General features: G+C 40.3%; 2 protein-coding genes across 4 annotated transcripts; one reads left to right on the top strand and one right to left on the bottom strand.

The window, feature by feature from the left end:
• Positions 1-38,739: 38,739 nt before the first annotated feature.
• Positions 38,740-44,424, top strand: sra1 (steroid receptor RNA activator 1). 2 transcript variants are annotated; one of them, XM_037531638.1, is made up of 6 exons: positions 38,740-38,883; positions 40,236-40,358; positions 40,952-41,208; positions 41,703-41,811; positions 42,441-42,621; positions 42,685-44,424. In XM_037531638.1, exons 1-6 carry the CDS (start codon positions 38,859-38,861, stop codon positions 42,779-42,781), a joined length of 792 nt encoding a protein of 263 aa, XP_037387535.1. In that variant the 5' UTR covers positions 38,740-38,858; the 3' UTR covers positions 42,782-44,424. The 2 variants fall into 2 exon arrangements, with proteins under 2 accessions (XP_037387535.1, XP_017571737.1); XM_017716248.2 differs by having other exon boundaries at positions 38,743-38,883; positions 42,441-44,424.
• A 9,296-nt stretch (positions 44,425-53,720) lies between these two features.
• On the bottom strand, positions 53,721-65,682 carry LOC108438491. 2 transcript variants are annotated; one of them, XM_017716331.2, is made up of 6 exons: positions 64,658-65,680; positions 62,836-62,879; positions 62,159-62,221; positions 61,602-61,901; positions 60,579-60,869; positions 53,721-59,874 (listed from the first exon to the last, which is right to left on the bottom strand). In XM_017716331.2, the coding sequence occupies exons 1-6, from the start codon at positions 64,900-64,902 to the stop codon at positions 59,618-59,620; spliced, it is 1,200 nt and encodes a 399-aa protein (XP_017571820.1). In that variant the 5' UTR covers positions 64,903-65,680; the 3' UTR covers positions 53,721-59,617. The 2 variants fall into 2 exon arrangements, with proteins under 2 accessions (XP_017571820.1, XP_017571821.1); XM_017716332.2 differs by lacking the exon at positions 62,159-62,221 and having other exon boundaries at positions 61,602-61,889; positions 64,658-65,682.
• Positions 65,683-72,089: the final 6,407 nt, after the last annotated feature.

Here is a 72,089-nt window from a genome sequence, read left to right as displayed (position 1 = left end):
AATGCAGATTTACTGTTTTTCTGCTGAATTTAACACATTACTGACCTAAAATGTAGCCTGTGCAAAAGTTCTATATTTTTTCTCCCAATGCATTAAACTCAGCAGATAAAAAAACTGCCTGAAACTAAGGATGTATTAACGTAGTCACCTAGAAAACCATCAAAACATAATTTGACCAGCATTTAAGTTTTGTATAATCTATAATCTGATTGGATGCTTGTTATGCTATTATCTTACATTATTTTGAAACTATAAATTTTTCTACTTTTACTTAAATATTTTCGTTTGAATATTAAATAAATTGTCATTGTACTACTAAAATTTTTACAGATTTTACTGATTTTCTGGTGCTCTTCACTGCTTCTAATGTGTTCATAAAGCTCAAAACTGTACACTGCAATGCATATGAAGTATCATGAAAAAAGGTTTTGTAAATATGTGGTGTCTTTTGTTTTTTGTTTTTTTGGTCATTTCGGTGACCTTCAGCAACAAATCTTTGAAGAAGAAGTTTTTTTCAATGCTCTTAAACATTTAAATCGGCAGTCTTAAAATCTTTTAATTACAGTCTTTCAGATTGTTCAATCTGTCAATTATTTTAGGTATCAAATAAAAATTTTATGCATTAAAATATATTTAAAGTATGTCAAAACATGGATATTTTAAGTCATTTAGATTTACAATTGAAAAACTAAAATAAAAAAATTGATACAATAACTAAATAAATAAACGAGTAAATAAATAAAACCAAACCTCATGGGACTTCACAAGAAATGTGAGATTAGCCTTTGTGTTGGTTTATTTTATGTATCCACGTCTTTCCTAGTGTGATGAGTGGGTAGTATTTTATCATTGTAGTAATAAATTGGATCGCAGTATGCTTTTCTGATTTAAACAGTGAGCATTGTCAGTACTACTACAGCCCTGAACACCTGTATAGCAACTGCATAAGCAACATAGTATAGTAAAAGCATCAAGTATAGTTGTATGCAAAAATTTGTGCACCCCTATTCTAATGACATGTTTTGTTGATTTTGTTATCATTGTGCTAATAGCTTTTTTTTTTTTTAAATACTGATTTTACTTATGTTTGTTTTCTTGTGCTTTTCATCACTGGTAATGTGTTCATAAACCTCAGGAAAACTTAATACCACAATACATATGATGTATCATGAAAATGTATTTTATAAATATTTTAGTGTCTTAAAAAACAAAAGTCATTTTGGCCAGATTTACCAAGAAATCGGTGAAGAAGTTTTTTAATTTTATGTCGGTCCATATTACATAAGATTTTTCAGTGCTCTTACACATCTTATACAAGTCTCCAATCATAAAATCTTTTAAAGTCTTGCAGATTGTTCAATCTATCTACTATTTGTAGGTATCACAATGTAATTCAAATATCGGTTTGACAAATATATTTGTCAAAACATTAATATTTTAAGTAATTAACATTTTAAATTGAAAAACAAACAAATAAATAAACAAAATAAATAAATAAATGAGTAAATAAATAAATAAATATGCCAGTTCATAATTAGCAGGCAATAGATTGATTTAGGGCTTTTTGCAGCCACAGTGAGAACAGTTCTACTAGGCTTAACACATTGCAGAACTTCTCGTAGTCTCTGTCAGTGTCTTCTGTAAAGCCTTGCTTGCAGCTCTTCACTGTGGGATTCGTCTTACAGCATTTTTCGGGTAAGCCCCACATGCGCTCCTTTATTTTTTGCAGATCTGCCTTAATGCTGCTTCCAACATTCAATTTAATGGCCTCTGAGAAGTAAGCATCAAAGGTCAGGATCAGGGCACAGTCTGCGTTGCTGTTGTTGATCTCATGTTTTTTGATGCAGCCAATGACACGAGGCTCCTCAGGCTTCTGAGGAACACAAGTCGAGTCGTTTTGCTGGTAGAAAAAGGCACAATGTCAGTGCTTGTGAAGGAAGTTTGCCAGTTCCAGTTACCATCACAGACCCAGAGTAATTGAAATGAAACTTGTCACATATACCTTGACAGTCAAGATGTTTGAGCTAGCAGAAAGTTGCTTAGATTAAATAAATAAATAAATACAAGTTGGACCCAAACTTTACACCCACCATGAATTTGATCAAGTTGTCCGCCAATGTTTTTATGTCGCGCAATGCTGATCTGATGACTGGTGAGATCTGCGTGGCTGGCGTTAGAAAAACTACCAAGAGTAACACTGTAACAGAGGAAGACAACCTGTCAGCTCAAAACTGATAGCATCTCTCGCAGCGTACAGACTCGAGTCATCTATGCTTACAGAATTCTGAAATTTTCAAACTATAGTGGTACGCTTTGTGCTTCTTTATCAGAGAAATTGAGATAACTTGAACTTTGCTACTTCCCTTTGCAAAAGGCCTTGCACAACCTCCTTCCTTTCATTCAGAAGGAAGCTAAACAACACAACAGCTTACCAGCAGCCTGGAGCTTTCTTCTGTTCATGGCCATTTCGAGAGCTCTTGATGGACTACGCTTGAGTTTGTTTGCTCAGCATGGATTGAAGGGATGCCTTGATCGAGCTGTATTTAAGCCATGTTGCTTATGGTTCACTTTTCAGATAAGATTTGATATTAGATAATTAGCCATTCGGTTATTTTGAAGTTCCATTAACAGCACAATCTAGGAAAAAAAATTGTGAAGCAAAACTAGTTGATTTTTTTTTGAGCGACATTAGACAAGGGCTTATTAGTAAAAAGACAGTTCTGTTATAAAGTGTAATTAAGAAAATATACATTGTAAGAGGCAAAACGTCTAAGACTGAACTTTAAAAGTGTGGAAAAATATCCCTGCAGATTTCTTGTTTCCTGAAAAGAATGGAAGCTGTAATAAAAGCTTTTATGATGGACACTGAAAAAAAAATTGTCATTGATGCTACTGTGTAATTTAAAAATGAATAACTTGCAAATTAAATAAATGAAGGGTTTTTTGGGGATTTTGAAGTCCACATTGTGAATAAAGTGGTGCGTATAGCAAAGCAATACTGCAGTGGATTTTTAAGGGACATTACAAAAGGGCTTATTAGCTCTTAAAAACAGTAAAAAGACAGTGTTGTACTCTTACGACATATAATTAAGAAACTATACATTGCAAGAGGCAAAAAATGCAACTAACTTCTAAGATTGAACTTTAAAAGTGTGAGAAAAAAAATATGCAATTTAAAAAACTGAGAATGAGTTTCCTGGAAATAATGTAAGCAATCTCACTATGACTTTTCTGCTGCAGCATCAAGATTAAGTGATTCTCCATTTCTGATACCTTTAAAGCTATTTATGTTCAGAGAATCCAGTTTTGTTGTTTCTGAACAGTAATAATGTAAATATCAGTACTTCTTAATATAGTAATGTTACAGTAGCATTTTTGTTATCTGAATTAACTAATTTCATTTGTAATGTTGATTTTAATGTTGAAGATGACTGACAGGAACTGGGTTACTTTCTACGGGTGACACGTCACTGAATCTCCTTCTGAGTCATGAGTGCCTGGTAGATTTAGCAATCTACAAAAGTATTTAATGTTCCTGGCTGATGTAATAGGAAATCTTCAGTTGAACACCCTGGAGAACAACCAGACAGAACAAACAGGTGCTATCAAATTTAGTTTTTGTTAGATACATCAAGAGGTTTATCCAACATCACCCAAATAAATAAATAAATAACACATACATACATACAGACATACATACATACAGACATACATACATACATACATACATACAGACAGACAGACATACATACATACATACAGACATACATACATACAGACAGACAGACAGACAGACAGACATACATACAGACAGACATACATACATACATACATACATACATACAGACATACATACATACAGACATACATACATACATACATACATACATACAGACAGACAGACATACATACATACAGACAGACAGACAGACAGACAGACATACATACAGACAGACATACATACATACATACATACAGACAGACAGACAGACAGACATACATACATACAGACTCTTACCCCTCTTGTCACTGGGGTGATACCCTCAAGGGTACATCTCCGTATCTTTAGTCACTGGGTTCTAAGAAGAACCTTTCAATTGGTGTAGAACCTTACATTGTGTGAAAGTTCTTTAAAACTTTAGAAGGTTCTTCACGCTCACCAATCCTACGCTCACCTTGATTAGAGGACCAAAAGTGGTTCTTCTGTAACGTCGCTCAGAGAACCCTTTGTGGTTAATTTTAGGAGTGTAGATGTTGGTGGCTGCAGGCTGGCTCTTATGTTCTGTTGCATGTAAACTCTGGGTTGGAAAGATTTTGACTTTAAGTTACCCTTTATTAATCCTCACCACAGGGAAAGTGACCTCTGCATTGAACCCTTCTTTGCAGTGAAACAACTACATGCACACTAGTGAATGCACACACACTAGGGGCAATGGTCACACCTGCAAGGAGGTTTTGAGTTTTGATTTCCTATTTCTCTAACAGCCACTGCACGCCAGCAGCCAGCTGCACCAGGTCAGTTGTAGGTTGAGGTGTAAAGTCCATCCTAAACCTTACATTGAGAGTATATTGACTACAGACACGTAGATGTTCAGTTTCACCACAGACACTTACACTGCATCTGAACTAGTAGTGCGTAAAGTGATCGTAGATTAAAACACTGACTGCAGCCAATCAGCAATGCTCCTCAACATAAATAGAAAGCATTAGACGCGTAAACTCCACACGCAGTAAATCGCTCACTTTTCGTTCTATATTAAGCTCTGCTTGTGGTGTTATATTTCAAAAACGGATTGTGTTTTACAGTAAAAGAATCAATGAACGGTCAGTAATGTTAGCGATGCTGCGGCTAATGTAGTCGCTGCTGGAATCTGCGAGACCACAGTAAGCTAATGTAAGCTACAAACCGAGCGGTATTTCCCATCGATCAACTGACCAGTCATTAAACTGTTTTATCTGTTGTTGTTCTTTTTTTAATAGCAGAACTAACACTACAGGGTATGTGTACACTTTAAGTCACAACTTAAAGCGACGCTGGAACTATCACAGCATGGGCGACCGGTTAAGTCCTAGTAGCTAAACTTGAACATAGTGGCAAACTAGACTACGATCGAATTTATGTTCAACTGATGCAACTGTTCAGAGTCGCGTCGCGCAGCTTCCAGAAATTCAAGCCTGTTGTTTTTAATGAAGATACACACACCAACAATATCAGGTAGCCCTCGGCGACTCCCAGCACTGTTCAGTACACGTTCGTCATAATTTTGAGCTGCTGAGACTCATAAATATTTAGGCTGATGTTTCTGCAAAAAAAAAATAGAAAATAAAATAATAGAAGAAACTCATCGCAGCCGCTCTGGGTTTGAACAGGTTTCGAACGAAGCGGCCGAACGTGGCCGGAGGAGCCCGAGGCTGCAGCGTTTAAAGAATCTGAGGACACGAACCAAAGTGATCGAATAACGCACCCTTTTTACGGTGAACTCAAACACACTCTCCTCGTGCTGGGGTTGAATCTGAAACAGCTCCCTGCTCCCTACGCAGTGCTCTATGTAGGAATTTAAATACTGGATCCTGCATCCCAATGGTGCAAAATATCACTAAGAAATAATAAGTTCAATTTATATAGCGCCTTTCACAAACCCAAGGACACTTTACATAATATCTAAAAAATGTTTTTTAGCAGAGATTTGAAGGAAGACAGAGAAGAGCAATTATGAAGAGCGGAAGGTAGAGAATTCCAGAGGCAGCAGTGCTGAAAGATCTGCCACCCATAGTATAAAGTCTAGTTGACGGAACTGTGTGGAGTCCAGAATTAGAAGATTTGAGAGCACGAGAGGGACAATATAAAGAAAGAGATAAGAAAGGTATGTCGGAGCCAGACCATGTAAAGCCTTGAAGGTAAGAAGAAGGATTTTGTACATAATCCTAGAACTAATAGGAAGCCAATGCAACTCTCGAAGAACAGGAGTAATATGAGCTGTGTGCTTGGTGGAGGTAAGAACCCTGGCTGCTGAGCTTTGGATGTACTGAAAACGATTGATTAGGTGGAAGGCCATGGAAAAGTGGGTTACAGTAATTGATGCGAGAGAAGATGTAGGTATTGATCAACACTTTAGCGTCAGTGTCGCTCAGCATAGGGCATAAGCATGCAGTGTTACGCAGATAATAAAACACATTTTTGGTGACCAGCTTAATGTAGGACTCAAAAGTAAGAGATGAATCAAGAAGACAACCAAGGTTCTGAACAAATTGGGCTGGCTTAATATCGACACAATCAATGTTGACTGAAAAGTTCAATACTCAGGAAAGTGAGGTTTTAGCTCCAACTAACAGAACCTGTTTTGTCAGTGTTTAGATTCAGGTAATTGTTTTGCAATGGTAAGATTGTGAAAATGGAAAAATTGTCTGTAGTGTAAAAAATACCCAACCAAAAGGAGTTTTGCCAGTTTATTGAATGAAACTGCTGGACAAAACAGTTTTTATGATAATAAAGGAAATATGAAAAACAGAAATCAAAACAGAAAAATCATGTTAAATATGAAATGTTTAACAAAAGTGAATAAAAATGAAAAAAAAGGCTTGAGAGCCTTAAGGGCACCCATCACCCCAGTAATTCTGAGTGTGGATTCGGGTTCGCTCTTTCTCCCATCTCCCAAGACAATGAGTTTCCGCTTATCTCTCTAAGTCTCAACTCCCCGTGCTCCTGCCCGAACTAACTCTTAAGGTTTTACCAAAAGAGTTTATAACAACCCTGCGTATCTGAAGTGACCTTCTTCACCCAATCAGCATTAGCCAGAGAGACAAGCACTCTTTGTCAGGGCCTACAGAGATGAACCACCCAACTGCACACTTAGGAAACATACATTGTAATACACCTAAGAACACTGTAATACCTGATTTTTATACTACCTAAAACTAAAGATGAAGTGTAATCAATGGAGGTGAAAGGTGTGTGTGTGTGTGTGTGTGATGCGCACTTATTGGAGCCTAAAATGATACGTGACATCTCCCTGCTCCTTTGATAGAAACAGCCTTGAACATCGTAAAGATAGCTTCCAGGCACAGAAACATCTAATCTAACTAATAACCCCCACCAGACAGAGACAGTGAGAAAAAGACAGACCCTCATCGTCAATAAGCGTCAAAATGTGTCAATTGGAGTGATAGTCGCCCCTCTAATCTATGCGTGGGTAGGTTTTCACATAGGTTTGTGTGTGTGTGTGTGTGTCTGTGTATGTAAGTGAGTGGGTGTGTGTGTCTATGTGAGTTGCAGTAGAGACTGACTGATAGTTCCCTAGAGCCCAATAACCTTGACCATCACAGATAAGCTCTAGACACAAAAGAACATCCACACACTGTGATTTCTGAATGATTATATCTCTGATTCTTTTAAAATACCATTTAATAACCTATAGTTGGAAGCGCAAGATCCCCCCCCAAAAAAAAAATATAGTTTGGTAGCCATTGCTTACAGATTGCTTTTGGACAAAATTAATAAGATCTATCTGCATTTCCCTGTTACAATCGGCACTTCTCTTTCTCAGGCCTCTGTTTCATTCTCACCTAATAATTGTCTCTCTGTTTTCTCCCCTGTGAACCCTTCCACTGTGTCTCTAATTATTTCCAAATCTTCTACTTGTATATCTCTATTAGATCCTGCTCCTATGGCTACTCTTAGGTCTGCTTCCTCGGTTATTGCTCCTCTTATAGCTCATGATTAATCTATGCTTTTCATTAGGCACTGTTCTTCCATCTCTAAAACTAGCTGCTGTCACTCCTATCCTAAAGAAACCTGGGTTGGTCCCATCCTCACTGGCCAACTACTGACCAATCTCCAATCTCCCTTTTTAGCTAAAGTTATGGCAAGAGTTGTAGCCTATCAGCTGCATGACTTTCTATCCTCCAAAAACCTAAATGAGCCTCTTCATGGTTTCTGCACTGTAAACCAAAATCTTCATATATCTAGACTGTCATCTGTTGGCATCACTGGCCTTCAGTGGTTACCATCATACCTTGCTGATAGGCATCAATACATTTCTGTGGGCTCCCACAAATCTGGTAATGTTCCTGTAGATCAAGTTGTATCCCAAGGATCTGTCCTCGGGCCTCTCCTGTTTATCATTTACATCTCCACACTCAGCCAGATCATCTGCAGCCATGGTTTTAACTTTCACTGTTATGCTGACGACATTCAAATTTATATTCTCACTACTCCCCTCTCTGTTTCTGCCCAGGCTTTCAGTTGTTGTGTCAGAGATTAGAAAATTTGGTTGTGTAAGCAATCTGGGGATCTTGGCCAAACTATATAATATATATAGTTTGGTGGCCATACATATATATATATATATATATATAGCCCCAGATTGCTTACATATCCCCCCTTAGTGCGTAACTGACCCTTAAAAAAACAACATCAATATGCACTTAAAACAAGAAGATCAAGGGGTCTTGTCCACCAACAACTGTTTGGAAGTGGCATTTTCCCGGATCCCAAAAATGAACGCCTCGTGCTTCTTTATCATCATAAAGGACAGAACTGCATAAAATTTGAAAAGAAAATCCCAAAGGGTGCCAAATCACAGGAGCGGCAGGTGATAACGCGGGTTTTGGAGCTCCCTCATACCCACTTTATACGTTTAGAATCAGAAACCAGGGTGAGGACATGGGACTGCATTTCGTCTGAAAAAGTAATCAATTTTTTAATAGCCTCCATAGGTTGCGCAGGCAGAGGCTTCATCCACTGGGACCACTCAAAAAGAGGTAACGCAACATCCAACACTTGGGGGGTGGGAACAATCCTAAGGAACCCACATAAAAAGGGACAGGAGCAGACAAACAAACACAAAAAAGAACCACTACTCAGTAAAGGACAGGTATGACGCTCATACAATGTCATGGTGACAAAAGTGGTGACACACCATGTAGAATTACCAAAATACGCATAACGGTTGGCGTTAGACCCTGTTTGTAACAGATAAAGATCTGATTGTTCGGGAAATGAGGCTGAGATGCTGTCAGGGACCCAGGCATTGCCTGTGACCGTGCAAGAGCACATCACCACATCCTCCAAAGAATGGCAACAGTTTCTTTAATCTTGGTCCACAAGCCGTTTAAATGCTGAACAATCTTTCCAGGCAAATTGAGGGAGGTTAACAATTTATGGTGTACTGGTATACCGATATCCTTAACTGAGAAAACCTTCTTAAATACTTCCTCCCTCTCATATAGGGGAACTACTAGAATGAAACCCATCATATTAGGAGTGTGTAAGGCAAACCAGAACAGCACTGCATTAGACAAACTCCTGAGTACAGTAATGTTGATAGGCAGGGTGCTACAATCACTTTCCATCAGTTTCAAACATCTAACAGTTGTGCTGGAGACAGCCCCAGATTGATGTAGCACCTGCAAAGGATCATTAAATGAACTTAGATCCCGGATACTCTCCTCTGAGAGCTGGGAGGGGAATAACTTAAACTGATCAAAGCTATGAAGTCACCCCCCCTGATAATAATCTAAACAGTGGTGATCAAGAGCAAATTCCCATTCCCCTTCTGAGAGCAGATCAGAAACACAGCCCATACTGACAGCACTGTACAAGTCCTGTAGCTGGTCAATTAAACACTGAATTAGTTGGTTACAAGTCATAGCCTTATTTTCAGTGTTTAGCAGAGATGTTACTGCATGAAAAGCACCCTTCAAGTCTGAAATGAGGATCTTTTTATCCTCCAACATTTGGACAATATCAGTCAACCCTATCACCCCATCAGTGACTTTTGTTGCCAACACAGCATCAAATTGTCTTAACATGTTAATTTTGACAGGGTTAATAGCTGAATTGCCTGCACTGAACCACCCGGCTACAGTGTCCAGAAATTGGCGAGGGCACCTTATACTACCTGTGGCAGCGAAGTCAATGTGGAGAGAGAGTGACTGAATACCATCGATCCGTTTTTGAACATTGGTCATCATGATTTCATATAACCCAGTATTATTGCAATGGAAATGAAACAATTTCAACCATGCTTAGACATCAAACATAACCGACACATACAAATAATGAACACACTGGATAAGGACAGTTGGCTCAGGTTCCAGTACAATGCCATGAGGAGGAGGTGGCAAAATGTCAGGGCATCCTACATGGTGCACAGGAACGTCTGGGATAATATGCTGTTTCCAACCCTTCTTAACAATAATGGTATTACTACATTCCACCCGATCAGCTCCCTGAACCCAGTAAATGCCTAACCCATTCCCCTCCTTTATGTCAGTCAAAAACAACCAAGCCTCCGACATAATGATGTGAGAAGCATCAATGCCTTCAGCACAACAGGACAAATGAGTAGTATATGCCGGTTACATTTGATGTCTTAGGATGGTTGAAATTGTTTCATTTCCATTGCAATAATATTGGGTTATATGAAGTCATGATGACCAATGTTCAAAAACGGATCGACGGTATTCAGTCACTCTCTCTCCCCATTGACTTCACTGCCACAGGTAGTATAAGGTGCCCTCACCGAATTCTGGACACCGTAGCCGGATGGTTCGATGCAGGCAATTCAGTTAACACTCTCAACATTAACATGTTAAGACAATTTGATGCTGTGTTGACAACAAGTCACTGATGGGGTAATAGGGTTGACTGATATTGTCACACAAATGTTGGAGGATAAAGGGATCCTTGTTTCAGACTCGAAGGGTGCTTTTCATGCGGTTATATCTCTGCTAAACACTGAAAATAAGGCTAACCAACTAATTAGGTGTTTAATTGACCAGATACAGTATGGGCCATGTTCCTGATCTGCTCTCAGAAGGGGAATGGGAACTTGCCCTTGATCGCAACTGTTTAGATTATTATCGGGGGGGCTTCATAGCTGTGATCAGTTTAAGTTATCTCTCTCCCAGCTCTCAGAGAAGAGTATCCGGGATCTAAGTCCATTTAATGATCCTTTGCAGGTGCTACATCAATCTGTGTCTCCAGCACAACTGTTAGATGTTTGAAACTAATGGAAAGTGATTGTAGTACCCTGCCTATCAACATTACTGTACTCAGGAGTTTGTCTAATGCAGTGCTGTTCTGGTTTGCCTTACACACTCCTAATATGATGGGTTTCATTCTAGTAGTTCCCCTATATGAGAGGGAGGAAGTATTTAAGAAGGTTTTCTCAGTTAAGGATATCGGTATACCAGTACACCATAAATTGTTAACCTCCCTCAATTTGCCTGGAAAGATTGTTCAGCATTTAAACGGCTTGTGGACCAAGATTAAAGAAACTGTTGCCATTCTTTGGAGGATGTGGTGATGTGCTCTTGCACGGTCACAGGCAATGCCTGGGTCCCTGACAGCATCTCAGCCTCATTTCCCGAACAATCAGATCTTTATCTGTTACAAACAGGGTCTAACGCCAACCGTTATGCGTATTTTGGTAATTCTACATGGTGTGTCACCACTTTTGTCACCATGACATTGTATGAGCGTCATACCTGTCCTTTACTGAGTAGTGGTTCTTTTTTGTGTTTGTTTGTCTGCTCCTGTCCCTTTTTATGTGGGTTCCTTAGGATTGTTCCCACCCCCCAAGTGTTGGATGTTGCGTTACCTCTTTTTGAGTGGTCCCAGTGGATGAAGCCTCTGCCTGCGCAACCTATGGAGGCTATTAAAAAATTGATTACTTTTTCAGACGAAATGCAGTCCCATGTCCTCACCCTGGTTTCTGATTCTAAACGTATAAAGTGGGTATGAGGGAGCTCCAAAACCCGCGTTATCACCTGCCGCTCCTGTGATTTGGCACCCTTTGGGATTTTCTTTTCAAATTATGTGCAGTTCTGTCCTTTATGATGATAAAGCAGCACGAGGCTGCTTTATATATATGGCCACCAAACTATATATATATAGTTTGGCCAAGATCCCCAGATTGCTTACACAACCAAATTTTCTAATCTCTGACACAACAACTGAAAGCCTGGGCAGAAACAGAGAGGGGAGTAGTGAGAATATAAATTTGAATGTCGTCAGCATAATAGTGAAAGTTAAAACCATGGCTGCAGATGATTTGGCCGAGTGTGGAGATGTAAATGATAAACAGGAGAGGCCCGAGGACAGATCCTTGGGATACAACTTGATCTACAGGATCATTACCAGATTTGTGGGAGCCCACAGAAATGTATTGATGCCTATCAGCAAGGTATGATGGTAACCATTGAAGGCCAGTGATGCCAACAGATGACAGTCTAGATATAAGAAGATTTTGGTTTACAGTGCAGAAACCATGAAGAGGCTCATTTAGGTTTTTGGAGGATAGAAAGTCATGCAGCTGAGAGGCTACAACTCTTGCCATAACTTTAGCTAAAAAAGGGAGATTGGAGATTGGTCAGTAGTTGGCCAGTGAGGATGGGACCAACCCAGGTTTCTTTAGGATAGGAGTGACAGCAGCTAGTTTTAGAGATGGAGGAACAGTGCCTAATGAAAAGCATAGATTAATCATGAGCTATAAGAGGAGCAATAACCGAGGAAGCAGACCTAAGAGTAGCCATAGGAGCAGGACCTAATAGAGATGTACAGGTAGAGGATTTGGAAATAATCTCAGACACAGTGGAAGGGTTCATAGGGGAGAAAACAGAGAGACAATTATTAAGTGAGAATGAAACAGAGGCCTGAGAAAGAGAAGTGCCGATTGTAACAGGGAAATGCAGATAGATCTTATTAATTTTGCCCAAAAAATAACTAAAAAATGCTTGACACTGGGCAGACGAGTTCAGGGTGGGTGGTGAAGGAGGTTGAAGAAATTTGTTATAGTTTGAAAGAGAGTTTTAGGCTTGTGACGGCCAGAGTTTATAAGATCAGAACACAAAGAGGAGTGGGCAGTGTTTACTGCAGCTTTAATTATGGAAACCTGCTCAGTGAAAGTGTGAAATTAACTGAAAGACCAGTTTTCTTATACAGGAGCTCTAAATGCCTAACTTTAACTTTCATAATTCTAAGCTCTGGAGTAAACCATGGTGAGGTACGAGTAGCAGGAACACTTCTGGGCTTGAGAAGATCAAGAGTGTTGAGTATTTCAGAGATAGTGCTATTTTAACATGTGACAAATTCTTCAGGAGAGGACAGCCTAGTGAGATCAGAAAGAGCAGAGGCCTGGAGAAGTTTAGAGAAGATATTAGTGGCAATAGAGGTAAGATTATGAAAAGAAATAGTAGATTTCTCAATCAGTACAAAACATTAATAAATACTGCAGAGTTCAGGGGAGAGTGTACAGCTGGTGTTGAAGGGAATGTACCAATGGAGGAGTAAGTGCTAGATTGTGAAAGAGGGTGAAGATGATCAGGAGTGATTCCACGTTTATGATGATACCATGTTAACGATCCTTGATGATCTGCCTCTGTGACCAAATAACAGGAATGTGTGGGAGGTGTGGAAGCGCTGGGAACGGTGAATATACCTAGGTTGGCGCGTAAACCCAAGACTCTGACATAAATTAAAAGTCAATGGATCCAGACGAGCAGAAGTGTCAAAACATTTTAGTTCAGTTGCTGAATGCATAATCATCGTGAAAAATAGAGTCCAAAAACCAGTAATCCACATCCAAAAGCAGCCAGTCAGTTGCAAACCAAGGCATGGCATGATGACTTATCCAGCAGGCTTGATAGCCCACAGCATACACTACTGCTAACACCACCAAAGCAATGCACGTTAGCCAGACCAACAACCCCAACCCAGCAATTTGAGTACAGGAAAGTGAAAACTGCCCAGTATCTGTCGATTAATTGACAGAACTTAGTGACTGCTAGAAACTCACTCACCACAGCTGCAGTGGTAACTGTAGGAGGAAGAAGGGAGAGAACTCAAGATGAGTGGAAACACCGATGCCATCTACTGACATCAACACAGCTCAAAATGGAGAACATCAGGAGGACACTGCACCTCAAACCAGTGAAGTCATCTCTGACACCAGTTCCAGTGGCAGCAGTGATTCCAATTCAGATGACTCAGATTCTAGTGAGGGGATTCTTCCTCCATCAGGACATCAGAAAGTGTCACTTGGCCAAGAGGCCACTGCAGCAGGAATGATGTATGGACAGCAATTACCAGAGAACAAAGGTGATACTGTTCTTCTTACTCCTGACAGTTCTAACAATCTTCACGATAGGACTCTCCCTTCCACACAATCTAGCTCTTCCATTCTAAGTGTGGCTAAGAAGTGCAGAAAAAGAGCAATCTTACCAAGTTCAAGCATTCAGAAAAAAATAACTTTTTGAACATAGTACATAACTATGATACAGTTTTGTTTCTATTGCTTATTCTTTAAATGTCTATTAATATCATATCTATTAATGTTAGAGGAACATTCAGAAAGATATAGAAAGCTGAAAGTAGAGAGTTTGAACAACAAAAAATGTGACATATGTGCACAAGAGTTGAGGTTGAAGGATAGTAATAAAATTAATAGCATTAAGGAAATGTGGTGTGTGGGTCCTGCCATTTTGTCTGTGGGTGAGGATAGTGCTGACGGGGTGGGAATCTTCTTCAAACATGATGCTGAGATTATTAAAAGTAGAGAAATTGTGTGTACAGGAATATTAAGCTAAGAGTTGTTAATATACATACACCTCCTGACAGAGCTGGCAAGATGAGATTATTTTATAAACTATATGAGCTACTTTGTGTGGGATTTGCGGTTATATTATGTGGTGATTTTAACATCATAACAGCAGAAAATTATAGAATACCAATTAAAGATGTACCTCTATGGGAGATGGGAAACTTCTCAAAACCGTGTGCGACACATGTAAAATGGTAGATGCCTTTAGGAAATCTACCCAAATAAACCAGACTACACATGGATAGATAGTTGTGTTAAAACCAGAATAGACAGACTTTATGTGTCTAGTAACACATAAACACAAGGTTTTGTACTATGAAACTGAGTATTTAGTAGAATCTTATCATTTGGCAGGGAATGTGAGGATGAACAGCGACGATACTTGAAACTCAATACAAAATGTTTAAAGAAAGAAAAATTATTTTAGGGCTAAACCAAGAGATTAAAATGATAAAAGATTTGAAGATTTTAATGAGTTCAGGGATTGATATGTGGTTAGTTTAAAAAAAACAAATACAGTCATTTTTTAAATATAAGTATAAGAAATTAAATAAAGGGAGAAATGAGTATTACAATACTTGAATACTAGAATTTGTGGAATTACAAAACAAACAACATCGAAAAGCAGAGGATGAAGATGAATGATCTAAAATTAAATCAGAATTATCACAGATAAATGATGAAATTTTTTAAAAAGTACAGCTTCAAGCGGGTTTATATGCTGACTTCATAGGAAATGTACAAAATGTCATTAAAAAACTTAATGAAATGAGGGAAAATAACAGAATTAGAGGAATTAGGGATGATCATGGTAACATTATTGAGAAAGAAAAGAGAGAGCTTATTAGGACTAAATGCCAAGAGGCTTATAAGAATTTACCAGTTGAGGAGGAAAACATTACTCAGTTTTTATCTTCTTGTCCAAAACTAAATAGAGTACATTTAAGTAATTTAACTAAAAACATAGAAAAGGAGGAGATTTTCAGAATGAAATTCTATAATTTCTATAAATTCTTTTCAGGTAGATAGACTATTTTGCTGAAGGACTGAGAAGGGGAATGTTAAATGAGAGAATTTTTATCAGGGTGTCGCTGATTTATAAAAAGGGAGATCAGTATAATTTAGTCAATTGGAGACAAATAAGATAAGATATTAGCTAAAGTCTTAATGAATCGAATAAGTGAGTTCTTAAATAGAATAACTGAATTAAAGTAAACATGTGCAATAAAAGGTTGTTTTATGATTGATAATTTATACATAGTTAGGGACATTATTTCAGACGAGCAAAATGAGGACTTCTGGACAAGAAAAAGGCTTTTGATTTTGTCTCGAGGGAGTACTTGTGGCAAGTGATGGAGTGCTATGGTTTTCCTCTGATATTCAAAGATATGGTGAAAGTCTTATATAAGAAATCAATCATTCAGATTAATGCAAAAGGAGTTTTAACAGAAAAGTTTGAGATTCACAGAGGGTCTAAACAGGGATGCTCTCCGAGTGTTGCACTCTATATCATGGCCATAAGTCTTCAGGACTCTCGTATTTCTGGGGTGACTAATAAATTGGGTAAACAGGTCAAAACCTCGGCTTTGGCAAACGATATAACGATGTTTGAGAAAAGTCAGAGTGAATTTAATGTGGTGTACGAACATTTTAAAAGGTTGCTAGGGCTAAACTAAACACATATAAGGGAATATGGCTGGGTGAAAATAAACTACCCCACATGAGTGCAGACATGAAGGAAGAGATTAAAATTTTGAGACTCTCGATCACAAGAGAAAACTGTGCTGAGCATAATTGGAAGAATAAAGAGGAAGAAATCAAAGCAGAGCTTGAACAATGGAAAGTCTCAAATTATAAAACCAAGATCCAAATTATTAAAACCTTTATTTTATCCAAATTGCTGTTCTTGGCCACAGTTTTCCCTCCCAACAAGAAATGCATTATGAGGCTAAATAAAATATGCGTGCAATTTATTTGAGGCTCTTCAAGGGAAGTCACTAAAAGGGAAATTTTATATAAATCCAAAAGCTTTCAGACACCTGCTCATCCAAGCTCATTAATTAGAGGGGTGTCTGGATACTTTTGGACATACATGGCCAGTTACCCAGACACTGATTGAGTCTTGGAATATATTGAGTCTGTGGTGATTCATCACTGGAAATTTCTTTTCATCTAAGATTAATTTTAATCTGGGTCTGGGGAAACCAGCGCATAGTGTGTGTTTAGCACAGGCAATAAAGAGAGGTGCAGTGTGGGTGGGGGACACTAGAAGTTGGGGGAAAAAGAAAGGAAAGTCAAGAAAAAATTTTCCATGTTACAAATGAATATATGGTGATTTTATTTTTAAATATGTCAAGCTTCTGATTCACTGGCATCATTTTCATAGTAAAAAAATCTATAACATTATAAGCGAACACATTTATGGAGGTCTTAATCCACATAAACACCTCAGTGACGCAGAGAGTAAGATATGCATCAGAAACATTTAGTCCAGGCAGATCTGGAGAACATGAGAGAGATAGCATGGCTGATAAGTGTGGGGAGATTGGCTGTGCGATGTGTCATTAAGTGGAGCTGCTATGTCACCACGAAAATGTGCCCATCGGCTGACTGTGAGGAAGATGAGACTATTGAACACTTATTATTTCACTGTGATCGATCTGTGGATGTATGGAAAAGACTAAAAGCTCTCGGTGTTAAATTTGATATAAATGTTACATCTATAATGTTTGTATAATAATAATAATAATAATAATAGTAATAATAATAATAATAATAATAAATGTGTGTATTACTAATTGTAACATTTGGAAAACCAGTTGTAAAATGGTAATACAACAGATTCAAATCCCTGCAGGATTTGTTTTTAAACAGATAACTTTTGAATTGAAACAACTGCAAACCATGGACAGAAAATCGACATATCCCTGGACTCTTTCCCTTTTCTCTTTTAAATTAATTTTAAGTTTGTGTGTAATTGTATTTTAGATAGATCTGTTGTATTTGTGTATAAATTGGCATTCATGTGATTTTGTATTGATTGTTGATATTATGTATTATAAATATTTAATAAAGTTTATTTAAAAAGAGAAAAACATACTTTACTTTTAATGTAAGTCAATGGAACCAGACTTTTTTTTGGTCATTTTGGATTATTTATATATTTATTTATTTTTATTCATCATGAAATCATCGTGAGATTTACACACAATGTAAAGGGCAACAGGCATTTTAAATGATGTCAAAAATGGAAAAATGGAGGTATGGATTTTTGTTCTGACAACAGCAATATATTTAGAGGAGGAGTCAGAGAAGGCCTAAAAAGCCCCCAGGATTCCCCAATGTCTTGGTGAATGTCTCAGTATGTAATAAATGATTCAGAGGTGCTTTATCAGACAATGATGATGTCTAAAACATTTTTTAAGTTTGAGTTGCACAATGCTCCATTTCCTAAACACACCCTATGCGCTGGTTTCCCCAGACCCAGATTAAAATTAATCTTAGATGAAAAGAAATTTCCAGTGATGAATCACCACAGACTCAATATATTCCAAGACTCAATCAGTGTCTGGGTAACTGGCCATGTATGTCCAAAAGTATCCAGACACCCCTCTAATTAATGAGCTTGGATGAGCAGGTGTCTGAAAGCTTTTGGACTTAGACTGTTCCTCAATATAGTGAGAGGTTTTACTCATCTCTAATTAAACTTCCAACATTCAAGGAAATCTTGACTGGCCTGATTTAAATACAGTTTTTCCCAAACAAGTTTTTTTTTTCTTTTGTTATTAAACAATATGTTTTTAAGTTGATGGTATAGTTTGCCAAATGAGTGCAGCCCATAAAAAGATATTGAAGCTCTTCAAAATCAGGCATTTTCTTTATCTATTGATATGACTTCAGATCTTCATTTGTGTCACGTTTATGTAGAAATTCACATAATGCTGAAAGATTCTCAGAACTTTCACCCAGCACTGTGTGTTAAGTCAGTTTCTAACATAGTATAAAAACTACTAGAGTTCATAAAACCTTCATTTGATTTGTTCTTGCTAACATTAGCAATTAACTAGACAGCAGAATAGGGTTTTATCTCCTTCTCTCTCACTCTGTGACTCAGAACTTCCCTTCCTAATGATACAGAGACAGAAAAGGAAGTCCTACATGACCATATACATAATTCTGTGTCTGATGTGGTGGAGAGATATTTTGCACCATGTTGATATAGATACAAGGTTGCATATATATTGTGCTGAAAGAAAGAAACGATGAGTGAATGTCTGAAATTAAGCTTTACCTAAGAAAAATGCAAGATTAAAGCTTGTGACTGTCTCAAAGTGGCTGCGCACCATAGCTTATGGTTTATCTGAGGATAAAGACTGATTGGTTAGGGTGAAAGTCCAGTATGCATCACTTTCAGTTGTGTAACAACTTAGTGAGCTCTGTAGTGTTTGACACCATTGGTAAAGATGGATAAAACGGTCATGACAAAATGGCCATTAAATGCAAGTTTAAATGGCCATTAAATGCAAGAGCTTAGATATAAAATTAGATATAAGATTAGATATAAGATTAGATATAAGACTTGCATAAGGAAGGGGAAAGTCGAATATAAAAGATGAAAATAAGTGAAAAAACAGGAGTTCCATAGAATCCAAGACCTGGTAGACCACCAGAACCGTCCCCATCAGATGAACATCACTTTTCTTAAAAACTTCAAGGGAGGAGAGACACAGATTTCCTTAATTACTGAAATATCTCCATCAGAAGAATGGAAGCTGTAATAATAAATAAAGGGAAATAAAGGGAAAGTGTGGACATACAAAGTACTGAAAATATATCTGTTAAATATATATATGTTTTCTGCTTTTTTACTGACTGAAAAATAAATACCTTGTATTTGTTTGTGAAGTTGGTTAGCTGATACTAAACATGACAAACATCTGTGGTCACAGTACAGCTCTTCAATCTTTTTTAGGAAACTATTTGAAAATTCAAAAATTCTGACTTGTCCCTGCCCCTAATTAATGCTTTTCTCCTATAAGGCTTGTCAATGCTGCAGAATTAGAGAGTAAGCAAACTGAAAACAATCATTGATAGAGATCTTCAAGAACCCAGGTCTTCCCTCTCTCTCTCTCTCTCTCTCTCTCTTTAAACATATTTAGGTCAAAGACTGTTTAAAGCCCATGTGTCAAACACAAGGCCCACAGGTCAGTTCAGGCCTGCAACACAATCCTATACAGCCTGCAAAAGTATTTTATTTACAATGCACTGCACTACACTTCCCAGCATATACTGCAACGTAATGTGCACTCTGACTCTCCTTCCCCAACAGCAATCTACAGGACAGCGGTTACAGCTCAATTCCACACAATTCTATGTAATGCCACACCAGTCATATCACCAAAATGCATTTCAGCTGCAGTTCAGCCAACATAAACTTAACGTTACCTCAGCAGCTCAGAAATTAAGCCCAAGTCTTAATGAACTTCAGCAAAGAAAGGTGCAATGTTCAATCAAGTAAGTAAGGTTTAAAAGACAGAGCACCTGGGGACATTTAAATTTAGAATTTTTGAATATGAGCTACAACTTAGCATATAATATATATACGTGCGCTCAATAAAATCTTTTACCGCCCTACAATTTATAGAAAATCTGACAGAGCTATCAACCCCAGTCTCCACTCCATCAGACCCAATGGAACTAGATTTACTAACCAATTATTTAGAAAATACCTTACGATCCACTTTAGAAAATGTGGCCCCACTTAAAATAAAAAGAATAAGGCAGAAAAATCTCGCCCCGTGGTACAACGATAAAACCCGTACCTTAAAACAAACAGCTCGGAAATTAGAGCGGAAATGGCGTCAAACCAAGCTGGAAGTGTTCCACTCTGCCTGGAAGGACAGCCTTATAGAGTATAGAAATGCTATCACTGAAGCTCGCTCAGCATATCTGGCCTCGCTGATCGAGAATAATAAATATAATCCTAGAATTCTGTTTAATGTGATTTCCCAAATTTTCCCAAAAAATCAGGCAGGTACTGAAGCAGAGATTCCAGCAACTCTCACTAATGACGTTTTTATGGACTTCTTTAATAATAAAATTGAAAATATTAGACAACAAATTCAACCCACAGTATCAAATTCAAATCCAGCTTGGCTGTCATCTGACTTGGCTGATATAGACCAAAACACAGCTGTAGAAAAGAGCCTGGAAACCTTTTACTCACTCCCACAGCTAGAGCTAGAGAAGATTATCTCCTCTGCAAATTGCACAACCTGTATACTCAATGCAATTCCATCAAAATTACTCAAAGAAGTACTGCCAGTTATTATAAACCCTATTTCAACTATAGTAAACATGTCCCTTAGTCTGGGCCATGTACCCAAAGCTTTTAAACTAGCAGTTATCAAACCTCTGATCAAGAAACCAAATCTTGATGTCACCGTTTTGTCTAATTACAGGCCTGTTTCTAACTTACTGTTTATATCAAAGATGTTAGAAAAAGCTGTGGCCCAACAAACTTAGTTCATATCTACACAAGAACCATATATATGAAAAATTTCAATCTGGATTCAGGCCACACCACAGCACTGAGACAGCTCTAGTTAAGATAACTAATGATCTTTTTCTTGCCTCTGATCAAGGCTACATATCTCTCTTAGTGCTACTTGACCTCAGTGCAGCTTTCAATACAATAGACCACAATATTCTCATAGAAAGGTTAGAAAACATGGCTGGAGTCATGGACAGTCAGGGACAGCCCTATCATGTATCATATATTCAGATCTTACCTATCAGAACGTTATCAGTTCGTTAGGGTAAACAATTTATCTTCCAATTATTCAAAAGTGAGATTTGGAATTCCACAGGGTTCTATTATAGGACCATTATTATTTACACTATACATGTTACCGTTATATGTTACAGTTATAAGTAACCATGGCGTAAACTTTCATTGTTATGCAGACGATACTCAACTGTACATATCAGCCAAGCCTGATGACAAATACAGGTTAAAGAAAATGGAGGACTGTGTAAAAGACGTGAAAAGCTGGATGTCACGTAACTTTCTCCTATTAAACAGTAACAAAAAAGAGGTTCTCCTTCTGGGTCCAGCTACACCTGGCTCAGCAGCAAAAAATCTTGGCGTTATAATTGATTCAGATTTATCATTCGATCAACACATAGGCAGCATCACTAGGACAGCTTTTCTACATCTTCGCAACATTGCCAAGATAAGAAATGCCCTGTCCCTGCATGATGCAGAAACACTAGTACATGCCTTTATTACTTCTAGGCTAGACTACTGTAACGCACTACTGTCAGGATGCACGAGCAGGAATTTAAACAAACTCCAACTAGTCCAAAACGCCACAGCGAGGGTCCTCACTAAAACTAGAAAATTTGATCATATTAGTCCAGTGCTATCATCACTTCATTGGCTGCCTATTAAATTCCGTATTGATTATAAAATCCTTTTATTGACTTATAAAGCCCTACATGGTCTTGCTCCCGAGTACTTACAAGACCTTGTTTCTCATTAGAGCCATCAGATCCCAGAGTGCCGCTGGCTTATTAATAGTCCCCAGAATTCATAAGGCTGCAGCTGGGGCAAGAGCTTTTTCTTATAAAGCCCCCAAACTCTGGAATGATCTTCCGGAAACTGTTTGGGACTCAGACACAGTCTCAGTCTTTAAGACTAGGCTGAAAACTCACTTGTTCAGTTTAGCTTTTGGTAGGTAATGTTCCCCCTTAAATAAAGGCAGCAGATCCAGGGGTCCTTCTGGTTCTCTCCTTTTAGCTAAGCTGTCATAGTCAGATCTGCCGGAGTCGTTAGCCACACTCTGTAAATGTTTACATCCTCTGTTTATGTACAAACAGACAGAATAAAACTAATTCCATCTCCCTGCTTTCTTTCCGAGTATACAATCACCCACATGTCCGGCCAGACACTGAAGGACGACCGACTGCCGAGCCCTCCTGCTACCCACTTCAGACCAACTGCCCACGCCCCAGCTGCCACCACCTGCCTTAGACTAGCTGCCCACCCTACACTGATATTCTCATGGACTCCTAGCTATTCCTAATACCAATATTACTGCTATTAATATTAGTAGTATAATCACTTGTAGGTAGTTTGACCAGAGGAGGATGGGTCCCCCCTGGTGAGCCTGGTTCCTCCCAAGGTATCTTCCTCAGTTCTGAGGGAGTTTTTCCCTGCCACTGTTGCCCCTGGCTTGCCCACCGGGGGGGGGGGGGGGGGGGGGGGGGGGTTGTACATTCTTACAATCCTGTTGAAACTTTGTCTTTTCTGAAATTCTGTAAAGCTGCTTTGTGACAACATCCGTTGTAAAAAGCGCTATACAAATAAATTGATTTGATTTGATTTGAATATTTCTGATGTCGATGTAATATTCCAAAGTCTACTATGTAGCAGACCTCACCATCTGGTTGAGCCTGTTTAGGAGAACTCTCCACACTGAACTAAAAGCTTAGGGCTTCACAAAATCTGAGGCAGAAGCCATAAAAATTAGGATTAGGTTGCCAACAAGTTTTATAACTTAAAAGGATGTTATCTTGGGAATATCGACACAAAAGAGGCTCGCAACCCCCCTTTTGGGGCCATTTGGCATGCAAGGCCATAAATTCCTGTCTAGCCTGCTAGATCTCCCAAAGCTTTTAACTAAACTTGTGAATTACCAGAAAGTTCTATAGACTGCACCAATACAGAACTGCCACCATTCAATTGGGTTCATTTGAAGAAGTCTAGAGATATCAAGAACAAAGATTTTATGAGAATCTATAACAAAGTTAACCTTTTTTCAGATTTTTTAATACAATTTAGATATGGAGCCGCAACACCTCCAAGTGGTGAGAATGAGGCACACCACACCACCATCATGTGCTTATAAAAGAATCCAAGTGACTTGTTGCATTGTCTGCTTGAGTATCAACATTTATATAATCTGTAAACAACACTACTTTTTTGTTTTATTAATATTGTAATGTGTATTACCCAAATATTACCTGTATCTCTTTCTACTATTAAGTGCTAGAAATACTCTAATAATCTAACTTTAAGTTTTCCCTTTCCTTTGTTTAAAACTAAGTGAAACAGTCGGCAGTGATTCTGGGGAAGGCGTTCCTCAAATTATGCACAACCAGTCAGAATCCAGAACTAGGAATACTGTAGCTAATTACCCGTTACGTAAGAGAACCTATCAACACCTTTGCTTCACCCCAAATGGGAGGGGCCAATAGTCAAACAAAACCCGACTGTGCAGGACTTTGAGTCAGCTGGAGTCTGCGTTCTAAACCAGAAGACAGCTCAATTTCTAAGTTTGTGCCGGCCTTGGTCAGAAAGACAGGTCAGAATCATTAGAACGCTCCAAGATCAGATCTAAAACCTTTGTTGTTTTTGTAACTTGTCTGTTCGTCTGCAGACCTTAAGTTTAAACCACCCTCAGAGAAGCTAGGTAGATGTTTCTTGTCTGTTAAAGAGAGGTAGTTAGTTAAATTAGCGTCACCAGCCTCAGAACCCTGATTGCATCTGGAACTTCGCCCGTGGAGTGGGAGCAGTTCAGACGCCATGGAGACCTGGTTTTTGTTTTATTTTCTCTTGTCTATCATTGAATGTGGTCCAAAGGTAGTTGGTGTATCCTTGGTATCTCTTGCCCTGGTCTGTAGACTTCGAATAAATCCAGGTTATCCTACACCCTCATCTAAGGTTCTGACAATAATATTAAAATTGCATAAACCGTTACAACTACAAGTGTCTGTATTTTACTATTGAAGTGTATGCATACTTTTAAACAATGGCCAGGTTATAGCACAACATTCATTAAAAATGAAATAAAAATGTATTTTTCTCTGGCCCACAGATTTAATGAGATTTTTTAATGTGGCCCTTTTACTGGTTGAGTTTGACACCCTTGGTCTTAAGCTTGATTAAGTGAAAGCTGTATGTCTGAATGAATCATTACACCTATATTCTCTAACCATGCTTCACACTGAGCACAGGGGGAAAACACATCTCTTTCCACTTCACTACAGTTTTTGTTGTTTTAAACTACTTACATATTGCCCTAATAGCAAGATTATTAAAAGGTGACAGTATTGTTTCAGGTGCTAGGAGAAATGGATCCAGTGCGTGTGTGACAGATCTTTGCTTCTGCATGTTAGTTTATCCCTATTTAAATATTTCATCATGTCCAGGCACTCATGCCAGTGAGTTATTTGTGAGCTATTCTAACTAAATGGTGAGAACTACGCCATGTGTGCTGAGATGCAGATTAAGCTGTAGTGTTTACAGAAGTTGTAGTCCTTCAGGTAGGACAAATATTATAGACAACAAAAGCAGGTGTTTTTATTCAAAAGATGTCGTGATATACTAAACCTGAATTTTAGGTTAAAACTTTTTGATTTCCTGTTTAAAATTTTATAGCTTTAACTGTTCTCAAAGACAGAGAAACAACATGCTTCTTGTGGTATCATGGAATAAATTAAAGATCTGGATATTTGACTACATGAACATTAAAATACAGACCTTTTACATGCTTCATCTAATTTCTATCTCTAATACAAGGTATCAAATACCATGGAACACGCAGGATCCCAAAAACACAAAGCCATCATTTTAATGAAGGTGTATAAAAAAACCTTGATCATTCTAAAGATATTTGACATGGTAATCAAAGTCAGACTTGAAACAAATTCTAACTATGTAATTCCAATGGAGTGAAACCTAGCAAACTGAAAACAATCCCCAATAGAGAATCCAGATCGTCAAAAGTCCAGGTCTTCTTTCTCTCTCTCTCTTTAAATATATTTAGTTCAAAGACTATCTAAAGCCCATGTGTCAAACACAAGGCCACAGCCCAGATCAGGCCTGCAACACAATCCTATACAGCCTGCAAAAGTATTTTAATTTTCTTGTAATATTAGCCTGTTTCACAAAGCGCTGCACTAGAGTTCCTAGCATGCACTGCAACGTAATATGCACTCCGACACTCCCTTCCCAACAAAAATTTACAGAATAATGGTTACACCTCAATTCCACACAATTGCACATCAGTCCTATCACCACAATGTATTTCAGCTGCAGTTCAACCAACATAAACACTTTATGTTACCTTAGCAGCTCAGAAATTAAGCCCAGATCTTAATGAACTTCAGCCTAGTTCAGACAAATAAGTAAGCTTTAAAAGACTTTTTAGTCTTTTAAACATTATACTAATAAAGATATGATGACAATAGTTAATCATTCACTAACATCCTTGAAAGACAAGTCTTTCACCAAGTATTGACCGAGTTCCGTTTGAGTCACTCTCGAGGCAAGTGTACAATAAATTAGAAGAGTAGTTCTATTTTTCACCATTATAGTTGTAGTTTTGCTAAATGTTTCTTTTTATTCATTTTACATGGTTGTTTTCATATTTATATGAGTTTTATATTTTATATAGTTTACAGTTTCTTATAATAGAAAGTAGCAGTGAGGGTGACCTGCAGGCTGAGTTGTGCAGACTTTGAATCAGCATGAAATATTGAATTGCGGTGGTCTGCCAGCGAGGTCAAAGCCCAATGTATTAATAACTTGCCACTGTCACCTTTGTCACTAAAAACACCTCAATAAGGATATTGTGACCACACACTATGTGCAAAAGTGCAAAGTCTCTCAGAAGGTTGTCACTACCTGATTGAACAAGGAAACCTGATTTCCAAAAGCGCATTTTATAACATGGACCATCAGGCAGCAGCTCTAAAACAGTAGCAGAAATGATATACGTTTTTGTGAATGTTTAGTCCAAATCGGGTACACAAATCATGTACTTGAGTTAAAGTAGAGACACCCAAGATAAAATATTACTCCAGTAAAAGTAGAAGTCCTTACTCTAGACCTCAACTTGAGTAAAAGTACTAAAGTATTTACCTTCCAATGTACTTAAGTATCAAAAGTAAAAGTACTAAAAGATTAATTATGGCTCTTTTGTCCTGTTATCATTTTTATAACAAGACTCACTTCATGAACTCATTTTAGGTGAAAATCCTCCAGCTTCTCTCTTGGTAAACCAGTCTTTTAATAGAACGTCATTAATTAGTGACGCTGACATCTATTAAAATGATCATCAGCACAAAATACTGAAGGTAAACAGTTTCCATCAGGGAGAACCGAATGGCTTTAAAATCACTTTTACAAACAAACAAAGTTTAAGTTTAAGATTACTTTGTAACGTAGTTACAATTTGAATAAAAACTGGCTTTAAACTCAGGATCACAAATAGGTTTTCCTTTACTGTATTGATTTGTAGGCCTCTGTTAATAAACAAACTAATCAAAACTAATTTATTATTATTTACTAATTGAAAGTGTATGAATTCAGAAAAAAGGAAACATGCCAGTCACAAGTGTACATATTTCTGTATTGTGGTCTATTTACACAAAGTTAGGTTAGTTCATCATTTAGGTAGACGTATGTGCTTCCAAATTTTTACGCTGCTGCACTGACATTGAACCGTGTGCTTGCACTGGGTTGGTGTGACCAACAGGTCAAAACAAGCTCAGAACAAAGTGACCCCTGTGCCTGATTGGTGCTCTGGCTTTGCATTTTTTTTGTTTTGACATGTTATGTTTTTGTACACGCAAACACCAAAAGGAACGACAGATGTCTCAAAATGTAGTGGAGTGAAATTAAAAGTTGCCCCAAATGGAAAAACTAAAGTAAATTACAGATACACAAAAAAACTACTTAAGTACAGTAACTAATTACATTTACTTAGTTACTCTCCACCACTGTTAGATAGTAATGAATTATGTTTACTGTTGAAATGTAATTACGGGTTTATTATTAGACATTAATGAATTACATTTACATTTACATTCTGTATTTACAACAAGTTTGCTTTATTGTTAAAAAAGGACAAAAACAAGACAATAAGGTGGGAAAAAATGCCAAATAAGACTGCATATGATATAATATCCCCTGATTACAAGCACAGATGTGATATCAATTGATAGTTTAGAATCCAGATTTCAACAGAATGTCTTTGCTTGTCTCACTTAACACATTATCAATAAAAGCCTTCTTTTGTTTTCACTGCTGACAACTGCTCCTTCAAAATAATGAATACATCATGCATTGTTCACAATGCAAATACCATCACCTTCTTTGTCTAAGCAAGGTCTTCAGAAAAACAAAAAAACAAATGCCTGTTGCAGTACATAATACATTCTTATTCTTATAATCCTTATTTATGCCAGTATTGCTTATATAGTACACTGGAATTTAGACTTACTTATTGTAATGATCTTTGTATCCACATGCATTAGAACAATTCACCTCTGGCCTCTCTAAACTGGTTAGATGCCTTCTGGTCGACCATAGCAGGATGGGTTCCCCTTCTGAGTCTTGGTTCCTCTCAAGGTTTCTTCCTCTTTTAGGGAGTTTTTCCTTGCCACCGTCGCTGCTGGCTTGCTCATGGGGGCTCGGACCCGGATTTTCTTTTCTTTTCTCTTCTCTCTGTAATACTGATTGCTCTGTAAAGCTGCTTTGTGACAACACCTGTTGTAAAAAGCACTATATAAAAAAATGTTGCTTGCTTGCTTGCTTAACACAGTCCTGTGCACTTGCAGAGCAAAGCAAATGTCTTCAGCAGCTGGAATTCAGGACTGAAAATTTGAAAGCTCTTCCCTCCCATGAAAAACATTTCATAACATCTTGCATTAACAAAGCATATCTCCCATCAGTAGTACACTGCCAAGCAACACAATCTAAACAGTAAAATCTGATAAGGCTCAGAAAAAAAGCTATACATGTAACAAAGACACACCTCTCTACAGCTGCAGAGCTTGAGCTTTGGGTCAAAAAGATGGACTTCAAGAACCCTTTCTAACCGAGTCCAAGGGTCAAGTCAAGAATCAAGAGTTGAAGCATGTTGGAACAACTGCACTGCTCAGAGAGATGATATGATGATGATATGAAGCCTTTATTGTCACATAGTCACCAAAGTAACCAGCGTAATTTTGATCAACCTGTCTGAGCACATACAATATGACAAAGGGGGGAGACAGGAATGATGAAGTAATGATGAAGAAGGCGCCCTGCCCGGCATCCCAGTCCAGGTGTCTCAGTCTGCAGGGTGTTATGGCGATAACACAACAAATTGCCATGGAGACAACCTTGATTGAGTCAACAATCAGCAGGAGTCCGGGGAAGTGGGGGAAGGGATAAAAGAGCGTCTTGCTGCAGTGATCTTACATTTACATTTACAGCATTTAGCAGGCAATCTTATCCAGAGCGACTTACAAGAAGTGCTTTGTCAATCTAGAGAAAGTATTTTTGCTAGTTACCAATAGCTTAGAGAAAAAGACAGTCCTGAGCTCAGATGCTGCTAGAAACAAAATGTCACTGCAGACACCAAGAGAAAAAGAAACAGAGTTGAACACAGAACTCTGTGCCATTCAATGCAATACAATAACAATAAGATACAATACGATACAATACAATACACAGTGCAGTACAATAAAATAAGTGCAGCTTATAATTCAGTGCTCATTTAAGTGCTGTGTAAAGAGATGAGTCTTCAGTCTACGTTTGAAGACAGCAAGAGACTCTGTTGTTCGGACAGCCAGTGGGAGTTCATTCCACCACCTGGGTGCCAGTACAGAGAACATTCTCGACGCTTGTCTTCCGTGCGCCTTGAAGGATGGTGGGTCAAGCCGAGCTGTACTCGAAGCTCGAAGGGCTCGTGGTACAGTTTGAGATTTCGCCATTGCCATCAAGTAGGTAGGGGCTGGTCCATTTTTGGCTTTGTAGGCAAGCATTAGGGTTTTAAATCTGATGCGTGCAGCTACAGGAAGCCAATGAAGGGAGCGCAATGGGGTAACGTGGCTGAAGTTGGGCAGATTGAAGACGAGTCGTGCTACCACATTCTGTATGAGTTGCAGAGGCTTGATGGTCTGCGTGGGAAGACCTGCCAAGAGTGAGTTGCAGTAGTCAAGCCTTGAGATAACAAGAGACTGCACTAGCACCTGGGTTGCCTCTCGGGTGAGGAAGGGTCGGATCCTTCGGATGTTGTACAGGAGAAACCTGTATGACCGAGTCAGGTTCGCGATGTGAGTTGAGAACTGGCCATCCAGAGTCACACCAAGACTTCTTGCCTCTACAGATGGAACAATCAGGGAGTTCTCGAATGAGATGGCAAGATCATGATGAGGACCTGTGGTTGCAGGGATGAATATCAGCTCAGTCTTGTTGGGATTGAGCTTCAGGTGGGTAGCTGCCATCCATGTAGAGATGTCAGACAGGCATGCCGAGATGCGACTGGAAACCTGTGTGTCAGAGGGAGAGAAAGAAAACATTAGTTGAGTGTCATCAGCATAACAGTGATAAGAGAAAGCCATGAGAAGATATTACATCACCAAGAGAGCTAGTGTAAAGAGAAAAGAAGACCCAGGACCGAGCCTTGGGGGACACCAGTGGAGAGCCTGCATGGAGAGGATGTGAACCCTCTCCATGTTACCTGATAAGAGCAGTCCTCCAGATAGGACTTGAACCACTTCCACGCATAACCAGTGATTCCGAGGTTGGTGAGGATGTCCAGAAGGATTGTATGGTTGACTGTGTCAAACGCTGCTGAGAGATCAAGAAGGATCAGGACAGAAGACAATTTGGCTGATCTTGCAGATCGAGGTTCTCGGTCACTGCGATGAGGGCAGTTTCTGTAGAGTGTGCTGGTTTGAAGCCAGACTGGTTAGGGTCTTGGAGCTGGTTCTGTGTGAGAAAGAAAGAAAGTTGATTATAGACTGCACGTTCAAGAACTTTTGAAAGGAAAGAAAGAAGTGATAACGACCTGTAGTTGTTGACATCAGAGCTATCAAGCATGGGTTTCTTCAAGATGGGGAGTACTCTTGCAGTCTTGAAAGTTGATAAAACTTCACCTGATGCCAAGGACTTGTTGATGAGAAACGTGATGAAGGGCAGTAGGTCCTCAGAGATTGACTAAAACAATGCCGATGGGATGGGATCCAGTGGGCAGATGGTTGGGCTACTGGATTTGATCAGTGGAAGGACAGCATTTGTGGAAATAGAAGAAAAACAGTTTAAGGGATTGAGAATGAGATGATGCAGTCTAGTGGAAGGTGTGGGGACAGAGGGAAAAGACTGGGGGATTCTATCAACCTTCTCCTCAAAGAAGGTGACAAAATCCTCAGGGGTGAGAGAACAGGGTGCAGGGGGAGGAGGAGGGTTGAGAAGAGAGGAGAAAATGTTGAAGAGCTTGCGTGGATCAGATGCTTATGCTTCCAGTTTCCCTTTGTAGAATGATGACTCTGCAGCAGTAACTTCAAGTGAGAACTTGGAAAGGAGAGATTGATAGGAGTGAAGATCCGAGTCAAGCTGGGATTTCCTCCACCTTCTCTCAGCCTTCCTTAGATCTTCTGGAGGAATGCAATGTTCCAGCAGCCAAGGCCAGTGCTGATACGGGGAGCCGAAAGCAGATTAAGAAAAAGGGTTACAGGCTTCGGGCGAGTAGCCGCATTTTCATGACAACTCACCAAGTCCATTTTGGTCACCTAAACTTTCCTTTGCAAAGCCGCCAACTTCTCCATGATGTGATCCAGGGTGCAACTTATGGTCACAGTCTGAGTGTTGACAGCTCTGCCCACCACGCCAATCATGTCGGGCAGCTTTAAGGGGCGGTGGACAGCTGTCCTCATTCCTCGAATTTTGTGATACACCAGGGCAATGCCTAATCCAATCAGCAAAACACCTGTTATCATGGTTGCGAATCGGTAGACGTCCTCAACAACCGTCCTCTTTTCCTCCACGGAAAGAGCCGCAGGCACACGAATTGTCACCTCTCCCATGCGTCCATCATGTAGTCAGCTGCAAACGTTCCGGCAGGACAGGCTGGTTCCCCTGAAATGGCACTTCTCGTCGAGAAGATGGTGTCAATTGCATTGAGAGACCATTTGATCAAATCCATTTTCTTTTGGTTTGAAGAACAGCGCAGAGAGAGTCTCTCAGTAAAGAGCACAGAGAATAGACTAAACACAACCGTAGAAGCGAAGCAGGAGAGATAAGGGAGAGGAGAGGGAAAAAGTGCGACCGCCTTTGTTGAGAGGCAGAGGAGAAGATCTTGAATATGTCTGTGAGAACATCAGCCAGCTGTTCGGTGCATTCTCTGAGCACTCTGCCTGGTATGCGTATGGTATGAGTTCTACACACATCAGCAGTGGACAGACACAGTACCAGTTCACTTGGAGGGGATGTGGTTTACCAGACTGTTGTGCCGTTCTGTGCCTGAAACTGAGCATAGAAGTTGTTAAGCATGTCTGGAAGGGAGGCATCACTGTCACAAGCAGGTAAGTTGGTGATGGTCTGGATGCCCTGCCACATGTGCCGTGTGTCAGCAGTGTTTTGAAAATGATCATGGATTTTCTTTGAGTAGGCACACTTAGCCTCTTTGATGGCCCAGGAGAGCTTGGCTCTTGCCACCCTGAGGCTTACTTTGTCCCTTGACTTGAAAGCCTTGTTGCATGTTCTCAGCAGCATGCGCACCTCTGCAGCTATCCATGGTTTCTGGTTGGGGTGAGTTGTGACGGGTTTGGACACAGTAACATCATCAATGCACTTGCTGATGTAACCAATCACTGATTCTGAGTACTGCTCCAGGTTGATGGAGTCATTGCTGCTTGCTGCTACTCTCATCTCCCAGTCAGTGTGCTCAAAACAGTCCTGAAGAGCAGAGATAGCTCCTGGCGGCCAGGTTCTCACTTGTTCTGGTCTGGTTTGGCACATCTGATAGTGGTCTGTACGCTGGAATAAGCATCACAGAGATGTGGTCTGAGTAGCCATAGTGAGGGCGGGGCTCGGCCCTGTACATGCTGGGGATATTTGTGTAAACAAGATCTAGCACATTAGCCCCACGGGTTGCAAAGTCCACATACTGATGAAATTTGGGGAGTACAGACTTCAGATTGCCATGGTTGAAATCACCGACAATAAACAGTCCATCTGGGTGTGTGTTTTGCAGACCACTGATAGCACTATACAGCTTGTTTAGTGCAGTGTTAGCATTAGCACTGGGAGCTATATACACTGCTATTATATACAGTGAACTTAGCTGTCTAGGCAAATAAAATGGCCTGCCTCTGACAATCCCAAACTCCATCAGCGGTGAGCAGTGACTGGAGACTAGCACCACGTTTTTACACCATTCAGTGTTGATGTAAACACACAGTCCTCCACCTTGAGTCTTACCGCTCTGTCCGCACAGAAGCACAACAGGCTGTTGAGTTGAATGGCTGAGTCTGGAGTGGAGCTCGTCATCCACGTCTGTGTAAAAACGAAAACATAGCAGTCTGGGTAGCCCACAGAATCCGGAGCTAGTCCAGTTTTTTCTCCAAAGAACAAACGTTAGAGAGAAGGAGCGATGGAACGGCTTGTCGTGTGGGGTTAGCCATTAGCCTAGCATGCATGCCAGCTCGCTTGCCTTGCTTCTGCCTCCTTGTGCATCGTTTTCGGCCAGCAGGCTCAGGCAGTGCCGGGGATCATAGCAGGCCTAGCTCGCGCAACTCTTCCCGCAGTTCATTTGGAAGCAGCGATTGTGGCTGATTTCTCAGTTGTAGCAGACTCTGGCAATGGTAGACACGGGTGCTGGTTGAAGCACTCATGATATTTAGTTTTGGTCAGGTTATGCGACAGACAGTAAAGAAAAATAGCAAAAAAGCACTGTAGTGGCTGTAGTAGCTACTTGCTGCGCCGTCGGAAATGTGTTTAAGTTTATTCAAAAAAGAAAAACAAATTGTATGGCATCACTTTTGACACCGCTGTTGGACCGCTGATACGGACCAGTCTTGAACTGTGCACAGTTGTGTTGCCAGTGGGTGTTTGTAAAGAGTCACTTGTTCTGAAAACAGGCGGAATGCTGTCTGGGTGTCGAAAGAGATTGTGTCTTGTTGACTAGAGGTAATTTAACCAGCTGATGGGCCCTGGGGCTACAGGTCGCTGTGGCCCATATGGGTCTAGTGAAGATCTATAAAATCAGTACAACTTAACACAACACAGCTGAGTTCCCTCCTGGCTGATGTGGACATGTTACACCAGATTTAGTTTAACTAATTACCAGGAATCTGGTGTGGGCAGCTCAGGCCTGGATCATCAAGTTAACAGCCAATGGGCACAAATGTGTTGTGGGCCCCTGCTTTTTTGGCCGATGAGGGATTTCTAAATGGCTGTTTAAATGGTTCTAGAAACAAATCATTACTTATTTCTGTTAGGCATGACAGTTTAACGTAAAGGTTATCAGTCATCATTCATTACTGTGTTGTTGTAAGAACTGTGTTGTTTGTTCAAAAGTTCAAGTCAAATGCATCCAATGACGCCACCAATCAGCAATCACTGATATGAATGACATGCAAATAAAGATACTCGTTGCTGTATGTGTGTTGGTGGGAGTAGGGCAAATAAATAAATGGAAAAAATAGACACTCAAAAGCCCTGCATTACTCGAGGCATCAGGTAAATATTAAATCGCCTCAGCTGTATACCGTGGTGTGAATATGTCTGCGTGTCTGCCTTGTGATGGACTGGTGACGTGGTCCAGGGTGTTTCTTGCCTTATTCGTCTAGTGACCACTGGGATATAATCCAGCACCCAGAAGGATGAGCAGCTTGTACAGCGACTGTGTACGTGTGTGCCCATGATTAAATATGTAACCATTGATTTGCTGCGATTAGTTATATTACCTGTGATATGCTCAATTATAATCTAGTGTGAAATTTTAAACTTATATGTGCTGTGATTAGGTTTGCAGTTTCATGATTAAACCAGACTTGATCAAAACCTGAAATGCCCCAAATGGTTTTCAACGTCTTCATTAAGGACAGTCTGGGTGTCTATTCTTCCAGAGTTTGTGTTTCTCTATGTGACTAAATGGCTGTAACAGTCTTAAATTACAGGTCATGTTATGCCAAAGAGAACAGCCTGAGGGAAAAAAATGACCACTAAATGTACTAAATGAGTAAACTCTTTCATATTGTGGAATTATTAGCCTTAGTATTGTTCATATTACTCTTTTAAGATGTATTAAAGAAAGCTTATGTCTAGCATTGAAAGCTTAATGGTCATATTGTACAATTCTAAGAGCTAAGAGTCAGCACATAAGGCTGTGTGCTGACTAATGGTGGAATACACAAGGACGTCAGATAACAGGTAATACCTCGAAGCTGATAGTAGTAGACACTGGGATTAGCACACTACACATGTGGTTCATCTGGTCAGATAAGCAGAGCCATTGTCTGGAAAACGGAGGGAGTTGGTAAACACAAGGAATACCTTAAGCTGACCTTGCAGACGCACTCACGTCTCGAGCGCATCCTTAAACTTTTATGATGTGGATTGGTGAGATGGCCTAACGCACACATTGGAGGCTGGGGTAAGGAAGGAGCGGTCATGCGACTATAAAAAGGGAGACAGATGAGAAGGGGTCAGAGCTTACTTGGGAGATACATGATGCATGTTCTCTATTTTGTAACCTCTCCAGAATTCTGTAATAAAACCGTTTGTTTCACTTCAGTCTGATCTACTCGTCTCATTTGTTTTGCATCAACGAAAACGCAGGACTGGTTTCGTCCACAATTTGATGACCCCGACGTGATGCAAAGGAGACCATTGGAAAAACAGGCTTGATCTTTCTCCTCCATTACTCATCACAGGCGCGCCATTTACTCAGGTTGGCAGAAACCTATTTGAATAAATTCTGCATATTGACAACTGCTAAATTATGGATGGGTAAAAGAGGTTGGATCAAGTGATTAAATTTAAAGGACTGAATTGGAACAAACGTAAGGTGAAAATAATGGTAAACGTTTTTGGGTAAATGGTAAAGTGATACTGAGTGATTAATAAGGTATTGGGTCTGTGTTTTTGCTGGGAATTGGTGAACCCCTCCCATCATCTGATGAGTTAATGGGATAAGGACTGGGTTGAAAGCCCCTGGGATTGGCTCTCCCTAAAACAGGGTTGGAGTCCCTGAGGTTCAAGTCCTCTAAAGTACCAGGTTGGAGACCCTGAGGTTCAAGTCCTCTAAAAGTATCAGGTTGGAGTCCTTGAGGTTTGAGTCCTCTAAAGTACCGGGTTGGAGTCCCTGAGGGTGGTCCTCTAAAGTACCGGGTTGGAGTCCCTGAGGGTGGTCCTCTAAAGCGCCCATTCGTGATAAGTTTGAAGTTCCTCACATGCAGCAAACCTAATGGTGATAACTGAGCATTGTGAGTCGAGCAAGTAAAACTTCGAAGACGTCTTGGAGAGTACCAGTTTTTGATCAACATGGCTGAATACAGTAAAAGAGATTTAGAAAAGAATTGGATAATACAGTTGGGGTGGGGAATTGGCAATGGAAAACATTGGAGAGACAGATAATCATTTTGGCTAAAGCGGTTTATGACTTAGACCCAAAAAAGTGGAAAAAAGTGAAGGCAGAAACGGAGAAACTGTTGAGAAAATGGATGTTGGATAAAGAACTGTCTCCCCAAGACCAGATTTCTTTGGGACAGGCGTTAAATGATTTTACAGCTAGAGCAATAAAGGAATTAGACGAGGCTAAGGCAGAACATGAAAAGGCAGGAATGTTTAAGAAGGGAAAAGCCAGGAAGAGGTTATCAGATGCAGAACAGGAAATAGCAAAGGTCAGAAGGTTGAAGTGCACATATAATGGCAAACTGGATAGAATGGTAAGTATCCCCAAGTATCCCCACCCTCCTATGATAACCTAACGCCAGGCATTTTGACATGGACACCTGAGCTAGAGCAGGCGTTCATTGAACTAAAGCAGGAACTAGCACATGTGGCTGACCTTGCTAGACCAAACTACCACATGAAAGGAGACAGGTTATCTCACCAGTGCGGGCAAACCCATAAAACACAAGGAAGAGTTCTTAGCACTAGAGAAAGCGATACAACTACCAAAACAGGTTGCCATCATAAAGTGCAAGGGACTGGGACATAAAGTGCATTGGTGGAAAGAGGTAATGAGGCAGCAGACAAGGCAGCAAAGGAAGCAGCAGGTTATAAAAGAACGAAGTTGGCAGATGGTATTGAAGGAAGGTGAACCATGGGAACCAATTCCGACAGGAGAAAAGCTCAGGCAAGTGCAGGACCAGGCTAGCCCGGGTTGGCACAAGTAGGAAAGGTACAAATGAGGGAAAACTTGAAAGGATGGTGGCATCCATTTCTAACCGCTATGATAGCCACACATGTAAAAGAATGTGAAGTTTGTAATGTAAATAATGTGGCAAAAAACTTGCAAACCAGGGGTAGGAAAATTCCTTAAGCCCAATGGCCCAGGGGAACACATTCAGATAGATTATACAGATATGATTCAGACAGTCAGGAAGTACAGGTATCTGTTAATGTTCGTGGACGTATTTTTGGATTGGGTGGAAGCGTTCCCCACTATGAGGAAAGATAGCAAATCAGTCTGTAAAATGTTGATCAATCACTGGATTCCCCAACACGTGTTTCCCAAAAGAATTCACTCAGATAATGGTACTCACTTAATAAGTAACGCCTTGGCATGGGTAGAACAAGTACTAGGCCTATAGCTTCTTAAATGGTAAGATATCTGTAGATTAGTCACTGTGTGAAAATTGGCTTTGAGAAATAGTCGGATTTGGCTTGATAAAATTTGGGGAACACCCCGGGCCCAGGGAATTTGGTAGATAAAGTTAAAGAAAAGTGAATGGTGACAAAAGCATGCTATAGTAATGTAAGAATGAGTCGACTTTAAGGAAAATGCTGAGCTTGTTCTGTGTGTGTTGTATAGTTTTTCGTTCTTAGAGAAAAAAAGAAGAGAAAGGGGGATTGGTCTCTCTCTCTCTTTCTCTCTCTCTCAGCCCCTCCTTTTCTGAGTAAGACGTGTGTGTGTGTGCAGATTTGGGTCTGTGTGTGTGTGTCTGAGCGCCACCCCTCCCTCTTCTCTTTCTGGGGGTGAAGCGTTTATGTTCTCTGACCTGCTGTGTGTCTATAGAGTAACTTTATGAGAGTTGAGGATTGATAAGGAATGATATTTGCTTTATATAGTTAAAACTTAAGGAGCCTTTGGAGGGGACTTTGCTGAAAAAATTAATAAATAAAATAAATAAATAGATAGATTTATGAGCCTCTTATATGGAGGACAAATAAATTTAAAATCACTAGTTAAAGTGAGTAATGTTTATAAAATTTGAATATTATTAATGTGAGGAGGAAAAGTCGTATGGATAAGGAGTCCTATGTTTTGTTTTACCTTTATATGGTTATAAACAACAATGAGTCTTCTGTGGGAGACAAAAGAGGACTTTTGATTATATCGTGGACATCTAAGAGTCAAGTAAAATCTATGAACCTCTTTTCAGAGACATCGATAAAAAAAAAAAAAAAAAAAATGTATGTATATAAATGAGATGAGCTCCCAATAAAGGACAGAATAGTTGGGGAATTTTACATGCTGTGATCTGTGAGTCATGCGGTCAGATGACATACATAACCACAGCATTTACTGAGGTAGTTCAGTCCTGACGGAACAAAGCTGTTGCAGAGTGTTACAGGTGTACAAGTGTTTGTTGAGTGTACATAGGTCGTTGATGAAGCAGTGTTTCTTAATCCTGCTCAGAGACCCACAGTTCTGCACAGTTTTTGATCTTCACCTCTGCATCGCAACTGATTCAGCTCATAAACTGAAAAAGGAGCTCTTCATGAACTGGATCACATGGGTTGGAACAGGAAACAGTGGCACTGTGCAGTGGTGTGGGTTAACTATAACTATTACTACGACAAAAACTAGCAGTGGGAAAATGTGCTTGTTAACCGTTATAAAAAGAAAAACACACAAGAAAACCCAAGAACACACAAACGAATTCAAAGCTGTAATGCTCACTGAAAAACCAACTAAAGCAAAATAAAATTACTGAGAAAAAAATAAAAAACTTTTTCTTTTATTTCAGGGTGCGAACGAGAGCTTATAATTGCGTTCATTATCAGAAAATAAAAAAGAAATCTTTTAATGCATCTTTAAAACTAACTAAACATAAATAAATACATACATACATACATAAATAAATAATGCTGAGAGATAAGTATAGGTATGTCCATATACACGAAGTACCTTTATTTTGAAATTCGATGAGCAACCGGAACTCTCGAGTATCCGGATATTGGCGGTGTTGTGTTGGCGTCCCACGTCGAGGTTTATATCACCGTCTGAAGTTGGATGGTTCTCAATGGACAACTTTTATATTAAACCAGGTAAAATGATGGAATCAGTATTCCAGATGACGTGGCATATGTCGGGTAAATAATGAGTTTGACACTGTTACTCCCACAGGTAAAATTGACTGGATATTTGTGGTCAGTCCACGTAGCTCACCGCAGTCTTAGTGTCGGCTTATCAGCTTCCTACGGTCAGTTCACCACGGTGTACGGAGCAGTAAGAGCCGGACATCTAGGCGTTCAGAGCCGGACATCTAGGCGTTCAGAGCCGGACATCTAGGCGTTCAGAGACGGACATCTAGGCGTTAGCCCCAGTATCCAAAATCTGAAATGGGAATTCCACTGATTTTTGTTCTGTTGTTCTTAATTAATTAGTTGAGATGTAAACTAAGTCACCCAGAGTGATCTGGTGTGAAACGGTTCATTATAGAGAAACATACCGACTCAGATTTCTTTAGAGTGGTGCTGAAAGGAGCTAGGGGTCACAATGTCTACAACACAAATATAGATATTTTATTTACTGTCTAAAATCCCCAGATAATCAACATTTGTCTTCTGAGTTTCCATATGTAATGTTAAATGTTTAATGATGGGAAGTAAAAAAAAAAAATATATATATATATATATATTGCTTTAAAACATCCTGCCTGCACCACCCTGGCCTGAATGAATTTTATACTAAAACCTTCTCAAAACTATTGTAAAACAGTGTCTCACATATCAGGCAGTGTGTTCATCCCATCCCATGTGAAAACGTATTGGTGAGGGAGCTTTTAGAGGCATTAAACTCTTCAGACATCTGGTTCCAGTCACCACCATTGTAAACACATTGTGAGTCTGTAGTTTCTTTGGAATTGAGTGTTTCACCTTAAATCTCTGTGATTGACTTCATTTACATCTTAAGCACTAAATTATGCTGAAATTTTGGAAAATATTTGGACTTCCATTTTAGTATGCTTATTGATACGAACAATAGTGATGAATGAAAGACTTTTACTTAAGTTTCAAACGAATTGATTGTTGTAAATAAGTCTAAATCTAAAATTAAGTCTAAAATAAATTCCCTAAAGTGGAGACCACCTGTCCGCTTAGCTGTGGTCCCATCGAATGCCAGACTTAAAATAACCTTACATGATAATGAGACTAATAAAAGTATTGCTAACAATCCAAAATAAAATAAACATTTGTTCTCTGCACACAAAAAATCTAATTTCTTTAAAATCATGTCTTTAAAACAGCAGTACTAAAGCATGGGAATACTTACTGTGTCTTGGAGGGCTTTAACTACATAGCAGTAAACTAAACACTGTAGTTAACACTGTAAAAAAGTGGTTAATAGGAGCTGTTACGTCAGTGATCTGCAATGCTTTATGTTTTATCTTGTGTAGGAAATCAGGAGCGGGGATGGAACGACCCTCCACAATTTTCTTATGGTCTGCAGACAAATCCTGGAGGGACGAAAAGAAATATTCTTAACAAGCGGGTGCCCCCACCTCAGCTCACAGGCCAAAGTAAGTCGGTAGACTAAGTGATTAGATTAGTGTAGAAGGCTGTACGTATCCTGAGGTTTAAATCTGCATCCTATATTTAAAGAATGGTTCACCCAAAAAAAAAAAAATCTAGACAGTTTTCCCCTCACCCCAAACGTTGCTCAGCCAAGACATGTTTGGTATCTGAAGGTTTTTTTTTTTGTTTTTTTTTTGCGTGCTGGAAATCTAACACAACAAAAAAGTAGTGGATGTAGACTAGTAGACCACTAGCCAAAACTTCACAAAGTCTTAAATAATTTACAAATATAATACAAGCCACATAAAAATATCCTCTCAACTGAACCTTAAAACCGGTTAATACAACCTCAGACTCTGATCAGCTTAACAAAAAAGCACATCTTGTTACCTGTGCTTCATAAGTGGGATTTCCGCTGACACTGTTAAATCTGTGAAACTGTAATATTAGTCAGTTTTGTCAGCTATCAGTTCTAATATATTGACTGTCAGGTGCCACTGAGGCTTAGTGGGAATCTGTAATTTAGAAATCATGTTTGCTGTTTAGCATTATCAATGTTTAAGAAAGGTAATTCCACAGGGTTCTATTGTGTTTGCAGGTCCTGGACCAGGATTGCCTCCTTCTTCAGCCGCTAGTTCGGTCCCTCCAAGTAACCCAGGACCTCCTCCTGTGGGTGGACTGACCCCGCCTCCTCCTAAGAGTAGAATCTCTTCAGGTGGACTCTCAACAGGCTCACCCTTGAGTACCTCGAAGACTCAGACTAATTCATCAGTGCCAGCAGAGAATGAACCGGAACTCGATGAAGTTCAAGCACTTCTTCTCTGGTCACTGGCTGCATGTAGGCAATCTGTGAAGGTATTAAAACTTCATATAATGAATACATATGAAGACAAACTGAGTTGTACTAGTTTTTAAGTTAAATTTTTTATGTAAACATACATTTTCTAAATGTATGGTTCACTTCCTAGTACATATTTAGAAACTAAACTGCAAAATGGGCAGACATCACAACCATAAACACTTTTACATATGATTGCCAATGAATGAGTGGGAAGTGATAAGGAGTGTTGTTACTGTAGACACTAGCAGAGTTATTGCAGAGGAGAATGTGGGAAAATGATAAAACTTTGTGATGTTTCTAGTTGTTCGAAGACAAAGTTAGCCTTCCAAAGTATCCACACATCCATAACAAGTAATTGAAGATTATTTGTCTGACATCCCTGAATATTTCAGAGTAAATGTGAAAAAATGCAACAAAAGTGTAGAATGTAGCCTATTTTTTAGTGTCTGAAATAGAAATGTCATGGAATTTAGGAGCATCACATCCTTTGTGCATTTTCTTTCTACAGAAACAGGTTTGTGATGATGTTGAAAGGCGACTGAAGCTTTTTGAAGAGATGTGGAAGAGTGGGAAACTTTCTCTCCCAGTTAAATGTAGGATGAAAGGACTTTCCCAGGGTGAGTCATCCTGTCCTGTCTTGTTGTGTGTTGTATGAATACAGTTACAAACCCAACAAATTGAAGCCAAATTTGGTTCTCTAGATATAATAATTGTTCAGTAGTACATGGGCTCTTTTTAATCAGACAGATTAGTTCTGAATTAAAAATGTTAGCAAGGACATTGACGAAAAATATACCATTTACCTTTTCTTTTTTTGTGTAAAATCATACACATCTTAGGCAGGGGTAGTAAGTAAATGTCAATATCAACTGAACTGACTTTCCAGTATTTTTATTATTTAAAACCACAGATAGTACTTATACTTGAATAGAAACCAAAAACAACCAAAATAGAATGTCAGTTCACACTTATTCTTGAGATAATAAGATCATAAGAGAGAATTTTTTTCTTGAAGCTGTCATTGCAAACAATGGTTTCTCCACCAACTTTCATTCCACTTTATTGCACAACATTTTTATATGGATCAGAATGTTCTGATTTCTTTATACATCTTCATATATACACTAAAAAAATGATATTTATATAAAACGTGTATGTATTGTTTTTGCCCAAAGCTACCTCTATAGTGCTACTCCTCTGTAATGATAAGAAAACTGTCCGATGTGTGACAATTTGTGTTTTTTAGAGCTGAAGAACAAGAAGTGGGATGCAGCCGATGAGATCCATAGAGCCCTGATGGTGGATTATGTAAATGAAGTTAGTCAGTGGATGGTGGGGGTTAAGCGACTCATCGCAGAAACCCGAAACCTGAGCCCAGAGCTTTTCCAGACAGAAGACACCATACTGATGCAGGTGGAAAAGGACTTGCCCCAGACGGAAGACGTCCAGCCCCAGACGGAAGACGTCCAGCCCCAGACGGAAGACGTCCAGCCCCAGACGGAAGACGTCCAGCCCCAGACGGAAGACGTCCAGCCCCAGACGGAAGAAACCGCTCAAAGCGACATCTCTACTGACCCAGTGCAATGAGAATGAGTTTTAGACTTTTCAATCTAAGCCTTACTCAATAATGGACATTACTTTATCAAACCTTTTTTCAAAGCTGCTGTGGGACCGATCGCATCAGAAATTCTGTGATCCACATGAGGGAGATTTAGTGTTAATACTGCAATACTTCAGTACTCTTAATACTAAGAATACTGTATAATACTGTAACTGGTTAATTTTGCTCCTTTACTTTACTCATTCATCTTCTATCACTGATTATGTGGACACCATTAAGTGCATGTACCATGGATTTATGTCAGTTGGGTGGGTTTAAAGGCATACTCTATCGCTTTTTTAACTTGGCTGTGCGCTGCATTTGTTGTATACAGTCAGTTACCAAAGAAAATAATTTCCCTGCACTTTGAAAATGAATAGAAAGCCTGTTGACTTCAAGGGAAATTCCACAGATTTTTCAAAACCTCTGCATAATTAACTCTTTAAGAATTTAACATAGTGGTTTGATGTGGAATGCATTGTTTTAGAGAAACTTGGAGAAAGAGTTGTTCATAGTGGTGCTGATTAGAGTAATGTCTCTAAGGTGCCTCACAGTGGGTTATTACATGAAATGGTTGTGAATATGCTGTATGATATCAGATGTCATTTTACTATATATTTTTTTCATAAGATTTTGTCCTAAAATGTGTTTTTATAAATCTTTTAATGGTGGAGAGGTACGTGCAGGGTGTTGAATGGCAAAATAGTTCCCAAAGTAAACTTCAGATTTACCATCGTCAGCATTACATATACAAACTCATACAAGCTGCGTAGATTCACAGTTTATTTTGGATACTAAATGAAATGACTATCTACATTGTAGAGATTGTGACCCCTGGTTACTATAATCATCACCACAGTAAAGAAGTAAGGGGTGAATGTGGCATTTCACATCAAACATTCCAAATGACATTGTTTACATTTTAACAACTGAAATATGCACATTTTCTAAAAATCTGTGAAATTCCCATCAAAGTATTCTTATCAATCGGTTGATGGGCTGCTGCCACTTGCTCTGTATTACAAGATTCAACAGTTTTTCTGTTCTTTTACTAAATACATAAAAATATTGTTTGTGGTAGCTGATCTTATGCTACCGTTGCAACCCACAGAGATTAGACTGAAAATGCTGGCATCTTGCTTTACTTATTAAAAGATTTTATTTTCCACCAATGAAATCGCTCTAAGCTATAAACAGTACCCAGTATGAGACAAAACAGTTTAGTTCAGGTTTTTTCTATGCAATCATGTACTTTTTCATATAATTCTGTTTGCATGGAGTATTCCTTGGCATGATTTTTAATGCCATTTTATTAAGCAGTAATAAACACTCATAGCAACTGTACCAACCTGTGTAATGGGATTGCAATGGTTATTGTAACTGCATGTTTATAGACTGATTTCCAGTTTACATAAACATGATTAAACATCTGGGTATATGGCTAGGATTCCTATTCCAAGTAAGATCCTAAATATGTGTAAGTATCAGAGAGAAAAGGGATGCATACAGCATGTGCTTGAGTATATCCTTGACTACGCTGCTACCGAACTACATATGTGTGCTTTGTTAATAATTGTAGATGCCCCATTGCAACACATTCTTATCATGTAAATAAATTGATTTCAATAGATTGCTTCTTCCTCATTAAAAGGAGATTTGTTGCCATGGTTGAAGCGAGTATTAAACAACACTTATGCAAGTACGGGCTGAATCTTAGGGGTCCAAGCATTTGAAGGTGCAAAATATCTGCAAGAGTATAAACCTTAATTGTTATCAAAAATGTTGACATTTGTAAACAACATTGCAGTCACATGTTAATCAGTCCCTCTGGATCAGAGAGTTGTTGACTCAAACACCTATAACTCATTATTAGGTTTGCTTCTCAAAACATTCAGAAGCTTTCAGGGAGTGCTATTCCTGAATCGTTAATGAAATGAAATTATAAGTGATCATAAATTTGACATTTTCTGTCTCACTGAAACATGGGTTAGACCAAATGAATATTCAGCACTAAATGAAGCCACCCATGAAGGCTACAATTATGCACCTAGGCCAAGATTATCTGGCTAGGCAGGTGGGATATGTGTAATCTACCAAAATACCCTAGATATCAGTCAGAAACAATGTGACACTTTCACTTCCTTTGAGGTCCTTTCCATTCACATTACAAATCCGATCACAAAAAAGAATGCATTTTCATTGTTTAACATTTACAGACCACCAGGGCCCTACTCTGAATTTTTAAAAGAATTCAGTGATTTCACTGCAAACCTAGCTGTGTGTAATGATAAAGTAATAATTGTAGGTCTTTTTAATATCCACTTTTAGAAGGCAGATGACCCACTGGAGAAGGCATTTACTTCAGTTCTAGACTCTGTTGGTATTACCCAAAAAGTAACAGGGCCTACACACTACTGTAGTCACACTTTAGATTTAGTTTTGACAATAGATCTTAACATAGACAGGCTTAATATCTTACCGCAAACCTCAGCAATCTCCGACCATTACCTAATTTCATATGAGCTACGTCTCAACCATGTACGTCCCCTCGCTATTCTGCAACGCGCTCAATAAAACCTTTTAGCACCCTACAATTTATAGAAAGTCTCCCAGAACTATCAACCCCAGTTTTCACTCCATCAGACCCAATGGAGCTAGATATATACCTTAAAACAAACAGTTCAGAAACTAGAGCAGAAATGGCAACAAACCAAGCTGGAAGTGTTCCACTCTGCCTGGAAGGACAGCCTTATAGAGTATAGAAATGCTCTCACTAAAGCTCGCTTAGCATATCTGGCCTCGCTGATCAAGAATAATAAATATAATTCTAGAGTACTGTTTAGTGGGATTTCCAGAATCACAGAAAATCAGGCAGGTACTGAACCAGAAATTCCAGCAATTCTCACCAGTGAAGTTTTTCTGGACTTCTTTAATAATAAAATTGAAAATATTAGACAACAAATCTGACCCACAGTATTAAATCCAACTTTGCTGATATAGAACAAAACACAGTTGTAGAATAAAGGCTGGAAACTTTTTACCCACTCCCACAGCTAGAACTAGAGAAGTTTATCTCCTCCACAAATGGGAAAAACCTGCACACTCGATGCAATTCCCTCAAAATTACTCAAAGAAGTACTGCCAGTTATTATAAACCCTCTTTTAACTATAGTAAACTCATCCCTTAGCCTGGGCCATGTACCCAAAGCCTTTAAACTAGCAGTTATCAAACTCCTGATCAAGAAACCAAATCTTGATGTTAGCGTATTGTCAAATTACAGGCCTATTTCTAACGTTTATATCTAAGAACTTAGAAAAAGCTGTGGCCCAACAACTTAGTTCATACCTACATAAGAACCATATATATGAAAAATTCCAATCTGGATTCAGGCCACATCACAGCACTGAGACAGCTCTAGTTAAGATAACGAATGATCTTCTTCTTCCCTCTAATCAAGGCTACGTATCCCTGTTAGTGCTACTTGACCTAGAGCAGCTTTCGATACAATAGACCACAATATTCTCATAGAAAGGCTTGAATACATGGTTGGAATCACAGGGACAGCCCTATCATGGTTCAAATCTTACTAACAGAATGTTATCAGTTTGTCAGTGTAAATAATTTATCTTCCAATTATTCAAAAGTAAGATTCGGAGTTCTACAAGGCTCTATTTTAGGACCATTATTATTTACACTATACATGTTACCGTTAGGCACATTTATAAGTAACCATGGCATTAACTTTCATTGTTATGCCGACGATACACAACAGTACATATCAGCCAAGCCTGATGACAAATACAGATTAAAGAAAATAGAGGACTGTGTAAAAGACGTGAAATGCTGGATGCTACGGAACTTCCTCCTACTAAACAGTAACAAAACAGAGGTTCTCCTTCTGGGTCCAAAATTGGCAAGAAATAAGCTACCAGATTTAATTTTAAATCTCGCAGACTTTCCAGTTACACCTGGCTCAGCAGCAAAAAATCTTGGGGTTATAATTGATTCAGATTTATCATTCGATCAACACATAGGACAGCTTTTCTACATCTTCGTAACATCGCCAAGATAAGAAATGCCCTATCCCTGCATGATGCAGAAACACTAGTACATGCCTTTATTAATTCTAGGCTAGACTATTGTAATATACTACTATATGAGTAGGAATATAAGCACTCACTAAAACTAGAAAATTTGATCATATCAGTCCAGTGCTATCATCACTTCATTGATGCCTGTTAAATTTTTTTCTTTTATTCACATATAAAGCCTTACATGGGCTCGCTCCTGAGTACCTGCAAGACCTTATTTCCTACTACAAGCCATCATGACTACTCAGATCCCAAAGTGCTGGCTTATTAATAGTTCATAAGGAGTCATAAGGCTGCAGCTGGGGGAAGAGCTTTTTCTTATAAAGCCCCCAAACTCTGGAATGATCTTCCAGAAAATGTTCAGGACTCAGACACAGTCTCAATCTTTAAAACTAGGCTGAAAACTCACTTGTTCATTTTAGCTTTTGGTATGTAATGTCCCCCCTAGACAAAGGGGATCGATGGACACAGGGAATTATAGTAAACTGAGGCGCTGGTGCTGTCGTCCCGCTGCTCGCACGCGGTCATTCAGTGTTGTGGACGGTGGAGTGGAGGGATGCCAAACTGTTTCAGAGTGCTCTCGTGTCTGTGTCTCCCTCTGGTTCTCCCCTTTTAGTTAAGCTGTTACAGTCAGATCTTCCAGAGTCATTAGCCACGCTCTAGAAATGTTCACATTCCCTGTTTTAAGTACAAACAGAATAAAACTAATCCCATGTCCCTGAGTATACGACTGCCCACACGTCCGGCCGGACACTGAAAGATGACTGACTGTCAAGCTCTAGTGCTACCCGCTTCAGATCAGCTGCCCATGCCCCAGCTACCGCCACTGATGAGCCTTGGTTCCTCCCAAGCAGTGGTGGACAATAACTAAATAAATGTAATTAGTTACTGTACTTAAGTAGTTTTTTTCATATATCTGTACTTTACTTAAGTATTTCCATTTTGGGTGACTTTTTACTTTCACTCCACTACATTTCAGAGTCTAATATCTGACTTTTTACTCCACTACATTTTGAGAAATCTGTCGTTCCTTTTGGTTTTTGTGTGTCTAAAATTGTAACATGTCAAAACAAAAGAACCACAAAGCATCATACCGACCCAGTGCAGCACACGGTTCAACATCCGTGCAGCAGTGTAAAAATTTGGGAGCATAAAGGTCTACCCAAATGATGGAATTAACCTAACTTTGTGTAAATAGACCACAATATAGAAATATGTACAGATATGCAGTCGTGACTGGCGTGTTTCTTTTTTTCTGAAAAAAAAACTGGCTCCAGGGGCTGCACCACACATGAACCCACATGTTGCCAGTTCTCTAAAGTCCAGTTAGCAACTTCACAAGCCCAGGTGAGGCTCCAGTGTCGTTGTGTTAACAGAGGCACTCAGGTGAGTCTTCTGCTCCCGTATCCCATGGAAGCTGAAGAAGCTGCACTGACCTGTGGGATGTACATCTGGGGTTTCCTGCAGTGAATGAGTCGATTGTCTGTCGCAAGGTCAGTGCGTCTATTACTATTACTAAACGTTTGGGGGCAGTCGTGGGCTGGAGGTTAGGGAACTGGCCCTGTGACCAGAAGGTTGCCGGTTTGATCCCCAGCACCAACAGTCCATGACTGAGGTGTCCTTGAGCAAGACACCTAACCCCCAACTGCTCCCCGGGTGCCGTGGATAGGGCTGCCCGCCACTCTGGGCAAGTGTGCTCACTGCCCCCTAGTGTGTGTATTCACTAGTGTGTATGTGGTGTTTCACTTCACAGATGGGTTAAATGCGGAGGTGGAATTTCCCCGTTTGTGGGATTAAGAAAGTATCACTTAACTATGCAAAAAACACAGCCTATACATGCAAATAAACAAAGTAGGTTTAAAAGTGATTTTATACCACTAATAAAAATGTTAAATGGCATTTGAAAAGAGAAAAAAGAAAAGTCCAGAACAAATCACAGAATGAGCTACATTTTCTTTTTTTGCAGATGACTTGGGGGACTTTTGTATGTAAATATATCTATAAAAATGTAGATCCATTTCCAGACTCAGCCTATAATAAACATCGACCCCTCATGAAATGGAGTTACGTGAGCTGTGTTTAGATACTGGGACTTTCGGATAATGAAACTGGAAGATGAAAAGTATATGTAACATTTTCTTACAGGGTTTGGGTTGTAAGCCTGTGAAAATGGCAGGAGTTATACCGAATGCTTTAAATTGTGGTCACAGATAAGGACCACCAGGTCATGTGATGTGATCTATAACTCATATGTACTTCTCTCTGGTCTCTGGGACCACAGCTTTCCTCCTTCATTTAAGGTGGCGCCACACACTGACTTGGTGCATTTGGCAGGAGTAAGTTATGTAAGGCTGCTCTGTGCTGGAATTGGGCTCTTCTCCCAGTTCAGGACTCACTATTGCACCGTTAGTGTTGTTTCACAATAGAAGCAGCGCATAGCAGGAGGGCCTGTGTTACCAGACGGAGGGGCTGGGCCAGCTCCTCAGGAATGTAAACAAGGGCAATTATAGTACTCACGGTTTCCTTTGAGGAGGAAAACCAGCTCAGCGGTGAGGAAAAAAAGGCTTTCTTTACCACAGCGATTAGCCCTGGGGCAAATTCCTCTAATGGCCCTGTTCCTCTTTCGGAGCTTCGTTTGGTTCCTTATTCACTTGTTGCCGAATCTGCGTCACAGAAACCACAGCCAACTAGTGAACGACCAACAGCTGAGCTCTGAGTTACTCCGTTATCCAAGCACGTTGCAGTACTAATACTAAAGTACTAATATTCCCCTGCTTTTAAACCCATCGCTGCTCTCAGTCACCCCTAACAGAAGTGCCTCTCTGTGGGTTTCTTTGCTGGACGCCTGCCCAGCCTGTGTTAAAGCCTGAACATGCCCAGGAAAGTGAGTCTCATTCATCCTGACCACTGAAAGCATGCCTGAACACAAGTGATGGACTGGCCTGGCCGGGAACTGAGGTAGCGCCTCCAAACTCGCTGTGTAACCGGTGGATAGACTGACTTACAATCCGAGAAAACTCTCGTATATCAAGGTTTTAGCACTGCTGAATCATGACAGCTGCAGTGACCAACCCTGTGAGCACGGACTGATGACCGGTTAGTTAAAATGTCCTTCTGTTCCTCTCATTTCTCTCCTTTACTGTCATGGACATCACTTTAGTGTGAAGTCACCCTGCTTGCATTGCGGCCTCCCCTGCCTGGAGACTTACTATCAGACCACCACCGATAGCCCAGCCTGGCTCTTCCAGTGCTAAACGATTCCCACCAAAGTCCTTCTAGATTCTCTGATCTACTTCCTCTGTTGGAAAACCATGGGGTCACTTCTTCATGTGACTGATAAGTGGCAGAAGTGTTTGTTTACTGTGCCATTAGGTTTATGGTGACCTTTTGTCATACTTTGTGCTAGGAAGAACCACCAGAACCCTTTGCCACATTCATAGGGGTGTAGCCGAGGTGGGCCGGATGGGACAAAATCCAAAATGCCCATTAAAGCCCATTAAACCCCTTTTAGTAAAACCAGTGAAAATCACCTTTATGTAAACACCGGGTTAAAAACACACCTTGAATTCATGTTTTTATCTTTCAGAGCACCTGAATGGAACGATCTCATGAAGTAAACCACGTCATTTGGTGTTTTTGAGCTACAAATCAATTGATTTGGACAATATCAGTTAATCTGTTGAGCAATTAGACCTAAACCAGGGGTGGAGCGTGAGATATGCCCCCATGTAATCAGGGGTCTGTTTGTTCCTCTGTGGGCTTAATTACATGACATTTTGTTGGTGAAGTCTCAATGAGATCATTGGTCAATTTAAGATTCAGAAAGTGATCAATAATTGAAAATACAACTTTCATTTGTTGCCATTCATAATTGTATAAATCTGGAAACAGGTGTTTTGTTTTGTTTAACGTAGGTTCTACGCATTATGTAGTGGATAGTTAGTTTGCTGCATTTTAGGCCATTATCTACTACCAGCTATGATTGACTTTGAACAGCAGGGGGCGCTACAGCCTTACAATAGCTGTATTAAAGCTACTGAAACTGGACGGCAGTCAGAGAACTCCATATCCCCTCATACACATTCAGAGCAGGTTATTTACTGGACGTTTTATCCACAGATCAGTCAGAAACACATTACAGTCATATATTAATGAAATATGTCTGACGCTGTCCTGGTATTAGCAGCTCTGCTTTGTCTTTGACTCTGAGCAGATTGACTTTAATGTGTGGGGTTTCGTGTGTTTAGGATCAAAAGCTTGCTGTTTCACTCTGTGGTAAACAACAGAACTCCTGGCCTGAGCCATTCACTGGATCCTCTGAACTACATGATCAGATGAGTAATGCCATGAACTCACTAACACTGCTGATCTCAGCACTAAAGGCCAGATCTGTCCAGGCCCAGCAGCAGCCTGAGCTTTAGAGCTGCTTTCTTTTCTCGGGAACAACATCCCGAGCCGAGCCGAGGGGAAGAGAAAAAAGGACTGGAAAGTCTCAGCGAGCCGTGCCTTATTTTGTAGGCTGAAAAGCCGAGTGTTTTGTTTTCAAACAATGAAATAGAGCTCTCCGCCTTCACCCCCTGCTCATGACGTCTTTCCTCCACCCACTGTTACAATCGTTATAGCATTACAGCATGGATTCACTCCTGCATAGGCATTCCAGCATTGAGTCACTCCTGAATATGCATTACGGCATGGATTCACTCCTGGATATGAATCCCCGCACGGATTCCCTCTGCCTGCTGATTAGTGAGGTCCAGGCACTTTGTGCTGGACGGAATGAGTGTGTAACTGAAATACTGAACCACTGCCAGAGTTAACGACTCATCTAACTTTACTGCTGCATGTCTTTCTCTCAGCGGTGCTCTTGATAGAGAACAAAGACTCAATTCACACAAACCGAAAGCTCCCGCTGGCAAGAACTCACTTGATCATTCATTTCAGAAAAAGAGATTTCATGAAGAAAACATCCATGAGCCTTAAATAAATCAAATGTGCATATAAAAGCGGCATAACCATTCTAAACCCAACAGAGTGCATGTAGGAACAATTCACAATCAGTACTGGACCAAATGAACCCCTCTGACTGTATGTCCACTCTCTCCTGGCCTGACACATCCTCGCTTGAGGCTGAAATGCGAAAACGTCAGCGTATTAACTCTGTCCAGTTTGAGTAATGACCTCTGAGGACAGACACTGTGCCCAGTCGCACTGAATCTCTCTGATGGCCCGCTGGTTGCTGGGATGGACAAAAGCTTCCTGGCAGCCCTGGAAAGATGAGGCAGTGATGCACTCGGTGGATTTCTTCTCTGAAAGCGTTTAAACTAAAACATAACTTTAAACTGACCTGCATCTGAGCTGTGAAACACTTCATCTCTGAAACGCTTTTCCTCATACACTTCGTGGATCATGACATCAAATCCTTCACCCAAAGAGCGCATGAAATGTTCGAAAATAATCCACATTAACACCAGGTTACAGATTCCCCATTTAAAGCCCAGCTGCTCGTCGGTGATGACCGTGCTTGTTGGAACAGTAGTGCACTATGTAGGGGGCACTGAGTGATGTGAGACACTGTTATTCTCTTCTCAGACAGTAAACACTGCAGGCGAGACAAGAATGGGGGGCTTTTGGAGACACTGCTAAACAGAAATGTGCTCAAAGCTTTAGTTTCGATTCACAGTTGATCTGCTGATGGTTTTTTAAAAGCTTCATTTTATATGATCATAAGCTTAAGTTAAACCAGACAACCCATGACCTTTCTTCTATTTCGAAGTCCCCACAGACGTCTACGTTAAAGTGAACTTTCCCTGCGTTCTCTAAAAAGTAAGGTTTAATGTGTTGCCCCCTGTCACCGCTATTTTCTTTCGGCATGTTCTGCAGACGGGGTGGTCATCGTCAATTAACTTTCTTACATATGTAGGTGTCCGATTGAACAGCCTGATTGATAATACAGAGTCAGGCCTACAGGAAAGCCTCATAAAGTGTGATGAGAAGCGCAGCAGGCCTGTGGTTGAGCCTCCATAATAAGTGCTAGTCCTTCACTGGGAACAGAGCCAGAGGCTCTCCACCCTTTTTCCACTCGCCGTCTGCAATGAAAGCTTTCTGCTCTTTAACCTTCCATCAGGCCACAAGAGCCTCAACGTGAGCTTTTAGTTCTTAGACCAAAACTTCTACAGGAACAAAACAGGAAACATGACTAATATAGAAACAAAAGCCACACATTACAAATCTGTAGAGTAGTTTTAGAAACCTCTCTGTCTCTGACCTGCTAGTCATTGTGGACGAAACCAGTCCTGCGTGTTCGTTGATGCAAAATAAATGAGACGAGTAGATCAGACTGAAGTGAAACAAACGGTTTTATTACAGAATTCTGGAGAGGTTACAAACAGAGAACATGCATCATGTATCTCCCAAGTAAGCTCTGACCCCTTCTCATCTGACTCCCTTCTTATAGTCGCATGACCGCTCCTTCCTTACCCAAGATATCAGTAGATTCCATCACGCCTCCAATTGTGTGTGTTAGGCCATCTCACTAATCCACATCATAAAAGTTTAAGGATGCGCTCGAGACGTGAGTGCATCTGCAAGGTCAGCTTAAGGTATTCCCTGTGTTTACCAATTCCCCCCGTTTTCCAGACAATGGCTCTGCTTATCTGACCAGATGAACCACATGTGTTGTGTGCTAATCCCAGGGTCTACTACTATTAGCTTCGAGGTATTTCCTGTTATCTGACATCTTTGTGTATTCCAACATTAGTCAGCACACAGCCTTATGTGCTGACTCTTAGCTCTTAGAATTGTACAATATAACCATTAAGCTTTCAATGCAAGACATAATACATCTTAAAAAGTAATATGAACAATACTAAGGCTAATAATTCCACAATTCCCCCTTTTGACCTTTCACCCGAAAGGTCAACATTCAGACATAACATCGTAACCTCTATATGTTGAGTTCTGACCTGCGCAGTTAATGACAAATCAAATGTCCATGCTGTGGAGCTGCCTAGGGTGTAGTCTAATTCTATTCCCCCATATCTACTAATACAACGGTCTTTGTTCGTAGTTGATCGTCTATACACCTCATATTCCCCCCTTCGTGGCTATACAGGGCCTCAAAAAACAAAAGATGAACATGAGTGCGACTACACATATAACACATTACATTTGCTTAACAACTGGACATTGTCTGGAGTGTGAGAGCGAAAAAACCTGTCAGGCAGCCAACTTTCCTGAAATATCCATCAAACAATTTGGACAGGAAAAATTCTCTCACGGTTCTCCTGCCACAAGCAACCTCCTTTATGGAACTCCAGTCCAACGTTAAAAGAAAAATTCAATATGTATGAAGGTGACTTAAGCTAATACATATGGAACCCCAAAAATAAACAAATTAAAATAATGTTCGTTAGCGGGCTAGTCGACCTATCGGACCCGACAACAAACCTAAAACCCATTCCCCTAACTCGTGAAAAGAAAAGAAAAGAAAAGAAAACATAAGACATCTGAGGTCCCAACGTATTCAAACAAAGACATATAAACACATCAATGTATCAGACTGAAACTCTTCCACATGTCGACTCCCAAGTGGTGTTGATGGTGTTGGGTGTAGACCTTCTTGTTCAGAGTCTCTCAGTCCTTTTTTATCATCCATCCATGAAGGTGTGCACCCCTTCAACGCATCCCGATTTCCAAACACTAAACCCCCTTTCTTTCTAAAAGGGAAAGAAAACAACAGCGAGTCCTTGGGAAAAACAACAGACACATCATATGCAAATCACAACTCCATAAGATAATGCCAGATCCACTAAGAATGAATATAAAATGATTAAATATTCAAAAAGAATATTCTTCCACCAGTTCACCTTCTTCCACCTCATCCTCGTCTTCATCATTAATGTTAATGGGAGTGCTGCTACCCAATTTAAACCTGTCTGCTGACAGATTTTGGCAATGCGATTTTTCAAACTAGCATTCATTTTTTTCACAAATCCCTTGACTTTATGGGTGGTAAACTGCTCCAAGATGTTGTCTAATCCCCAATTTTGCAAAATCATTCTTACTATCTTATCCACAAACTCTTTCCCATGATCTGAGGAGATCTGGAAGTCCCTATCTACCTATGACTTCTTTACACAAAATTTAGGTACTGATAAAGCTACTACCACTAATAAATATCTTTTCCCTTCAACTGGTTTTATGATGCCAACAAAAATCCACAACAACTCATGCATAGGACCCCTTGGAGTCGGAATGTGACCAGGAGGAACTATCATACCCTTCCGAACATTATTTCTCCAACAGATTGTGCACCTACCTATGACATAATCAATCTACTCCAGTAAGTATGGTGCCCAAAACCCATACGCCTTTGTGATTTTACTTCTAACTTCCCCTCTTGCAAGATAAGCTAACCCATGTGCTTCATCAGAGCATGCAACAGCTGGAGGTATCAATGATAGCTGTGATAGTTAGAGCTGAACCTGACTCAGCTATTGTTGTGATGATAGCTGATTTAGCAGAGACTGACTCTATTTGACCAAAGCCTGCTTCTTCTCCTTCTTCTTGTCATCCCCACCTGGTTGGCTATATGATCTGTATTCACACCTTTTGCCATACTTCCAAGGCCAACCACCTCTGCCAGTTTGCTCCTCACTGGTAGGGGCAACCTCTTCTGTATTTTCTCGCAAAATGGACTGTTCCATTTGATTCAAATCCGGATCATTTCCTGTAACATTTCTCCACACTTGAAGGGCTCTTGAAACATAAGCTCTCGGGTTTTCTTTCAGTCCGAGTGGCTCAATCAGAATATTATCAGGATGCGCATTTGTCGGAAATGTATCACTCAATGCTCTCTACATTCGTCCTCAAACTGCAGAAAACAGCTCTGGATCATTCACAGCAGTCCCCACATATCAATTTAGTCCAGCTTTCTGTAGAATCTCGTCCATAGCTGGAATCCCTAGGAGATTAGCTAAAAGTCTCCTGATACCTCCTATGGCAGGCTGTGTTCCCACCATAAACTCTTCCGCACAACATCAACCGGAGTAATTACATTTGACACCTTAGTTTGCTTTTTGTCTTTTTTAACAGTTCCCTTATTAACCCTTACTGTTAATTACAAATTTCTTTATTCATCAATAAATGAACACACACTGAAGATTTATAAACAGTGCTAGCTAGAATTAAATGCACTTACATCTAAATACTAATTTCTAAGTTTGTGAAAGAGTTTGTGGATAAAACAGTAGCCTCTTAGTCACCCACAGATGTCTTCACTGGAGCTCAGGTTAGGTAATGCACTGGTTCTCCACCCACAGTCATCTGGCTCTCTCCTGCTCATTCAAACAAAAGTGAGTATGACACAACTAAGAGTTAATCCCAATCCATTCTTTTAACAATGCACACATTTATACACTTATCTGTCAGCACACTGGTTATTTACGTCCTCAACTATTCTGTCCTTTCTTGGGAGCTCATCTCATTTATATATATTTTATCGACGTCTCTGAAAAGAGGTTCATAGATTTTACTTAACTCTTAGATGTCCACGATATAATCAAAGGTCCTCTTTTGTCTCCCACAGAAGACTCATTGTTGTTTATAACCATATAAAGGTAAAACAAAACATAGGACTCCTTATCCATACGACTTTTCCTCCTCACATTAATAATATTCAAATTTTATAAACATTACTCACTTTAACTAGTGATTTTAAATTTAATTGTCCTCCATATAAGATGCTCATAAATCTATTTATTTATTTATTTTAATTTTTCAGCAAAGTCCCCTACAAAGGCTCCTTAAGTTTTAACTAAATAAAGCAAATATCATTCCTTATCAATCCTCAACTCTCATAAAGTTACTCTATAGACACACAGCAGGTCAGAGAACATAAATGCTTCACCCCCAGAAAGAGAAGAGGGAGGGGTGGCGCTCAGACACACACACACAGACCCATATCTGCACACACACACACACGTCTTACTCAGAAAAGGAGGGGCTGACACACAGACGAAGTCCAGCTTCGTGTACACACACACACACACACACACACACACACACAGAGAGGGAGAGAGAAAAAGAGAGAGAGACCAATCCCCCTTTCTCTTCTTTTTTTCTCTAAGAACGAAAAACTATACAACACACACAGAACGAGCTCAGCATTTTCCTTAAAGTCGACTCATTCATACATTACTATAGCATGCTTTTGCCACCATTCACTTTTCTTTAACTTTATCTACCAAATTCCCTGGGCCCGGGGTGTTCCCCAAATTTTATCAAGCCAAATCCGACTATTTCTCAAAGCCAATTTTCACAAAGTGACTAATCTACAGATATCTTACCATTTAAGAAGCTATAGGCCTAATAATTGTTCTACCCATGCCAAGGCGTTACTTATTATGTGAGTACCATTATCTGAGTGAATTCTTTTGGGAAACACGTGTTGGGGAATCCAGTGATTGATCAACATTTTACAGACTGATTTGCTATCTTTCCTCATAGTGGGGAACGCTTCCACCCAATCCAAAAATACGTCCACGAACATTAACAGATACCTGTACTTCCTGACTGTCTGAATCATATCTGTATAATCTATCTGAATGTGTTCCCCTGGGCGATTGGGCTTAGGGAATTTTCCTACCCCTGGTTTGCAAGTTTTTTGCCACATTATTTACATTACAAACTTCACATTCTTTTACATGTGTGGCTATCATAGCGGTTAGAAATGGATGCCACCATCCTTTCAAGTTTTCCCTCATCTGTACCTTTCCTACTTGTGCCAACCCGTGAGCTTCTCCCAGCCCTGCTTTTACCAAAGTCCAGTGGGACCTTCCCAGACTAATTCACTCTTTCTACCACCTTTATCCAGCCAAATAGTCTTTTCTTCTGGGCTAGCCTGGTCCTGCACTTGCCTGAGCTTTTCTCCTGTCGGAATTGGTTCCCATGGTTCACTTCCTTGAACACCATCTGCCAACTTCGTTCTTTTATAACCTGCTGCTTCCTTTGCTGCCTTGTCTGCTGCCTCATTACCTCTTTCTACCAATGAGTCCCCTTTCTGATGTCCCTTGCACTTTATGATGGCAACCTGTTTTGGTAGTTGTATCGCTTTCTCTAGTGCTAAGAACTCTTCCTTGTGTTTTATGGGTTTGCCCGCACTGGTGAGATAACCTGTCTCCTTTCATGTGGTAGTTTGGTCTAGCAAGGTCAGCCACATGTGCTAGTTCCTGCTTTAGTTCAATGAACGCCTGCTCTAGCTCAGGTGTCCATGTCAAAATGCCTGGCGTTAGGTTATCATAGGAGGGTGGGGATACTTGGGGATACTTACCATTCTATCCAGGTTGCCATTATATGTGCACTTCAACCTTCTGACCTTTGCTATTTCCTGTTCTGCATCTGATAAGCTCTTCCTTGCTTTTCCCTTCTTAAACATTCCTGCCTTTTCATGTTCTGCCTTAGCCTCGTCTAATTCCTTTATTGCTCTAGCTGTAAAATCATTTAACGCCTGTCCCAAGGAAATCTGGTCATGGGGAGACAGTTCTTTATCCAACATCCATTTTCTCAACAGTTTCTCCGTTTCTGCCTTCACTTTTTTCCACTTTTTTTGGGTCTATCTCTAAGTCATAAACCGCTTTAGCCAAAATGATTATCTGTCTCTCCAATGTTTTCCATTGCCAATTCCCCACTCCAACTGTATTATCCAATTCTTTTCTAAATCTCTTTTACTGTATTCAGCCATGTTGATCAAAAACTGGTACTCACCAAGACGTCTTCGAAGTTTTACTTGCTCGACTCACAATGCTCAGTTGTCACCGAGCTGAAAATACTGATCAACAGTAATAGCCAATATGGTTATTCCATAAAAAACATCAAGACATTCTTAAAAGTGCTTTCCTCATAGAGACGGTACCGGTGGACAGAACTTCCATCCATGATGAGGGTTTTGCACTTTTGACCCTGTTTTCTGTAACATTTTTTACTTTTAAAAGGCATCTGGGCTTTGTGCTACATTTTCCGAGGTTAAAAAAAAAAGTTTTTTTTAGAATGTTTTACATGTTATACGCAAACAAACCCGTTCTTTGAAATACTTTAGAAAAATGATTAATATAAACTTTTAAGTCAAGTCCCTAACTCACCCCACGATTTTTAAACCTTAAAAATCTTTCAAGAATAGAGTAAAAAAAGTCAAGTTAGTACTCTACATACCCTGTGAGACAATAAAAAGGGGCAAAAACGAGGTGTGAACTCATTTCACCCTTGTTTACAATGTATTGTGGTGCAGTGGAGAGGCGCGTTATGGTGCAGAGGAGTTGAACAGTGGGCCACAGTTAGAGGGGTCTGCAAGGTTAAACTGTCCACTGTGGTTAATGAGAGTTTTGGGAGAAGAAGCTGGCTGTGCTGGCTTTGATGGTGCTGAATCTTCTACCAGAGAGGAGTGGCTGGAGGAGCTGATGTCCAAGATGAGAGGGGTCAGCTGTAATCTTGCTGGTGTGTTTCATGACCCTGCCACTGTAGACATCTGAAGTTTGTCTCCTTTTAGTGAGGTGAAGGAACCAAACCAACCATGTTTCAACATGATGACAGTCCATGTGACTGAGGATCAAAGCAAGCGTCCCACACCTTCCCTTTGTTTTCTGCTTTTCAGAGCTTCAAAAACTTGGAATCCATAAAAAAACAAAAACTTGTTCAAGGCAGTAGAAGCTGCTTATTCTTCTTAACTCTGGCTGACATCATATGATCATCTGACCCTTTTCCTTCTCCTTGCATTGACTCCTGTATGAGGAATCATTACTTCTGGGCATCTGGACAAAGCTGTCCATCTGAGGATGCACCCACGGCGCAGCAAACACACCAAGAAAGAATACTCCAAACATGATGACCAGAGCTGCAACTCCGACAGCCAGTGCTCCACACCCCACTCCCGTCTGATATCCATCGCTGTTTCCCTTCTCATAGGTGGTCTTCCATATCCAGCTGTCCTGCACATCTAAAACAGACAAAACGAATGATTTTCATTGGGTAAAGGTTTGAGATGATGGCCCAATCACAAGCCAGTAAACTTTCAAAGGTAAATAAACATTATAACAGGTACAGGTTCATTCACTTCAGTCCGTCCACTCTGCACTCAAATATCCTCTAAACGGGGGTCATTCTGACTTCTTCTGACTGCTTTCTTTTCTTTTCTTCTTTCTTTTAAAGTTATGTTAAGTTAAGTGATACTTGATCCCACAACTGGGGAAATTCCACCTCCGCATTTAACCCATCCGTAAAGTGAAACACCACATACACACCAGTGAACACACACACTAGGGGGCAGTGAGCACACTTGCCCAGAGCGGTGGGCAGCCCTATCCATGGCGCCCGGGGAGCAGTTGGGGTTAGGTGTCTTGCTCAAGGACACCTCAGTCATGGACTGTCGGCCCTGGGGATCGAACCGGCCAGCTTTCCGGTCACAGGGCCAGATCTCTAACCTCCAGCCCACGACTGCCCCACAAAAACTCTTTTCTCACACTTTCTCCTTTTTTTCTTTACCTTACGTCTTCAGGATCTTTAAAACCATTATTCTCTTGCACTGCATCACCATCAGGAAATGGAGACCAGGTTTTCTGAGAGCTGATGATAAATGATGCTGCCCCCATCAACCTTACACACCACCAAACAACACAATGTAAAATCACATTAAGGTCATACCTTGGACGGTCACTGTGTAGGTGTGAATGACGTCTTCATTCTTTTTGTCCATTACAGCATAAAGTCCGCTGTCAGATGGAGTCATGTTTCTCAGCTCTAGAGCAGATGTGAGTGATGCTCTCTGTGTGTATTCAGGTTTACACTGTAGTGACCGTCCACCCACTGTACAGATCTGACCACTGGATGCTCCAGCTGTAACTGTACTGTTATAAATCACCTCCACTGGATCTGATACATCAAACATCAGCACTAGAGACTCACCAGGCTCCATCTGAACTGTACAGTTCAAGGCTGAGGAGAAAAACAAGCATGTAAAAGATCTACTGTTATTCAGTGAGACAGAGGGCAAATCAGAACATCTGTTCACAAGATATCTAAGGAACCAGCTGTGAAGATCCTCAAGTTTGGAGATGACACCAATATGGTGGGCCTCATAGCCAACAGTGATGAGTCTGTCTACACTTAGTTTAAAGGTTCTGTGCAGGTACATTTCTTGTTCATCAAGGTACAAGCAGTGTAAATGTTCCCTCAAAGGTTCTACAGTAGATTTAAGGTCTGATTGTTTTTCCAGGTGAAAAGTTGGCATTTGTTCCTTTTCATAACCGAATGTTTTAAAACAGAGCAGTAGAATAAAAGACTGGAGGCGAGGCGGGGTGTGTGGAGTCAGTACAGCTTAGAACAGATCATTTCAGTGGATTATGGTTCAGTGATGTTCCCTGACTATAGGTACTGAGATAAAGCCTTGAGGATCCCACCCTAGTGACAAGAGGGGCACTCCAACACCACCATAAACAGCAGTGCCAATGCTGCTGGTGGTAAATCAGAACAAGTAATCAATAAAGGAACTCAGGACCACAGGGGGTGTTTAGCTTTTAACCCTCCTGGTTAGCAAGGCAGATGAATAGGTCAGTGGTGCTGCTTGCAAAGCTGCTGTGAACACATACACACACAAGCTGCTGCTAAAATGAAATTGACACAGCCGTTAGGTTTAACGGTCAGTGAAGAAAACAGATGGACACTTACGCTCAATCTTAAGCTTCACATCACAGAGATCTTCACCATCACAGTCACACGTGTACAGGCCTCTCTTAGTGAAATCAGCGTCAGTGACGATGAGAGAGAAATCTCCCTTCAGGTACTGATCATGGATCATCTGATATCCCTCCTTCACTGATCTACATGAAGTCTGATCACACTCAGCCAGAGGATCAGTGGGTTTACTGAACTCAGTCCATCTGACCAAACCAGAACATCTCCCAGAGCAGGACAGAGTAGCAGAGTCATGAAGCTTCACCTTCATTGGAGCAACAGCTGATACAGACCCTGAAAAACAGAACCAGACAAAGGCAACTTGTTTACATGTAGGAGCTCAATGAATAAAACACTTCATTATTTTCATTTGCAGAAAAGGTGAAGCTGCAAATCTTTTCTGGAAGCACAGTTAACACCTTACAATTAACTGTGTGCAGAATAAGTTATCCATTCATTTCTGTTTGATTTTCCACAGATCAACTAAATTCTTAAAAAAGATGGTTCTGAACTAAATAAAGCTGATAGGAATATGAACTGTGTACACTTACCAGCAGTGAACACAGTGATTAGTACGATCAGAACACAGTGACCTTTTCTGTGTAGCTGCATGACTGAAATACAGACACAAACCACATCAGTACTGAAGAGGAGAGCAGAGATATTGGAGGCTAATTCTTTAAAAGACACGTCAAGATCAATAAATAAGTCCCTTTTATCAAGTGGCCTGTTTAGATGCAAAGCTCAGGAGATTTGATCTCCGGTCTTCCAGCAGATCAGTTAGGTCTTAGTTCTCACTCAGTGACCTTCCTCACACAAACTCAACCACAGTGTCTTTGGAAGCTGCTGTCCAGTGTGACTACCTGCACATCAGATATCTGGACAAAACCTTTGTATCAGATCTAATAAAGACACCTGATTGGATTATAATTATTGTTTGATATTCAAAAGATCTATACAGTAGAGTAGATTGTAAAACCAAATGCATTAATATTTCCTTACTGTAAATAAAAACGAATTATAATTCATATTTTTGATTATATGTTAATTACTGGAGATTATTCAAATTTGACATGACAACATAAAAAACCCAATAAACCTGTTTACTCTAAAACCTAACACTGTAAATCCCAGTGCGTTCTGGATTGGACTCCCATGTTACTGCAGCTTCCTACAACATGATCCTCAGGGGAGTGTGGGCACCTTGCAGGGATTCCCTTATACTGACCGGTAGATCTGTGTGTAGAAGGTGGGGAGGTGGGATCCGAGAACCTGTGGGGAAAGACAGAAAAGAGTTAAGAGTTAATCAATATAAGTGAATATAACGACCAGCCAAAGGAAGCGTCTCGTTAGGTGTTTTATCTGTGTGGTGTTTTGTCCTGAAGTTGCTTTGTTATTGTTTGTTTTGTGTGCCCCCTCACCAGCCCTGGGTTTGGGTTAACCAGATGGGGCGGGGCTACGGTGGTAAAAGGAGAGGGATTCATTCAAAGAAGAAAAGAGAGAACGTAGGAAGTGTATGTGGCCTTGCGCTCTCCAGCACAAGCTAGCTGACCTTTAGTCAGACACACGCTCATGGGACCGCGTGAGGGACTGGAAGTGCCCCATCAGCTGCACTGACACCCCTTTATTTTACGTTTATTCAGCGTTTTCTTTCACTTTTCACGTGTTTGTGTGCAAACAAGAGTAAAGCCAGGAAAAAATATCAGTAAGTGGATAATAGAGAAGTAGATAAGTGGAACGCTGAGTAAAACGCCCCGACCCTCTACTCAAGACCTGTTCATCCCACTCCAACCCCCCTACTCAAGACCTGTTCATCCCACTCCAACCCCTCTACTCAAGACCTGTTCATCCCACTCCAACCCCTCTACTCAAGACCTGTTCATCCCACTCCAACCCCCCTACTCAAGCCCTGTTCATCCCACTCCAACCCCCCTACTCAAGCCCTGTTCATCCCACTCCAACCCCCCTACTCAAGCCCTGTTCATCCCACCCCCACCCCCCTACTCAAGCCCTGTTCATCCCACTCCAACCCCCCTACTCAAGCCCTGTTCATCCCACTCCAACCCCCCTACTCAAGCCCTGTTCATCCCACCCCCACCCCTCTACTCAAGACCTGTTCATCCCACTCCAACCCCCCTACTCAAGACCTGTTCATCTGTAATCAACACCCCAATTGCTACGGTCATAAATTCATGTCTCTCTTTTGGCTCACCCCCTGTGGGCAGATCATTCGTAGCCATGGCCTAAACTTCCATTGTTATGCTGATGATATTCAGTTATATCTCAGTACACCCACCCTCAGATTCCCCTCCCAGTACTCTAACTGATTGGATTTCTGATTTAAAGCTCTGGATGCAGAATAACTTTCTCATGCTGAACACTGATAAAACTGAAGTCTTACTGGTCAGCCCTAAACACTCACTATCAAAGTCCTCCAGTTTTTCAGTCAGTATTGAGGGCCTGCTCGTTAAGCCTGCACCTGTCATTAGAAGTCTTGGTGTTTTACTCGACTCATCACTTCGTTTTTATCTACATATCAAGTTCCTCACTCAGACTGCATTCCTCCACTTACGTAACATTGTTCCTGACCAAAAAAGATGCCAAAACTCTGGTTCATGCCTTCATCATGTCCTGTACTGACCACTGTAAATCCCTCTCTGTTGGTCTCCCTGTAAAGTCTATGCAGAAACTACAAGACATCCAGAGCTCTGCAGCTGGAGGTCCCACCACTTTTCTCTGAAACCCGCATTTATCTTCCTCCTCTATTTATTTACTCACACTCCATGCTCTGTGAAGCGACCCTATAATAATAATAATAATAATAATAATAATAATAATATATTCAAGTACAGCCTACAAAACTGCCCCTAGAGCTACAGATATAACGCTATAGGTGTCGAGCCAGACTCGCGTGATTAGAACCACGGTACCATGTCTGACTTGGAGCGGGTTCGGGTTGTGCTGCACCCGGGCTGAGAGGTCGAGCTGCTGCTGTCGGTGTTTTACTGTAAAACTCTCCGTATGAAGGTAAGAAGGTCAGAGGGACTCACCTGAAGCAGCTCCAGCTGGACGAGCTCGACACAGAGTCTGAAACGCAGTGGAACTTCTCAACAATAGCGGGTGGTCTCCGGACTGCAGCGTGAAAAAGGCACTGGACCAGCTCCGCCCTGGTCAGGCACCGATAAGCTCGGAGCAGCTTGGTCACGTCCTCAGAGCGTGACTGACCGACAGAAGCGACTGCTGTACTGAACTCGGATTTCTCCTCAGCGGCTCTGAAACACTCATCAACACTCATCAACACAGAGTTTTAACCAGCTGGTGAACCAGAAGCGATGAAGATCATTTCTCTGTTATTCTAAAAGCAGAGACAGTCACACGGCTGACCATCAGGATACACAACGTCCAAAAACGAGACCCTCTGCTTTTAGTGACGGCCCACAGTCAGACAGTTCTTCCAGACCTCGGTTCTTCGTTACTGCACTCACTTTAAGCCCAAATCTGACCACCAACCGGTCAGGGTCTGAAGCTGATCTTCACCTCAGTTAAAGCTACTAAAGTCACATGTCCACCTCGTACCTTTAAGCTGGAAAACCTCAGGGCTGAGAACATTTTGAAGCTGATACCAGACTGTGCTCATCAAAGCTGACCTTCAAAAATGACCTATAAACCAAACATCTCACAATATCTGTTATTAAAAACCTACGAAAGGCTTCCCTCATCAATTCTGCTGACTCTAACCATCACCCCAATATTCATCAGATATCACTGTTCTGCAGATGTGGAATCAGAACCTGTGGTACCCAAAGTTTTGAATATTTCATGGTCTGCTACCAACGCCTGGATTTTCCTGCTGAGGTTCTGACGTATATAAATGTAAAAACGGACAGTTTGGGTTAAAGCAGAGCATTAAAATGAAATTTTAAGATTTTTAAATTTGGCCATTGCACTGGTTGAGTTTCAGGTGGGCGAGCGAGCGACACACACACACACAGAGACGGATACACATATTTATAAAAGTATTCAGTCCCCCATCCAAACCACTGAATCCAGGTGTTCCAGTCACTTCCATGGCCACAGGTGTATAATCCAAGCCCCTAGGCCTGCAGACTGCTTCTACAGACATTAGTGAAAGAATGGGTCGCTCTCAGGAGCTCAGTGAATTCCAGCGTGGTACCGTGATCGGACGCCACCTGTGCAGCAAGTCCAGTCGGGAAATTTCCTCACTACTAAATATTCCACAGTCAGCTGTCAGTGGGATTATAACAAAGTGGAAGTGATTGGGAACGAGAGCAACTCAGCCACGAAGTGGTCAGCACGTAAAATGACAGAGCGGGGTCAGCGGATGCTGAGGGGCATAGTGCGGTCACCTTAAGAGTAGGGTGGAAATGAGGATCAGGTGGCACTCATTTAGGGTTGTGGTGGTGACCGTGGTAACTCAGGAGAGGCCGACCTCTGGTGGCCGGAAGAGGAATTGCTGACAAAAGGTACCTGATCTGATTAAAATATGACCAAATTTATAATGATATCAAAATTCTGTTAGCATAGACATGTTCAGTAACGTCACACCTGAGTAGCCCAGGGCTCATATGGCACGTGTGACTGTCTCACATTAACATGAGCACACATGATACACTGAAAGACCAACATTAATGTTTTATTCCTTAAACTTAAGCTTATTCCTTAAAGTGTAACAAAACCCGGGATTCGTTTTGGAAATGTTTTTAAAGAGCCAAGTAGTGATTTCTGATCATCACTTTCAGTTCAGCTCTGGACTAATAATGAATGAAGCTCAATAATTAAAGCTGATAAAGCCACGTGACTCTCTGGAGGTCAGGGACTCTGTAGAGGTCAGGGTCTCTGTGGTGATCTGAGTCTCTGTGGTGGTCTGAGTCTCTGTGGTAGTCAGGGACTCTGTGGTGGTCTGAGTCTCTGTGGTAGTCAGGGACTCTGTGGTGGTCAGGGTCTCTGTAGTGGTCAGGGTCTCTGTGGAGGTCAGGGTGTCTAGTGTTAATCCTGTTGTAATGATGTCATCTGTAGTGATAAACAGGAACTGTTCAAAGGCTAATGAAATAATTTAATGAAAACCTCTCAACAAAGTTCAACAGAGGTTTAACCGAACAATATAAGAGGTGTAGTATGTCATGTGGGTCGCCTTTGATGCTTAACTACATACAAATTATCCATATATTATAATATATAAAGTATCTTTCATTTTATTACATATATGTTAGTGTATATATGTAAAATGTTTCTTTTTTGTGTGCAACATTGAGAAACCTAATGACTTTCGGGCAGTTGAGACCAACCACTGTAATTAACACCGTAATTGTTGTTATTGTTGTTTGGCAGAGCCATAAACACAAATACAGCTCTTTTCTAAAACCTCTGACGTCTCATCATTTGTTCTCTTCTAAAAGGAGTTCTGTGGCTCCTAAACCTGAATTATCATGTAATAAAGTGTGAAGTGCCTTTTGTCTTTTTTACTTGCGTTTTATTGTGTAATTTCTAGATGGTCCCTTAGCTCTAGCAGCAGTCGCTCGGCCCATGGAAATGAAATTTCCGGCCTAAATGAAGTTCTAGCTGCTTGTCTTTGATGAGAACAACAATAATTTGATAGTTTTAACCATCTTTCACGCCCCATTGAAGAACTGTTAGAGAGAGAGAGAGAGAGAGAGAGAGAGACAGAGAGAGAGTGAGAGAGACAGGGAGAGAAAGAGAGACAGAGAGAGAAAGAGAGAAAGAGTGAGAGAGAGAGTGAGAAAGAGAGAGTGAGAGAGACAGAGAGAGAGTGAGAGATAGAGAGTGAGAGAGACAGAGAGAGAGAGAGAGTGAGAGACAGGGAGAGAAAGAGAGAGAGAAAGAGAGTGAGAGAAAGAGAGAGTGAGAGAGAGACAGAGAGAGAGAGAGACAGAGAGAGTTATAGAGACAGAGAGAGAGCGCACAAGATTAACTGCAATGACAAAAGAGTCTCATTTGAAACATTTACATCGTGTTGTCTGAATAAATGAATAAATAAATGAATAAATAAATAAATAAATAAATAAAGAACAGCTATAAAGGTAACAACACAGGATCCTGTCTTTCATCTCCATGGTCAAAGTGATTTCCATTACAGACAGTGAGCTGTCCAGCCAAACACAGTTCTAACAATGTTCTGCAGTCTTCTAGAAGAGCTTCTCCAGTTCAGACCAGTTCCTGACTGGGATGTGACTGAACGCATCCTCTGGAACCTGAAGCAGGAGATCTATGAGGACTGTACTCACACACCTTCCATAATCCAGAGATAAAAGCTCCGTTTGGGGTCAGACGTGCTGAATATGGTGGGAGATATACATCAGTCTTCTTTGGGCCCGATCCCATTTCCTCTTACCCCCTACCCCTTGTTCTTCCAGTGTCACCCTAACCCCTTACTGAGCTACAGGGCAGTGGTTGAGATCTTCCCTCTGAAATCAGACCCTCTAATAAAAGAGCATCACTCCATTAATAGCTACTAGTGCCGCTCTGTAGGCGGCCCTGCCCATCTGCAGGGACAGCAGAGGAGGGGAAAGTCCAGCTCCTCACTGCTGGGCTTTAGTTACATTTAGGGATCATATGCCTTCAAAGAGGCGGGCAATTCTATATTATCACCCCCCTAATTCTTCAGTGATATGAAGCTGAAGTCAGAGATTCTCCAGATTCTTGTTAGAACTTTCCCATTCCACCTTAAATGGAGCAGCAGGTAAGTTCTGGCGCTGCTGGACTTTTTACAGTATCTCACCAAAGTGAGCGCACCCCTCAAACTTCTGCAGATGTTTTATTCCAGCTTTTGATGGGACGTCACTACGGAAATGAAACTCTGATAGAACTTAAAGTGGTCAGTGTGCAGCTTGTCCAGCAGTGCAGATTCACTGCCCTCTGAAAACTCAACACACAGACATTAATGTCTAAACATCTGGCAGCACAAGTGAGTCCACCTCACAGTGGACGCGTCCACACTGGGCCCAAAATCGAAACTGAGCTAAAATATACGCTTCTATATTTTTTAGGATGTATATGTTTAAATAAACAATGCGTATTATTACCATTATTATTATTATTATTATTATTATTATTATTATTATTAATAATAATAATAATACAGTTAAGCTGTTTAAACCACCTAAAATTATTTTTAAAGCCAATCAAGTTTAAAGGGTGAACATTAAAAGTTTGGACTTTTCATATTAAACACACATTGGAAAAGTTCACATCAATGTGTTTCTCTTCCTCAAGGGTCCCTACAGTGTGTCCACTTGACTGTAGCTCCTCCCTCACTGGTCAGCAGGGAGAGCAATAGCTGTAGAATGTAGTTTGAAGTTGGGCTGTGACGTCACAAAGGACTAAAGGCTACAGGGCGTGACGTCATAAAGGTGATGCAGATCAGTTCCGTCACACGGCTGTTTCACATCATTCTGTTTAGAGACGAGAGTGAAAGAACTGCGACGATGAGCTGCCTCTGGATCTGGTGCTGCCGAGGCCGTGAGGAAGACTCGGACACGGACAGCAAGGAGAAAGAGGAACAGCAGATTGAGAAGAGGAAGAAAGGAAAGAGGAGGAGTGGGAGGAAATGGAGAATTCACTGGAAGAAGGGAAGAAAGAGTAGAATCAACAAAGAGGAAGGAGAAAAAGAACAGAAGCCAGTAAAGGTGGAGGAAGAGGCCCACGCACTGGACCTGCCAGTAGGCCTCGCGTCCAGCCTTTCGGCTGAGATGCTGGAGGCCACGGCACCTCCACCACAAAACAGCCTTACTGGAGAGGAAGACGCAGCCATCCAGCAGCTGCTGAAGACGCTGCTGGATGAGGTCGGGGCGTGCATGGGGCAGCTGCTCAGTGAGTTCATGAGATAATATTCAGCACCGCTTGTTCATAGACACTGTAAAAATCTCAGTAGATACTGAATAATTCACTGCAGATTCAAATTAATTCAGAATGAAGACTGAATCATTCATAGCAGCATTAAATATTAATGGTAGACACTAAATAATCCATATTGGATACTGAGTAAAGCGCAGTAGATACGGATTAATTTAGAGTAGTCACTAGATATTCATTGCTGATGCTCAAAAATTCATAGTGTATAAGTAAATAACGTGGACAGTATATAATCCATATACAATGGACAGTAAATAATTAATAGCACATATGGAATAAATCCTAATAATTATGTAATAATTTGAATAATAAAGATACTGAATACTCCATAGTGGAAATTCATAATTCATACTGAATAATTTGAGTAATAACTGGAAAATAAGAGGGTGTTTTTGAAATCATTTTCCAGACTGAATAATATTCAGTGTCCGTTACAACTGACTGTGTTTTTATGAAAACAGAAGCTGAGACTACGCAGATTGCGCTGGCTCATGAAGCGGCTGCTGAAGCCACCAACAACACCATGAACATCGTTCTGGAGGAGTGTGAGGAGAAACATCTAGGTAAGTAAGGAAAATGAGAGGATAGTGGGATGAAAACAACACATTTAGTCAATATCAAAACTAAACATGAGCTCTTATCTCTCTGATCATCTAGTGAGCTCCAACGATGACACAGTCAAAGTCATCAGAGAGCTCCTGGACATCCTCTTTGATGATGCCCTGTCAGAGAGTCTCCAGCCTCTGAGTGAGTAAAAGAAAGAAACATATTACTGTGATAATGAAAGAGCTGGAAAACTGACCATATTCATTTATATTAAAGCAGAAAAGCCAGTAAAAGTGGAGGAAGAGGCCCACGCACTGGACCTGCCAGTAGGCCTTGCGTCCAGCCTTTCGGCTGAGACGCTGGAGGCCACGGCACCTCCACCACAAGGCAGCCTTACTGGAGAGGAAGACGCAGCCATCCAGCAGCTGCTGAAGACGCTGCTGGATGAGGTTGGGTCACGCATGGGGCAGCTGCTCAGTGAGTTCATAAGATAATATTCATAGCAGACGCTGAATAATAGTAGTGATAACCAAATATTCATAGCAGATATTAAAAAATCATTAGAGATGCTGAATAAATCAGAGGGGATGTTGAACAACTCATGGTAGGTACAGAATAATTCAGAGTAGTCACTAAATATTCATAGCTGATATTGAAAAGTTCAACATGGATACCGAATAATTTATAGCACGTACCGAAAAATTCATAGCAGTGACCAAATTTTGATATTAGACACTGTAAAATTCATATTAGGTACTGAATAATTCATAGGTGTCACTAAATATTCAAAGTAGATACTGAATATTTAATTGCAGAAACTGGAATATATATAATGAAGACTGAATAGTTCATAGTAATCACTGAATATTAATAGTAGACACTAAATAATTCACCATGTATAATGAATATTCATAGTGGTTGTTGAATAATTCATAGTGGATATGAAATAATTTGCAGCAATTCCATAATAATTAGTAATAAATACTGTATTATTCAAAATAGATACAGTATCATTCATAGCACATACTGAAGAGTTCATAGGAGTCACCGCTTGTTCATAGACACTGTAAAAATCTCAGTAGATACTGAATAATTCACTGCAGATTCAAATTAATTCAGAATGAAGACTGAATCATTCATAGCAGCACTAAATATTAATGGTAGACACTAAATAATTCATATTGGATACTGAGTAAAGCGCAGTAGATACGGATTAATTTAGAGTAGTCACTAGATATTCATTGCTGATGCACAAAAATTCAGTGTATAAGTAAATAACATGGACAGTATATAATCCATATACAATGGACAGTAAATAATTAATAGCACATATGGAATAAATCCTAATAATTATATAATAATTTGAATAATAAAGATACTGAATAATCCATAGTGGAAATTCATAATTCATACTGAATAATTTGAGTAATAACTGGAAAATAAGAGGGTGTTTTTGAAATCATTTTCCAGACTGAATAATATTCAGTGTCCGTTACAACTGACTGTGTTTTTATGAAAACAGAAGCTGAGACTGCGCAGATTGCGCTGGCTCATGAAGCGGCTGCTGAAGCCACCAACAACACCATGAACATCGTTCTGGAGGAGTGTGAGGAGAAACATCTAGGTAAGTAAGGAAAATGAGAGGATAGTGGGATGAAAACAACACATTTAGTCAATATCAAAGCTAAACATGAGCTCTTATCTCTCTGATCATCTAGTGAGCTCCAACGATGACACAGTCAAAGTCATCAGAGAGCTCCTGGACATCCTCTTTGATGATGCCCTGTCAGAGAGTCTCCAGCCTCTGAGTGAGTAAAAGAAAGAAACATATTACTGTGATAATGAAAGAGCTGGAAAACTGACCATTTTCATTTATATTAAAGCAGAAAATGAACTTATGGACACAAACCTGGTCGAGACTGTGGAGGACACTCTAGAGGAACATCTGGGTAAGTAAAGGAAATCACCAGATAGTGAGATGATAATAACACACTTAGTGAATATAAAAGCAGGAATTCACATTAATATGAGCTTTAATCTGAATTC

This window comes from Pygocentrus nattereri, chromosome 20 (assembly GCF_015220715.1).
Source record: "Pygocentrus nattereri isolate fPygNat1 chromosome 20, fPygNat1.pri, whole genome shotgun sequence".
Taxonomy (NCBI): domain Eukaryota; kingdom Metazoa; phylum Chordata; class Actinopteri; order Characiformes; family Serrasalmidae; genus Pygocentrus; species Pygocentrus nattereri.
The sequence above is the reverse complement of the archived record's forward strand: the minus strand, read 5'-3'. Positions and strand labels throughout refer to the sequence as shown.

Excerpts from the sequence above, each read along its gene's own strand:
- sra1 (XM_017716248.2), top strand. The coding sequence starts at position 38,859 with ATGGACAACTTTTATATTAAACCAG. Across the intron at positions 38,884-40,235 it reads CAACTTTTATATTAAACCAG|GAAATCAGGAGCGGGGATGG; the intron begins GTAAAATGATGG and ends TATCTTGTGTAG. Across the intron at positions 41,812-42,440 it reads GATGAAAGGACTTTCCCAGG|AGCTGAAGAACAAGAAGTGG; the intron begins GTGAGTCATCCT and ends TGTGTTTTTTAG.
- LOC108438491 (XM_017716331.2), bottom strand. The coding sequence starts at position 64,902 with ATGAGTGTTGATGAGTGTTTCAGAGCCGCTGAGGAGAAATCCGAGTTC. Across the intron at positions 62,880-64,657 it reads TCCAGCTGGAGCTGCTTCAG|GTTCTCGGATCCCACCTCCC; the intron begins GTGAGTCCCTCT and ends CTTTCCCCACAG. Across the intron at positions 60,870-61,601 it reads TGTGAAGCTTAAGATTGAGC|CCTTGAACTGTACAGTTCAG; the intron begins GTAAGTGTCCAT and ends TTTTCTCCTCAG.